Raw genomic sequence first — 72,089 nt, 5'->3', positions numbered from 1 at the left:
GTGTGTATGTCTGTGTATGTGTGTATGTGTTTGTCTGTGTGTATGTGTGTGTATGTATGTCTGTGTGTATGTATATGTGTATGTCTGTGTGTGAGTATGTGTGTGTGTCTGTGTGTGTGTGTAGGTGGAGCCTGGCCCTGGAGGAGATGCGGACATGAGGAGAAGACTGTGATGAGGAGAGAAGGCCATGATGCCCGGGGTGATGGGAGAAGGCCATGAGAGGTAATGGGAGAAGGCCATGAGGGGTGATGGAAAGAAGGCATTGATGGGATCATGGGAGTGATGGGGAGAAGGCAATGATGGGAGTGATGGAGAGAAGGGAGTGATGGGGAGAAGGCAATGATGGGAGTGATGGGGTGATGGAGCAGGCATTGATGGGGAGAAGGCAATGATGGGAGTGATGGGGTGATGGAGCAGGCAATGATGGGGGTGATGGAGCAGGCAATGATGGAAGTGATGGGGAGAAGGCAATGATAGGAGTGATGGAGTGATGGAGCAAGCAATGATGGGAGTAGGCAATGATGGGAGTGATGGGGAGAAGGCAGTGATGGGGCGATGGAAAAGGCAATGATGGGAGTGATGGGGAAAAGGCAATGATGGGGGTGATGGAGAGAAGGCATTGATGGGGTGATGGAGAGGGCAATGATGTGGTGGTGGGGGAAAAAGAAATGATGATGGAGTGGTGGGGGAGAATGCACTGGTGGTGGTGGAAAGGGCAATAATGGGGGTGGTGGAGGAGGAGGAAATGATGGAGGTGGTTGAATGGCCAATGATGGGAGTGGTGGGGGAGAAAGCAAAGATAGTGGTGGGGAGAAGAAAATGATGGAGGTGGTGAAGAGGGCAATGATGGGGTGGGGGAGAGGACAATGATGGGATGCGAGGGGTGGAGGACAATGAGGGTTGTGGGGGATTGGGATGTTAAGAAGGGGGACTTATAATAGCCTTAGGAACAGGGGGAGGTGGAAGAAGACGTTATCGCTTATTATGTCTAACACAGTCCTTTAGTATATAGTGTACTCACTATGTCTAGCACAGTCCCTTAGTATATACTGGACTCACTAATTCTGTATAACACCACCCTTAATTACATAGTTTCCTCTTTTATTATGTATAACACGTCCCTTATTACGTGCCATCCCCTCTAGTTATATATGGTGCCGTCCCTTATTATATAGCTTCCTTTGCTGTTATGCATAGTGCTGTCTCTTACATAGTGTATTCTTGCTAATTTTGTTATTTACAGTGCCCTCTTTTATTACATAGTCCCCTCTCTTGTTAGATATAAAATGACTGCTGATGGAGCAGCCGGTGACCAAACTACCAGTCCATCAGCTCCTCCATTAGAAAGGAAGCTTTTCCATGCTCCATCAGCCATCATTGCATTATACAGCTAACAAGACAGGACGGTATGTAATAAAAAACAGGGCTCTATATAATTCAATATGTAAGGGACGGTACTGTACATAAGAGAGGGCACTGTGTAAGGGACAACAATATACATAATAAAGGAGACTATGTAATATATATACATGTTGTGTGTGTGGCTATAGAATATCACACCAACCGATTTACGGTCTGTGAAAAAATGAACGCTCAGTAACTCACCAGGAGTGCTTTGAAAAAAGCAGTTTGAACAGCAGTGTGCACACAGCAATGGAGCTAGCAGGTAGCCTTGCAATGCAGCCTAATCACCACCAGCGCTGCTGCACAAAAGCAAAAATTCTCCCCTTTCACTGCACACTAACTGTAAAGTGAAAAGTGCTATCAGCAGAAGCAGTTTTTTTTTCTTCTTCCCTGACTAACGCTCTCCCTATTCAGAATCAGCAGCAGCACCTCTCCCTATGCTAAGATCGGCAGAAGTAAGATGGCGGTCGGCGGTCACAGTCTTTTATACCCACTGTGACACCACACAAACCAAGCCAATCACTTCAATGCCCTTTTCTAAGAGGGTGGTGGCCGCTGCCTATGTCATCGCGTTGCCCACAGTGTGCGTCCTCCATCATTGGCTGAAAAAAAGGCGCTGGAAGCATCATTTGAAACGCAACTTTGGTGCTCGGGTCGCCGACTTCATGGCCGACCTCTTGCTATGGTCGGGTTCCATTTCACGAAGCCCGACTTTGTCGAAAGTCGGCGTTTTTTTAAATAGACCTACCCGTTTCGCTCAACTCTACTTAACACTAGTGATGAGTGAGTGAATGTTTATGTCGATTTAAAAAAATGAAAAAGTTAAGGGAGGAAAAAACTAAAGTGCATAAGCAGAAAATCACCCATGCAGAGAGTGGTTAAACCACATCCATAGGCCATGTACATTTGCCATGCACAACAGTGTTTGTTGGTAAAATTAAGCCACAATTCTGGCGCATGTATCTAAATAAATACAGTATAACCCTATTCTAACCTGTATGGCTGCCTAATTCTAATTCTTTTTGGGCTGTTAATCACTGGATTGACTCTCTTGACCTTAAATTATGTTACAAACTAGAGAAAATCTAGATGTAATTTGGCCTGGAAGTGCATCGAACACAGGCTGATGCGTGGCTAGAGCTTTGATCTGCTACATTTACTTCATACTGTACCGAGCATTTGCTAGATTGACATCTCATTGTTGCCAATATGTCTTTTATGTTTCCCTATGATATATTACCCACAGTACTTCCTTTTCTTTGCACACAGCATTGGTATACTGCATATGTTTTGGACTACTCATGAACGCCGTATGCACAAGATTTTGCATGCAATACAAGTGATGCAGCAGCCACAATAAAATATCAATCTTGCATTTAGGCTGGGAAGAATAAGCAGCCTGCCCAGCTAATTTACATATAGTTTTAGACTGCGGTCAGACTACCTTATATTCTCATATGCAAGCAGGGCCGTATTTAGAGTTTGTGCTGCCCTAGGCACTTTTCGTGCTGCCCCCCCCCCCCCCCTATTGGTGAGTATGACTAATGCAGACACTGGTGGCAGTGACTTAGGCTACTTTCACATCAGCGATTTTTGCTATTCGCAGCAGATCCAGCAGTTTTTCCGCATCTGTCACGTAACAGATCACTTATGGCAACGCTGCATTCAGCCTCATTCATTCCCTATGGGACTTGCGGACATGTGCGGCACTTGCAGTTTTGCTGCGATCCCGCAAATGGGGTACTTGCAGCAACAACAAAAAAAAACACTGCTAGCTGCGTTTTATTTGTCTCACTGCAAGTGCAAAACCGCAAGTGCTGCACATGTTCGCAAGTCCCATAGGGAATAGAGTCCGAATCTATGTGTATGCCCATGTAGCTCATTCAAAGACAATTCCAGCAATATTTTTACATGTTCAGTCCAGTCATCTGAAATCGGTTTGCATACATATTCAAATGAGGGAGTAGATCTGTTGCTCCAGCTCTATACCCGCTCAGTGCCACCTTTTCCTGATCGACTTACAGCTCTTATTTCCAGAAGGAAACACAGCATAGAGGCTGTCAGTGAAGGAGGTGGCACTCTGTGGGAAATAGAGCTGGAGTGACAGATAAGATCCACCATAGTCGTTAGGCATTATTTATATATCAATTGAAATGCTGATTTCTGAATATGGGAGAAAGGGACTGACCATATAAAGGTATTTATGGAGTTTGTCTTGGAAAGAGCTACATGCACATATAAAAAGTTGGAAGGGGTGAAATGAAGCTAATATACAATGCTGCCAGCAAAAATATTCTTGCATATCTATTATGGCAGCATGATAGCTCAGTGGTTAGCACTGTAAGTGGTAGCTCAGTGGTTAGCACTGTATATGGTGGCTTAGTGTTTAGCACTGTATATAGTGGCTCAGTAGTCAACGCAACAGCTTTGTAGCACTGGGGTCTGGGGGTTCAAATCCCAATAAGGATGACATCTGAAAAGAGTTTATATGTTCTCAACGTGTTTGTGTGGGTTTCATACCACACTCAAAAGACCTACTAATAGGATGTTTAGATTGTGAGCCCCAATGGGGACAGTGTTGATGATGTATGAAAGTGCTGCGGGGTTGGCTGGGGTCACATTGCGTTTAGGCAATCCGTTAGATGGACTGCGTTACACCACGGTATAACACGGTGTAACGGAGCCCGCTAACGCTGCCATTAACCCCCATTATGTGGTGCATCGCGACGCATGCCGTAAAACGGCATGCGCTCGCAATGTCCCATCATTCTGTGACGGAGCCTCGGACGCGGGCTACAGCATCTGAGGCTCCGTCACCGCTAGCGCAGATGAATCACCGAAGACCCAGCGTGGTGCTGCACTTGGAGCTACCTAGTCACCCAAGGTATCTAGTTCCAATGTTGCAAGGTCAGCCTGCAGTGTTGTTACCTTCCCCACCTGTTCTGCTGGCTATTGAATCATGGTGTGCTGATGTCACTGAAGAAAAGGAAGCAGTGGTGCCCTCTCCACACACCTCCTGTGACCAGTTCCCAGAAGTATCCCTGTCGCTTGAAAATTTTTCTCTAGGCCATGGGGAGAAGATGGATCCTGTGAGGTTGCCTTCAGATTCCATGTGGCAGGTGGATGAAGAAGTTGGAGCAGAAGCTCTTGTATCTTTGCTTTTTACCAACACAGAGGAACAGGTCCAGTTTTCTCCTGATAACGGGCGAAGGATGGATCCAGTGTGGGTATGGTCTATGACGTTGGTCCGCACGGAGCTCCGAGTTTCTGCGCTTGATCTCTGGTGAGCTGGCTATTTCTTTCTATTTCTATTTATCCAGTGTGGGTACCCTCAACTTCTAGTTGGCCGGCTAGTGAAGATACAAAGGAGGAAGTCCAATTTACTTGGCATAATGAGCTGAAGTTGGACTCAGTGAAGGTGTCTTCAGTTCCCAGGGGGCCGGCTGATGTAGAGGTCGAAACAGAAGTTTCCAAATCCCTGCTTTCTGCTAACCAGGAGGAGGAGGTCCTGGTCCTCGTATCTTCAGTGTTGGGAGCTGACCTTGCTGGGCACAAAGAGACTTGGCAACCTGAAATCCCTGATGTCACACCTGCATCATCCTACCCGAGGAGTGTTGTGATGGCTCTGACTGTGTGTGCCCCTATTCTTCTTCTACAAGTTATTCTGGCAGGCTTGAAGAAGAGGGGCCGTAAAGGGGGGTACTGTAACAACCCTACTGGTATCACTGCATGGCCTCCCATCTCCCGCACACCAACTTACTCACTGCTCAAGGTCATGCGGTGATTTCTGTCTACTGCCAGCTCCATGCGCGATGCCTCTTGTCTCCTGCTTTCTCTCTGCATGTTATCTGGCTGTGTGTATAGGGGGGCGGCACCTGAACTCTCTGCTTCTTATGAAGTCAGGGTGCACCTGGCTAATGTGTCCTTGACCAATTACCTAGAGCCCTCTACTATTTAACCCTGCCCATCCACTGGAACATTGCCTGTGCAATATCTCAACTCAGCTCCTTGCTGCTGAGTAAGCCAGGCCCTGTCCTATGTCTCACCTTCTCTGAGAGGCTTTACTCCTAACTTTGTCTAGCACACTCTGTCTGCCCGCCAGGAGGCGAATATCTTGGTCTCCGTCTTGTCCTAGCTTTGTCTCTGTACTTTGCCTAGTACTTCTCTGCTCGCCTGCCAGGAGGCAGAATATCCTGGTTCCTGTATGCTTCAGTCCCTGTACATTGTCTCGCATTGTTTCCCTGTCTGTACTCTGTCCTACCTCTGTCTGTCAGTCTCCTTGGCTTCTTTCCCTGCTGTGTCTTTTCTTGTGTCCTCCCTGTCCGTGCTCTGCACTCCTGCAGCTCTGCCTTCTCTGCACTCCTGCGGCTCCGCCTACTCCGCACTCCTGCAGTTCCGCCTTCTCTGCACTCCTGCGGCTTCACCTTCTCCGCACTCCTGCAGCTCCGCACTTCTGCAGCTCCGCCTTCTCTGCACTCCTGTGGCTCCACCTTCTCCACACTCCTGGGGATCCGCCTTCTCTGCACTCCTGCGGCTCAGTTCCTAACCTGTTCCAACATACTACACTCCTTCCTGCCTACACCGGTGTTATGAATGGGTCACCGAGGAGGAGATCGCAATTGTCTATGCCACCAGGACATCAGAGAGGTTGGTCGCTCAGCGGATTGCAGACCCCTGATCTTAACAACACAACTAACAGTAGCCATGGAGCGTTCCTACGTTGCCCTAGACGCTTCGTCACAGTCGGAGGACTAAGCCAAAAGACAGAAAGGTGAAATCTAAACTGCCCTGGAGCAGATTCCCAAAGGAATAGACAGCCCACAAACATATATTGTCAGTGAGACAAGATGAAGCACAAACACAGACAGAAAATAGACTGAGCAAATGATGGGGCCCACACTGACTAGATAGGACAGGACAGGACAGAAAAGGCACTGATGCAATCACGCAAAAACCCTAACAATTCCAACACGACTGATGTACAAAAATACTGAGGTTTGCACAAACCTCGCCCCCACTATATCAGCCCTCAGGTGTGAACTGGCGGCTAGCAACAGGCTAATACAGCAGGGGACTGAGCAAACAAACACAAGATACAAAAATCCAGGGCAGAAGCCAGCAGCACCAGGGGAGCAAGCTGACCCCTGACAGCAAGGCAAAATCAGATGAAAAGGATTTAGCAAATTACACTTAGCTGAAAAATGCAGGATCAGGCAGGAGACAGAAATCCTCAATAAGCAAAGAAAGGAGTATCACCAGCAGCCACTGAGAGAAGTCTGCTAGCTTATGTAGTCCCAGTCACTACCCCCACTCCTCCAATTATCTTCTGCAGCTGTTGGGTTAACATCATGTTGACCAGCTCCACTTCCAACAGTATCCACCAGAGGGAGCCTTGCCTCAAAAGTCGGTACCCATACCTGCTGTGTGAACAGGCACCTACCTGTTCCTTCTCATACCACACCAGCCTGTCCTGTGTCTCAAGCTGTGCCCGCCTGTCCTGTGTCTCCAAGCCGTGCCCACCTGTCCTGTGTCTCAAGCCGTGCCCACCTGTCCTGTGTCTCCAAGCCGTGCCCGCCTGCCCTGTGTCTCTAAGCCGTGCCCACTTGCCCTGTGTCTCCAAGCCGTGCCTGCTTGCCCTGTGTCTCAGCCTGCCTACCACTCACAGCTGACCAGATGTCCTGTCCCCGAGTGGGATCAGTAGTCACAACCAGACACCACCCTGGAGTGGCATCTGGCAGCTGCCTGCCACACAACCTGACCTCACCATTGGAGGCTCCAGAGAAGACCAAGGCAGCTGTCTTAGTCATGCCCATTCCAGGGTAGTCTGGTCTGTGGCACAGTGGGGCCACAACCCCTCGGCTCGTGCCAATCAGCCAAGGTGCGAGTGTGACAGTAATATTTATAATAAAAAGGTACATAGAGAGTTAAATAAAGAAACACACATAAAATCTGCGTTAGGCCGGGATCAAAATTGCGACAAACTTGCACAAGTCTCGCACCTCAATACTCGGGACCAGAGCGATCAGCTACAGTATGTAGAAATTCATGCAGTTGCACACTCCGTTCCCCCCTTGTATGGACCGACCCAGACCAAAAAAAAACACATTGCTCAGGTGCCGCGCCTCCAAGAGTCCCGCCCTAGGCACATGCCCGTGAGTGCCTAATGGGAAATACGGCCCTGCATGCAAGAGAAACAGACCACTAATGCTAATGACACTCGGCTCAAACTATCATGAGAGAATCGCAGCACAGGGGTGGAGGAGAGAGAGAACTTAATTTCTCCATCTACTTCCTTGTCTCTGTCCTCGTAGCTTGGACTACACTTGTATGATATCCGAGTGCAGTCTGATGTTTTACACGCGCACATAGACTTGTATGGGTGCACATGGTCACATTGGATGCACTCGCAACATGCTGCATTTTTTTCTCATGCTGAATCGGCATGAGATAAAAGGCTAGTTGGGCTTTGCTCCATGATATAACTTTGGGCAGAGTGCTATCCGATGAAACATCAGTTATCACTCAACCATATTGCACATTCGTGTGAGAGAGCCCTCAAAGTGACTTTTCTCTGCAATGTAACATTGCTTTGGAGAAAGAAAGGTAAGCTGAAACTTATCTGTTAATGCAATGTATCTACTCTTCATAAATCTTGAGACAAGTTCCCTTTGCACTAAAAAAGAGTATTGAGCGATAAACTCCACTATCTTCCTAACGCTATAAGAACTTCGAAGCAGCTGTTTCGGTTTGCCTCTCCAGAGCTGTATTTCTAATCACTGGAATGCGTTATGAATTTTTTAGCATATTTTGATATATTTTTTTAATTAAGCATACAATTTTTACGTTCCTAATTTTACATCTTTTGTATCAATTCTACAAGTACAGAACTTTTAGACTATAGATAAAAAAAATAAAATTACATTACACATTTGTAATGTATAGAAACTGTTATTATACGTTTGCCACAGAGTAAGTAAGACAAAAATCTGCATGATTGATCATTTCAATAATGTTTGAAAAATGTAAGACTTGTAAAGGATGTAGAATACATTCAAAAGCAATTGACTTTAATTGTATCATTGGGACTACTTTGTTGAGCTTGCAGCTGTTTTCTAGCATGAAAAAAGGCAAAGTCCGTGATACACCCTTCAATAATTGCTGAAATTGTAAAATCATTCCATGACTAATCTTCAACTGCTGAATAATTTTATGCTGCTTAAAGCTATGATTTGTATTATTCAACAACCAAGAGACTTTTTATTGCAATGCCTCACTAGGTTTAATTGTTTTCGAAAAAGATATTGAGTGCAAAGAAATTCTGAAACCATAGCATTTTAAGTGATTGGAAGCACAGTAAAACTAATAACAAGCTATAATACATGTCTAGTTCTATATCCTATCCATTGTATCCTATCTACGCTATGCTAAAGCCTTCAGAAAGGAGAAGAAATTCAAGCATTGATGCTTTAAAGGAGCAATGATGCGCTTTCTCTGTATTGTTAACTGACTGTATTTCTGTTTTGTATAACCTTTTGTTTAATCATCCAGGAATATGACTTGCGATCCTATAATAAACAGCTATAAAAACTGATAAAGCCACTAAATTGTTAGGTTAATGGATGGTAATACACAAAGTTTTTGATCATTCCACCACGATACAGCACATAACAGAGCTATCCTGTCACAGTAGCCATACTTTTAAAGTTTAATGCACCCATAATATGGCATTCGATGGAGACAGAATTATGTCCTTTTGGATTAATTTTGTATCACTGATGCTTCTATTTACTTTACTTTTATCCAGACCAAAGGATTGATTCATTTTCTGGCATAAAACTGTTTGAAATCTAAAAAATGTGCTATGAATCTGCAACATTTTTACAACTTTTGTCATTTTTACACCAGTTTCAACAGCTTTGCCAACTTTTTGAAAAATAGTCAGAGCTTAGCTGTGAGTGGGCATGTCCTGGTGTGACCGACAGAGTCAAATTCATAATTATTATTGTCATTATTTATACTTATTTAAAATTATGACAAAAATAACTCCTGACAGGCGTACATTTCTTGCCATGGTACACTGCAGCTGACAAATGCACCAAATTCACTACTCTTAATGAATTTGGTGCATCTCAATCCAGCACCCTGTTTTTATCAGGACTGTTGTATAAAATATCAGTTTTGAAATCCACCATCTATCCGCTATTGGTATAGCCAAGACAAATTGAGCATGAAACCAGAAATAACAATGATAAAATCACATTTTATTAATTCACAAATGTAAAACTCACATGACAAGTATAGAGTAAAAAAAAGATGCAAGAAAAAGAAAAAGAACGAGGGACGTAAGGCTCACCCTTATTAATAAAAGAATTGCTGCATGGCAAAGGACTGAATGACCACCAAATATGATTATTTAACAAGGTTTACATGATCGGCTACAAAACTAGCAAAACTAGTTGCTAATGAAATCCTAAAGCCCAACAACCAACATGTCCTCAATACTTTGTTGTTACAACAATAGCCCAAAAGGTGTAGGAATAAGGCTACTTTCACACATCAGTTTTTTGCCGTCAGGCAGGATCCGGCTATTTTTAGAAAAAACGGATCCGGCATAAATTTTGGAGAACTGTAGAAACGGATCTGTTTTTTTGCTGGATCCGTTTAGCAGGTTATATCAGTTCCTGGGGGCTGGCCAATTGGATCTGAGCATGCGCAGACTTAAAAAAAAACGGATCCGGTGGCTGGATCCGTCTTTTTCTGGATCCGGCGCATTCCGGCGCCCATAGACTTTCATTGTAGCAAAAAGCTGGAAGCGCCGAATCCGGCGCTTCCGGCTTTTTCGCCGGAGACAAAAAACGTTACAGTAGCCGTTTTTTCCAGACGCCGGAATGAGACAAGTTGCCGGATCAGGGAAAAAATGGATGAAACGCAATGCCATCCGGCACGATCCAGCGCTAATGCAAGTCAATGGGGAAAAACTGGATCCGGCATTGCATTTTGCCGGATCCGGTTTTACAAAAAAGAGCCGGATCGCGCCTGAAGGCAAAAAACTGATGTGTGAAAGAGGCCTAAGGCATTAGTCTCATATAGCTCTATTTAACTGCAACATCCATCACCTGACATATCAATGTATATACCACAGTGAACCTCACACATGAGGTAATAAGTCAGAGCAACAAATATCATCACAGATATGTTGCACCAAGTAAGCATAAATGCATGGAACAAACAATTGAAAATACATTCATAATGGCAGCCCAGGAGGCCTTTACCTGGATCCTAGCAGTGTACTAGATGTATTGAATGGGAGTCCCGTCCCTCTGCCCCGATGCGCACGTTTCGCCCTTGTTCTTCAGGGGTGTGTCTGGGCAGAGGGTGTGCGTGATTTAAATATGAGCACCAGCCAATAGATGCGATCTCCTGGTTATTATGTGATTAGTCAGCCCCAGATGGCAGAGCGGCGCATGCATCGGCGGAGCATCACTCAGAGTAAAGCAGACATTCATGCACGGTCACGGTGGAACTCCCACAATCCCCCACGTTTATTAACGTGATGAGAGTGTGGAGCCAGCGACTAGTATGTCGTGAGAGCGCACAAGTCCGCGCATGCACACTAGATCAAAAGGGGTTGATAGTAGTAAACGTGGAGAAAAAACCCCAGGGGATGGTTTAGTATAAAAACACTACATGTGATGGAAGAAATAGATCATAACCATGAAAATACTAAGGAATTCAATGTATAATATTTTTTGAATGGCATAAAGGCTGTCTGTGCAAAATTGTAATAAATAAATATGTGGATTATAGTGACCTATATAAAGTGACAAGTGCAAAGAGTAATTAAACATATAGATCAGGGGTCCCCAACCTGTAGCTTGGGAGCCACATGTGGCTCGTGGTCCCAGGAATTGTGGCTCACGACTGTCTGCCAGCTTGGTGCGTTAGCTCCAGGTCAAGCAAACAGGTATGAAGATCACATCTCAAAATGGTGAATTGTGTGAGTAGCCCTGCAGAGAAGAGGAGTTCTGGATGCACATATACTGGTCTTAGGGGTTTAGAGATGTTTTAGGTATGGTACACTGGAGCATGGTACTACCTGTTAGAGGAGGTGCTCAAAGCTGGATGTGACAGTGTGTTGGGAGTCCTTGATGGGAGAATACTGAATGGGGGTACTGTGGGAACCCTTGGTTCTCAGTGTACTGCTTTGGAGTGATTATTGAGGAAAAGCTTTCGTTATCATTATACCTGTAATGGGGGCTCTGGTTGACACTATTTTGAATGGGGAGGGAGCCAGATGTGGCTCGCGACCCTCTCTCTAAGCTGAATGTGGCTCTCAAGGTCAGAAAGGTTGGGGACCACTGATATAGATTGTATATTGAATCTACACTATTATTAAAGTGACTAGGTGCAACAGTAAATTGACAGTAATATAAATATCATGCTTGATGTATTGAATCTACACTGCTAATGAGAACATATAGCATGTTAAAGTGACAAAAGTGCAACATGAAACTATCATATACTAAGCATCAAAACCCAACCCACCCCCAGATATCAATCATACTCCCCACTATTTATGAACACAGGAAAAATACAATAATGGATATACAAATTCTGTACACTAGGAAAGTCTCTATACAACCCATATCAACTTTTAGAATTTTACCATTGTTATTCTTGAATTTTTGGAACACTTCCTTTATATAGAGTTGATAGAAGACAGAACCAAGTCTTCTCCCTTTGTAAATCACCATAATCTTCATAATATGTCATCCTGGACATGGCTCACATCAAATATAGAAAAGAAGGAAACAAAAGGTAAGTAATGACACAAAACAGCTTAAAAACTTTAAAAAAAATTGTATCACCCTATGCCTGAAAAAGTCAAGAGATAAATTTAAAATTAATATTAATGAAATGTTAAAATCGTGAAATACAAAAATACAAGAGATGCCACTATAAAAATACTCCAAACCCAGAGTTTTCATTAAGGCCCTGTGGACTTAATGTGCCCAGCCTATAAATCCACCTGCATTCCAACTTTGCCAACTCCTTTCCCAAATCCCCCCCCGAAACGCAAAGAGATGATATCAATACCTTTAATTTTTAATAGATGTGCCTTACAATAATGATACCTCTTAAAGTGCCTCTTGAGCGTTTTAAGAATAGTATCATCTGTGACCAACTTAGCCTTCTCTATATCAAGACAATGTTCTCGTGTGCAAATTTTTAATTCACGAGTTGTAAGTCCAACATATCCTTTTTTGCAAGGACAGGAGGCATGATAAATTACTCCCTTGGAGGAGCATGTTATGTGTCTACGAATTTCAAAAATTTTTGAACCATCATGATTTTTTAATGTACTGCCTCTCACCAAATTAGCACAAGCCTTGCAATGACCACAAGGGAAAAAATCAAGATTTTCACAGATTTTGGAATTGTGTCTTTTATTAGACTCATTGTGACTGTGTACTAGACGGTCACGTAAATTTTGTGAACGTCTAGCCACCACTGAAGGGTATGGGTCAAGGATCTTACTCAAAGTTGGATCTGTAAGTGAAACCTTCCAATGTTTCTTCAGAACATCCTTAAATTCATCCCATTGATAATGAAAAGTAGTTATAAACCTCCCCTTGTTGTCACTAGGGTGACCCTTTTGTGATTTGCATAACAAAACATCCCTTGGTGTTTTCTTTGCTCTATTATAACCTTTGCAAATGATTTTGTGGCTGTAGCCATGTTCTTCAAAACACTGGGGTATTTCTTTTGATTGTGATTCAAATTGATGGTTATCTGAGCAAATGCGCTTAATTCGCAAAAATTGCCCAACTGGAATGCCTTGAATCAAAGTTTTCGGATGAAACGATCTGGCGTGGAGCAAAGAGTTAAAAGCAGTTTCTTTATTAAAAATAGTTGTGGACAAAGATCCCTCCACAGCATCCAATTGGGAGACTTTTTGGATATTAGCTTTGAATGCATGATCTCCAGAAGGTTTCAACTATAAAAATGATCTTCTATATTTCTATTAGATCGTTTTGATATACCTCATTAATATGCTGTAAGGCCGGTTTCACATTAGCGCTTTTTAAGCGCACGCACGGCCGGGGGTAGCTCCGCCCCCGAGCCGGCTCTCTGCCCGGCGTGCCCTCCCCTTGCTTATAGCGCCGCCTCCTAGCGGACAGCGGCGCCTGCGATCGGCGCACCCTATCTTTAGCATAGGGTGCGCAGATCGTGCGCAGGCCGTGCGCTAGTTGCGCTTTGACCTGCGCTGCGCACTTCTGACGGTGCGCCGTGCGCGCCAAAATCCGAAAAGTTCAATTTTGGCGCGCACGGCGCACCGTCAAAAGTGCGCAGCGCAGGTCAAAGCGCAACTAGCGCACGGCCTGCGCACGATCTGCGCACCCTATGCTAAAGATAGGGTGCGCCGATCGCAGGCGCCGCTGTCCGCTAGGAGGCGGCGCTATAAGCAAGGGGCGGGCACGCCGGGCAGAGAGCCGGCTCGGGGGCGGAGCTACCCCCGGCCGTGTGTGCGCTTAAAAAGCGCTAATGTGAAACCGGCCTTAATATCCCATTTTTATGCATATGATAAATGTTTTTTTGTAACATTGCTATTTAATGTAAAAATATTGTTTTTTTTTATCATTAACATGTGGTTTTGATTTTTGATTTTTGTTTGAATATAAGCTCAGCTATGCCAATTTACAAGGACAGATTTTCAACTAATCTTATTTATATGGGATATCTGAGCACAAAATACGCATGTGTCAAATATGCATATATACATTAATTGATATGTTTTCATAGTATTGCATTTTTATGTATATAAAGGACCAATTTAACTTGGGGTTAATTGGGGAGGTGGTCCTTTCTAATTAATCACATGTGTTGTTGCAATAGATAAAAGGAATTGTTCATTCTATGTCTGTATGCCTTTGAGGAAGGACTGTTTTTATTGGGTCCGAAACGCGTCAGGCCTATGGGGTGGTCCCCATGATGTTGTTTTTTTTATCATTGAAGATGTCTAAATAAAGATATTAATTCTTTTTAAGAAAAAAGGATTCCTGTCCCGGAAGTCTTCCATTTCTACTTGTTCACATGTGGTAGTCAGCCACTGATCTCCAGGCACGGACGGTCTCAAGTATATTCTGGTGAGCAAAGTTTTCCCTTTCCTTTTCCCTTTCCTTGCCATACTGAAATTGGCAGTATCCTCCAGCAAGGAGCACAGCCTAGGAGCTTTTTATGGAGGTTACCTGTTGCCAAACATCAAGCAGTGCATTACATCTGGAATACAGTTGCTCTCTCTCAAGAGCATTCTGTAAAGTTTACTCACAGATGTTGGAAAATATCATAACTTGGATCAGGGCAGCCACCAGGAATTTCGGGGCCCCATACTGGCAAAACTTTCAGGCCTCCTAGAGACTCCACCTATATTCACCCCAGGTCTGCCTCCACCCCCCGAACATTACACAGTCCCAATATCAACTCTTGCAAAAACTCCACTCCACTCCATACATTAACAGTTCCCGTCGAACACCAGATCACATACATAGCCATCAGCTTTTTTTTTGGCCAAAAGATTTTTTAAACCACCACCACAACACTTTGGACTGAGCCCTACTCTACTCCAACCTATTAAAAATTTGTTAAAATATCCTCTACTCTTTTTAGGTATATATTTTTATTTATTTTTCTTTAAGGGAATGTGTCACATACATTATTTAAAATGAACAATAATGCAATATACAAGGGACAAATACTGTCACACCGTGGCCTGACCACATGTTACTATCACACAGGGAGTGACCATGACCAAACCATATATTACCATCACATAGTGACCAAATAATGTCACATACAAGGGACAAATATTGTCACATCATGACTAGACCACATATCACCACCTCATAGTAAATGAATAATACTACAAACAAAGGACAAATACCGCAATACCATGCCCAGACACATATCACCACCACATAGTAAATGTATAATACCACACAGAAAGGACAAAAACCACCACACCATGACCAGACCATATATTACCAGCACATAATGACATAATAATTAGTGATGGGCGTTGTTCGGGTTGAGCAAATTGGAATACTTGGGTACTCGGACAGAACAACAAGCCCAATATAAGTCTATGTGAGACCCGAGCATTTTTACCGCGATCCCCTGGGGGTCCTTTTAAGGTCTAAAAACATCTGGAAATGATGGAAACACTGCTCAAATGACATGGGGACATCATGGGGATCGCCCCTGGAAGCATTCCTGACTCCTAGTTCACAGCTTTGAACAATTTTTTCAGAGTTTCATGCCATTTTTACCGGTGCACCAAAAAAACATACCAAAACGAAACAAAAAGGGATTTTGTTGGGAAATATGTTAAGGAGCATCCTTTCCAGGTTAATGACTTGTATATAAGGCAAAATAATTAACCCCAGACCAAAATGTTCCTCCCCCACTTGGGCTATGTTCAGACACAGCGTTTTTGAAGCGTTTTTCAACTTTAACATTGCTTTCAGCCAAAACAAATGCATTTATTTGGAAATGTCATTGTAACATTTACCAACCCTAGCTGGCCATGTGGTGTGTGACACATAAGCAGACACAGCTTGTTTCATTTATGAAGTAGGGACTCAAAGTCATAGAGCCTATTTTTACAGGAGCATCAGGCAGCATTGATCTGCTTAAAGAGTCATTATTAAACAGTGGGTCTCCTAAACTGTTATAGCCTATGCAGTGAGCAGCTGGGCTGTCAAGAATTACGATGCACCCCAATACCCCTTTCATAAGATGTCAAGGAGGGCTTCCCTAAAAAATGTTGCTTTGAATGCAAGACCTGCCCTGCTACCAAGTCATATACACCCCAATATGCCTTTGAACCCACATACTGGATGAGGCCAGGAAAATTCACTTCACATTATTCATTTTGTACTCCCATTCTGTTTTCTTATGCATTTACTGCAAGGCCTGCCCTCCTACAAAGTCATACGCACCCCAATAACCCAAATCCCCCCTTGGAAGAAACATTTTGGAGGGCCTCTTAACAAAAAATGTCCCATTAAAAAGGAGCGGGTCTCCTAGACTTGTAATGCCCATACACTAAGTGTGTTGGCTGACAATCATGTTACCCTGTGGGGTACACCTCAATCTTTTCCATAACAAGTATTTTACACCCAGCCCAGGAAAACCACCCACCCTTGTTCATGTGACGACTTCTGCAGTGAACCCTCTGGGCCATGATACCAACCAATTCCAGGCGAGCTGACCTAGTGAGGACCACCCCCTATACAGGGAGCGTCAGGGGCAGGCCCAGGGGAATAAAATACCATGACTGCTGGAACCAGGTGGCCGGCTTGAAGGAGGCACGAGAGACGGTGTTTAGCAGGGTGAAGATGGGGGCATGCAGGGTACAGAAATATGTAAAGCGTGTACTCGGGGCACGCTGGGTACAGAAGTGCGTAGAGCGTGTACATGGGGGCTTGCAGGGTAAAGGATGGTGCAGGACACGTACTGGGAAGCACGCCTGGGTACAGGATGGTGCAGGATGTGTACTGGGAAGCACGCCTGGGTACAAGACAGAGCAGAGCACGTGTTGGGAAGCACGTCTGGGTACAAGCCAGAGCAGAGCATGTGCTGGGAAGCACATCTGGGTACAAGACAGAGCAGAGTGCATGCTGGGAAGCACGCCTGAGTACAAGACAGAGCAGTGCATGTGCTGGGAAGCACACCAGAGTACAAGGTAGTGGACCTGAGTACAGAGAGCCACCATGCAGGCACCAAGAAGGCCTAGCAAAAGCGATAATCAGGCGCCACCTACAGGATGATTATACACGAAGACGTGTGATTTTGGTCAGTAAGAAAGTGATGTCAGGTACAGATAGGTAGATGTGCGTGTTTCATCGGCGTAGTGATGAGATTGAGAACCGTGCCATTACATCAGCTGTCCCAGGCTGAAGTTGTAGATGGAGAAGAGTAGGGGTCCTAGAACTGAGCCTTGGGGAACACCAAAAGACAGGTGTTGAGGTGAGGAGGTGGTGTGGGAGAGGGAGACAATGAATGTCCACCTAACAGTCTTGTTGGTTTTTAAAGACTCTGCCGATATCCCCAAAAAGTTCATTTGCACCACCCGCCATGCCCTCATCAGCAGGGGTAGCAAAACGACAAGCCTTACCACCACCAACATGATGAGGCACATGGCAGCAAAGCAACCAACATTGTTGGTTGAACACCAGGCTCCATGAACAGTGTCTGCACGTGATACCACTGTTTCTTCCGCTGTTGTGCGTGAAAGCCAATCCCCTGTCCATGGTGCATGCAAACATGCCTCCTGCCCTGCATCTGTAGTTTCACACAAACTCAACTAGCACCATTAACAAGCACGTCCACGTCTTTGCCCCAACACAGCGTTCAGTTGTCCATACCCCAGTCCTTGGAACGCAAGCGGAAATATGCAGCCAACGCCACAGTACTAAATTCACACATTTCTCATCTGCTTGCGCTTGAACTGATGCATTTTAAGCTCCTGGAAGATGGAAGCTTTTCGCAACCTGATGGCGGTGACCGTAACTAGGTACTCGGTCCACACCCGCAACTCTTTCTCCCGGTCTGCCATCACGACATTATGCAAGCAAGCACGTGTCTCGCAACCCGAGCCCTTAACAATGCTGTTACAGGGAAAGTGCACCTAACCACGGACATGTGGGCAGGGATGGTACATCTCACTGACGGCACAGTGGGTTAGCGTAGAAGAAGTCATGACCCAGTCGGACATTGGGAGACCATGTCACAGATGTATGGAAGAGACAGGTTGTGCAGGGCTTTGTATGTCATAGTTAGGTTTTTGAACTGTAGCCTATGGGCAATAGGAAGGCATTGAAGGGCCTGGCAGAGGAGAGAGGCTGGGAATAACAGAGGGACAGTTGGATTACTCTGGCAGCAGAGTTTAGGATAGATTTGAGTGTTGCAAGAGTGCTAGAGGGGAGGCCAGAGAGTAGAAAGTTGCAATAGTCTATGCAGGAGATCATGAGGGCGTGCACAAACATTTTTGAACTGGCCAAAAAAGGAAATTTAGGCCTAAAATAACTCAATTTTTGGCACATGGATGTATGGGGCGTGTCAGAGATAGACCCCACTCTAAAATGTGGCCTGTTTTTAAAATAATGCAATATAGTGCTGTATATAACTTGAGTACCAGACATGAAATCACTGGCGTACCGGCCTAAAATCCGCACATTTTTATCACACAGATGTATGAGGCGTGTCACAGATATACCACACTGTTAAATATATTTCTTTGTTTTTTGGTGGATGCAAAAGACTGCTGGATATAATGAGAGTGACAGACCGGCAAAAAAAAGGAAATTTAGGCCTTAGATGCCTCAATTTTTGGCACACGGATGTATGACGCGTGTCCGAGAGAGACCCCACACTAAACTGTGGCCTGTTTTTTAAAAGAATGCAACATAGTGCTGTATATAAGTAGTTTCTCCCAGGTAAAATAAAGAAAAGCGTCGTAAACTGGCACAACTTTGAGCACATAAAGATATGAGCCACCACGAGATACCACTACTACAAATGTGTGCCTTGTTTTATTTTATTTTTGGCCTAACTAGTGCTGTATAGAAGTACAGTTTCACCCAGGAAAAATAAAGAAAAGGGCCGTAAACTGGCCAAACTTTGAGCAAACACAGATATGAGCTGCCACTGAGATACCACTACAATAAATGTGTGGCCTTTTTTTTTTTGCTAAATACTGCCATATTTAACCAAAAGTGACAGCCAGCCCCAAAAAATAAAACAGCCATAAACTGGCCAAACTTTGAGCACACACAGATTTGAACTGTCACTGAGATACCGAACCAAAAAGTGTGTGGTCCGTATTTCAATTACTCCTGGGGCTAGCTATATACGGCTAATATATCCCACAGGTAATAGCAGCAGCACCAGAACACAGGAAGGGAATGGACCCTCCTGATGTATACAGTGCTCTATATACACAAATACAGTGCCTGCAGGCCTTGCACTGATGTGTATACAGCGACGTACACTCCCCTGCCTGCCTAACACTCAAACCTATATACTTCAAAATTAGTCTGAAGGACTGTTGGTTTAGCTGGATGTGAGTATTTAGGATGGTAGACCCCACACTGAAGAAATGCCCAATTCTGACCCTATCTGTCAGGAACACCGCACTGCACTTGCTCACTGAGCCAGTGCGCGTGTCCTGAGTAAAGCGAACTGTGCTCAAAGATACCTGTGGAGCGGGCAGCAGCCGAATAGGTGCGTACTTCAGAACAGCAGGACCTGAAGCACGTGACTGCTGGGGGCATGGCCTAAACTCCAGAGAGCTAGGAGCTGCAAGAGAACTAGCAGGGTAACTGCGAGACAAAGTTACCAAGGGGCATAGACAGGGAGGATAGTCAGGACGTAGCCAATGAGTCATACACAGAGATAGCTGCAAGGTACAAGAGGGGCGAACAGAGAGTAGTCAGGTCACAGACAATGAGTCATACACAGGGAGGGTAGCGAAGTACAGAATCAACAGGCAAACTCACAACAGGGAACAGAACCGGGTCAGAACCATATAAACAAGCTATAGCAACGAACAGGCACAGGCACACAGAAGTCACAACATTCGACAAAAGGCAAAAGTATATCTGAAAGGGATTGGAGTTTCCCAGTGGTTTAAGAAGCTCTCCCAGAACCAGAGAGAAGCCACAATCATTAACCCCAGGTGTGCAGGTCAAAACCTGCACTGAGCTCCAGACATTAACCCCTGACGTGCAGCTCAAAAACCTGCACTGAGATCATGACACTATCAAGTCAGCCGCTCTCCCTACACTCAGAGCTGAATGCGCCGAGAATGGCAGCGTCGGTCTCTTATACCCCTGATGATGCTGTACGGCCAGCCAATCACTGCACAACCACAACAAAGATGGCTGTGGCATTTCATGGCCTAGCAGACAATCCCTGCACCATGCTTGGGTCTCTAAAGTCGACCAAAAATGCTGGGTGGAGACCCGAGTTCCCACCGAGTAATCCCGGAAATACTCGATTCTTGCCGAGTACACCGAGCACAGTGATACTCGGGCGAGTACCGAGTAGTGACGAGCACTTTCGCTCTTCACTAATAATAATAACACATATAGGGAACAAATACTGCTGGGCCACATACTACTACCACATAGTGACCGAATAATATCACATACAAGGGACAAATGCTGTCACACCATGACCAGACCACATGTTACCACCACATAGTGACTGAAAACTACAATACAGATCATTAATAAAAAAACACAATACTAATAATAAAAGATGTGCCATTATTCACAGGAGCTCTGTTCATAGTGTCAATGTACAGGTAATAAAGGGATCACTGGTGACATTACACACAGGAGCTCTGTATATAGTCATAGAATCATAGAATCATAGAATCGTAGAGTTGGAAGGGACCTCCTGGGCCATCTGGTCCAACCCCCTGCTCAAAGCAGGATTCGCTAAATCATCCCAGTCAGATGTCTGTCCAGCCTCTGTTTGAAGACTTCCATTGAAGGAGAACTCACCACTTCTCGTGGCAGCCTGTTCCACTCATTGATCACTCTAACTGTCAAAAAGTTTTTTCTAATATCTAATCTGTGTCTCCTCCCATTCAGTTTCATCCCATTGCTTCTAGTCTTTCCTTGTGCAAATGAGAATAAAGTTGATCCTTCTACAATGTGACAGCCCTTTAGATATTTGTAGACAGCTATTAAGTCTCCTCTCAGTCTTCTCTTTTGCAAACTAAACATTCCCAAATCCTGCAACCTTTCCTCATAAGACAGGGTTTGCAGACCGGTCGCCATTCTGGTCGCTCTTTTCTGAACTTGCTCCAGTTTGTTGATGTCTTTTTTAAAATGTGGTGCCCAAAACTGGACACAATATTCCAGATGAGGTCTGACCAAAGAGGAGTAGAGGGAAATAATGACTTCACGTGATCTAGACTGTATGCTTCTGTTAATACATCCTAGAATTGCATTTGCCTTTTTTGCTGCTGCATCACACTGTTGACTCATATTCAGTCTGTGATCTATTAGTATACCCAAGTCTTTTTCACATGTGCTGTCACTTAGCCCTATTCCTCCCATTCTATATATGCTTTTTCCATTTTTATTGCCCAGATGTAGTACTTTGCATTTCACCCTGTTAAAAACCATTCAGTTAGTTGCTGCCCACTTCTCCAGTTTATTTAAATCTTTTTGAATCCTCTCTCTCTCTTCTCTAGTATTAGCTATCCCTCCTAGCTTTGTGTCATCAGCAAATTTAATCAGTTTACCCTCAATTCCTTCATCTAAATCGTTGATAAAGATGTTGAACAATACAGGGCCCAGGACAGAGTCCTGTGGTACCCCACTTGAGACATTCTTCCAACTGGATGTGCAGCCATTTACGACCACTCTTTGGGTCCGATCACTAAGCCAGTTATGAATCCACCTAACAGTTGCCTTGTCCATTCCATACTTAATCATTTTTTCAATAAGGATTGTATGAGAGACTTTGTCAAATGCTTTGCTGAAGTCAAGATATACTATATCTACAGCATTTCCTTGATCCACCCAATCAGTGATACCGTCATAGAAGGAAATTAAGTTAGTCTGACATGACTTATTAGTTACAAACCCATGCTGACTCTGTTTAATCACTTCATTCTAATCCAGGTATTGACATACATGTTGTTTAATAATTTGTTCAAAGATCTTTCCTGGTATAGAAGTCAGACTCACTGGCCTATAGTTACCTGGGTCCACCTTCTTCCCCTTTTTGAAGATAGGAACAACATTTGCTCTTCTCCAGTCTTCTGGCACTTCTCCTGTTCTCCAAGAATTTTCAAAGATTATAGAGAGGGGTTCAAAAATTTCTTCTGCTATCTCCTTCAGTACTCTGGGGTGTAATTCATCTGGACCTGGAGACTTGAATTCATTTAGGTTAGCTAAGTGTTTCCTCACTATCTTTCTGTTTATAGATATCCTGGATTCTTCTATTCCCTTAATAGGACAGTGAATAACAGTTGATGTTACATTTCCTTTCTGAGAGAAAACAGATGCAAAATAGGAATTTAAAAGTTCAGCCTTCTCAACATCCTGTCTTACCATTTCATCATTTTCATCCTGTAAAAATCCTATAGCATCTTTGACTTTTCTTTTACTTTTGACATATCCCCAAAATCCTTTATTATTGCTTTTGACATCTCTTGCAAGCCTCAATTCATTTTCAGCTTTAGATAATCTGATTTGTGCCCTGCAGGTTCTGCAGACAGCATTATATTCTTCTTTAGATATGCCTCCCTCTTTCCATTTTATAAACATTTTTTTCTTCCTTTTTAGCATGTGCTTAAGTTCTGTGTTCATCCATCCTGGTTTCCTTAACTGCTTCCTATTCTTCCCTCTTTTTGGAATTGTTAACAACTGTGCTTTGAGAATTTCATTTTTCAAGATTTCCCATCCTTCCTGGACATTTTTGTCTTTAAGGATATCCAGCCATTGGATCCCTCCAATTCTCTTTCTGAATCCCTTAAAATCTGCCTTTCTGAAATCTAACCTTGACGTCTGAGTCTTCACAGGTCTTCCGCCTCTAGTTATCCAAAATTCTAAAATAGCATGGTCGCTACCTCCTAGGGTCCCAGCCACTTTTACCTCCTCAACCATTTCCTCCCTGTTTATAAGGATTAGATCCAAGGTAGCAGTTCCCCTTGTTTTCTCCCTTACCTTTTGGAAGATAAAGTTGTCAGCAAGAGAGGATAAGAATTTCCTTGACCTGTTAGTTTTGCCTGAGAGAGATTCCCAACAAATGTCTGGATAGTTGAAATCTCCCATGACAACTATGTCATATTTTTTGGAGAACTTGGCCATTTGATGCATAAAGAGTTCATCCATAGCTTCAGCTTGCACAGGCGGCCTGTAGTAAATGCCTACAATGGTGTCCTTTCCATTGTTCTGTCCTTGTATTCTTACCCAAACAGTTTCCACAGAACTCCCAGTCTCTGAAGCTTCAATCTCTGTGCAGATATACGCGTTTCTAACATACAATGCGACACCCCCTCCTCGTTTATCAAGTCTGTTTCTTGCAAATAAGTTGTATCCTTCTAGTCTTGTATTCCAATCATGTGTATTGTCCCACCAAGTTTCAGTGATTCCAATGACATCATATTTCTTTTCCTGTGTTAGTAGTTCCAATTCTCCTTGTTTGTTGCCCATGCTTTGTGCATTAGTATAGAAACATTTTAGTTTGTGATTGGTTTCTCTTTCTCCAATATTTTTATTAATTAGATTCTTTCGTCTTTGTTCTTCCTTTCCACTTCTAATAGCAGAGTTCTCAATAGCATTTGTCAGGTGTATGGCTTTTTCTGGTCTTTTGCTTCCCTTCCCATGTTGTTCTAGTTTAAAGCTCTCCTTACAAGTGTAGCAAGGCGACTTCCAAATACATGCTTACCAGTCTTTGTAAGGTGCACCCCATCTCTAGCAAGTAGTCCATCATATAAGTAGTTCACTCCGTGATCCAGAAATCCAAATCGTTGCTGACGGCACCATCGACGTAGTGTCAGTGTACAGGTAATACAGTGATTACCGGTGACATTTCACACAGGAGCTCTGTTTATGTTGTATAGTGTACAGGTAATAATTACAGTGATCACAGGTGACATTATACACAGGAGCTCTGTATATAGTATGCAGTATATAGTGTCAGTGTACAGGAAACACACTGACTGACTGGTGATATCTCTACTAGAGATGAGTGAACCTTTCAAGGTTCGCTTCAGTTCGGATTTGCAGAACGGACCTCCGTTCGCCGAACATACCTGAACCCCATTAAATTCACTGGGAGACAAAAGCAAACGCATAGACAACACCATAAGGTGACAAAAAGCTTCACAAACAGATAAAAATGGGGGCAGGCACCAGGAAAAGTTGCATCAATTGACCCACAGTAGAAATTTGCAAATGACACAGCAGCAGTCAGCCATGGGCCATGCATGAGGTATTTTGGTCTGGCCCAGCATTTACAGCTTGGAATTGAAGTTCTATTGAGGACCTGGTGGTTAAGTGAGCGATGTAATCCTTCTTAGCTGGGAGACCTTACACCTCATGCAACACTTCCAATGTTTTTATTATTATTATTCCAGCCACACTCAGATGGCACAAATATCAGATTATAGACTACTATTGATAGAAAAATGCAAGAATAGTAACACAGGTAGCTGACTAATCAATTGACTCACAGCAGAACACTGTTATAATTGCAAACAAGTAGTAAGCCAAGTGCCATGCATGAGGTATCAGGCCCTGACCCAGCATTTACAGCTTGGAATTGAAATTTTAATGAGGACTTGGTGGTTAAGGGAGCGGAGTCTCCACATTTCAAATAATAATTGTCACACACCACTAAAGTGGCATCAATTTCCACAGAGTAAAAATACTATAATAGGCTTCTGACACACCTTCCACCACAGGCAACCCACCTGATGGAGACCCAACTTGGAGTCTCCACATTTCAAAAAATAATTGTCACACATCACTAAAGTGGCATCTATTTCCACAGAGTATAAATATTATAACAGGCCTCTGACACAACTTCCACTACAGGCAACCCATCAGATGGGATGCAAATTGGAGTCTTCACATTTCGAAGAGAGATACCACAAGACACCACAAAGATGGCACAGACTGCAATAACGTGAAATCAATACATGACACTAAAAACAACACCTTCATCTAGTCTGCCCAATCAGCTACTGGGGTGCAAAAGTCATCGGAGATCCATGACTTGTTCATTTTAATGTAAGTTACGTGGCCTACACTTTGAGGGGACAGTTGGATGCGTTTATCAATCAGGACACCACAAGCAGCGCTGAAGACATGTTCTGAGAGAACACTGGCTGATGGGCATGACAAAATCTCCAATGCATGATAGGCAAGCTCAGGCCACTCTTCCATTTTTGAAGTCCAAAATGTAAAAGGGTCCAAACCCCCCCGCAAACCCCCCCCCCCCAGTGACAGACTTGTATTCTGTTCTGATGGTGCATGGGCTGGTCTAAAAAATGTGTTAGACAACTCACAGAATTTGCTTCTGCCACTTACACTTCTGCTGCTGCAGCTAATATTTTAGCGATGACACCTTGACATTCCCGGGGTTGGATGTCTACAACTGAGATGCACACTGTGTGCCTCATTGTTGTTTTGGAGAAAAACCACCCTTAAGATTGTCTACAAGCATATTTCGATACTCCAGCATGCAAGCATCACTTTCCACTGGGAAAAAGCATCTTGCTAAATTTACTCTTGTACCGTGGATCTAACAGAGTGGCAACCCAATAATCAGCACCTTTTCTAACCCTAAGACACTCAAGGTTGCTTCCTCTGTCCCCTCCCGCAAACTACGGAAAATAGACAGTGCTTCATTATCCTCTTCATCTACTGACTGTTGCGTATTCATCACCTTGTTCTCCTCAATTTGTTCCTCGGCTCCTGCATCTTCACTAACAGTTTGTCTAGTTCCATAAGCCCCCTTGATCGCTGTAAGTCATCCTCCCATGGCACCCTTCTGTGGGACAAAAGTCCAGAAATTTGAGATATTGATATCCCTTCTGCATCCTTCTCTGCTTTCAACTCTTTCTCTGGGACCATCACCTCTTCACACAAGCTATTCAAAGTGTGCTCAATCATGTAGATGAAAGGAATAGTGATTCTGATGGCATCTTCAGCACTCACCATCTTAGTAGCCATTTGAAAACTGTGCAGAAGAGGGCAGAGGTCCTTCACCTGTGCCCACTTCACAAGTGTGATTTGCACCATGTCCGGACTGCGTTGGACCAGGCAATGCAAAAGGACATACTGCACTAGGGATCATCGCTGCTGCCACATGTGCAGAGTGGAATTCCACCGTGTCGTGACATTGCTAATCAAACAGATAAGACAAATTACCTCTGTAGCGATGCAAGTCGATGACCTGCTGGATGAGATCGTTGGAATTGAGCACACACAGCAACCGTGCTAGCTCACCGTAGGATTCTATACTTGTTTAGGGTTAAAATGTAACTTTTAATTCACATCAATAAAATATCAAAAACCTTCATAATGTGAAGCAAACACCATCACCAGGAAACTACCCCTGTACAGTGCTGAACGACCCTACCTACCAGCGGAGGTTAGCACCCTATATACCCACGCAATGGAGCTCCCGCTCATCGACGGCTCACCTTAATGAACCTGTTAGGTTCTAGTTGGGGCAGGAAAGCAGAAAGACTCATAGGTATAGACTAGAGGGATGTGAAAATGATGTAATGATATGTAAAGATTGATTAATACAATCTTAATAGTCTAGATAGGTGGGATGTCTACTAACACACGAGTCATAGCGTATAACATAAAAAGGGAACAACATGTGTAGAAGTTACAAATCTGTCCCTATGTTATGGTTGCCTACCCAGCAGCAGGGGTTGGCACTAGGGATGAGCGAGTAATGAAATACTCGGACTCGCTGTACTCGTTACGAGTAGCTCCTAATACTCGGGTATTCGTAACGAGTAGTAAGTCCAATGAAAGTCTATGGGAAATGCGAGTAATGGGCAGAGAATGTGTGTGGGTGGAGAATATGTGTGGGCAGAGACTATGTGTGTGCGGAGAATGTGCGTGGAGAATGTGCGCGGGGGGCTGTGGGGCTGTGTGTGTGTGCGGAGCCTGTGCTGGGCCTGTGCCAGCCTCTGCCAGGGCTGTGCCGGACTCTGCTGATGCTGTGCGGGGCCTGTGCCGGGCTGTGAGGGGCCTATGCCGGCCTCTGTCGGGGCTGAGCAGGGTCTGTGCCGGACCCTGCCGATGCTGTGTGGGGCCTGTGGCGGGCCGTGCGGGGCCTGTTCCGGCTGTGCAGGCTGTGTCGGCATCGTCCGATGGGACTACTTGTCCCATCCGGCTATGCCCACTACAGTGACAGCATTAGCGGATGATGGGAAAGTAGTATTCCCATCATCCGGCTAATGTAGTGAATGTAAAAAAAAACACATACAGAACATACAACATATAGCATACAGTACATATACATAACATACAACACATAACATAGAGTACATACTCACCGCACACACCTAATTCCCCAAAGCCTTCATCTCATGCAAATAATATTAAAATAATAAACCAACCTATTGTTACGGGCTTGCGGAACGCACCAAATAATAAAGATGAAACAAGATGCGTTCGCAGCCCGGGGTTCACCGTGCAGAGATGGCAAACTGCTGCTCGGTAATGACGGAGAACTAAGTGAACACCGGCGCGATATCCGCTGACCCTGTGTGCACAGGAGCGAACTCTGTTACCTCACAGAGCCGCTGAAATTAATGCCCGAGCCTGTTAATATTCACAGGGCTCGGCTGGTTGAGCACTAGCTAACAGTCACAGAACTCTGCCCCAGAGACTCAGGGCTAGAGTCCCTCTAGACCACTAGCGCTCAGCGCCGCAGCTGTGGTGCCAGCAAGAGAACAGATAAATATTAATTGCACCAAGTGCGCACTGCACGGCTCCGGCGGATACCACTAACCACCCAGAGCAGGAAGGAAAGCGCTTAAACAGCGCACGGCGCCGTTGTAAGAAACGCTGCTGCTCGTGCGGTGCAGAGGTGCCTTGTGCTGGATGGCACTATATGGCGCTAACGCTCATGTGGAGAGCGGGATGCTCTGTGGCACATAGACTATGCCACTACTGGCGCAGACTCTGACTCTGTAACCCCTATACCATACACAACCAAAGGGAGGGGATCATAATGAGTCATTTACCAGTCTCATGCATCCATCTTCACACACACAACTACCCATAAGAGTCTAAACTAGAGCATGGCCGAGCGGCAATGTGACTCTTTTATAACGGCGTCCTTCCGGGACCTTCCCTGTGAACCAATCAGAGCAGGCATGGGACCGGCGCATGTGACTTCCGACCTCCAATGAGAGGTTATCCCACGGACATGCTCAGTAGGGAAATACAGGACTTGGTCCCTGGAGCGTCTGCTTGCTGCTGACTCAAGCATGGTGTTACAGCTGAGGCTGAAGGAGCAACCAGACGCCTAGCATTAGCCTGGGCAAGATGCTGGGACCAATGTCTCTGCTGAGCAGGAATCTCTGTGGCTGCAAAAAAATGGGAGACCACAGAGGACATGGCTTGAGATTCCCCCCTGTTCAGTGGGGGAAACTCGACACCTATACTCACCTTTCTGCCGTAATCCATTAATAACAAGGATCCCATGGAGTGCTAATGCAGCCATGCTACAGTGACGGACATAGCCCTCCATGCTATATCACTCCATTGGGAGGACACAGGAGTTCACCTGTGACTTATGGCAGCACTACATCATGGGAATTTTCTCATGCAGCAGTGCTGCGGTAAAGTGAACTCCAATGATACACTGTGGGAGGGTTATCTCTGGTCAGTGTGTCATTGGAGGCCCTGTAGGGGAGATCGTCATGGGACACTCATTCTTAAAGAGGGACTGCGTTGGAAAGGTAAGTATAGGTTGGTTTGCTTTTTATTATTTTTTGCAGGTGATCAATGGCTTTGCTAGGATCTGTGCATACAATAAAAATTATGAAAAACCGTGTCGTGTTTCATTTAATTAAAATTCTTGTTTCTGGCTGTGTCTTTTTTTTAACCCTTTCCTACTATAGGATTAATAATGAATAGGCATCTTATTGACACCTCTCCATTATTAACCGGGCTTAATGTCACTTTCCAATAGCAAGGTGACATTAACCCCTTATTACCCCATATGCCACCGCTACACGGCAGTGGGAAGAGAGGAGCTAAGTGCCAGAATTGGTGCATCTTAGAGATGCGCCATTTCTGGGGCGGCTGCGGGTTGGTATTTGTAGCTGGGGGGGCCAATATCCAGGGGGGCTATGAATATTATCCAGCAGCTGTCTGCGTAGCTTTTCTGGCTATAAAATATAGGGGGACCCCATGTCATTTTTTGGGGGGGCCCCCTATTTTAATAGCCAGTAAAGGCTATACAGACAGCTGTGGGCTGATATTCATAGCCTGAAAAGGGGCCATGGGTATTACCCCCTTCCCAGGCTACAAATATTGGCTCCCAGCCATCGGCTTTCCCCCCCGCGCCATTGTTTTTTAAATATATGGCTATATAATTCCCACGACGATCTCCCCTATAGAGCAGTCACATCAGCAGATATGACCGCTCTACAGGGCCTCCAATGACACACTGATCGGGGATAACCATCCCGCAGTGTATCATTTCGAGTTTACTTTATGGCAGCACTGCTGCGTGAGAAAATTCCAATAATTTTAATATTATTTGCAGGAGATGAAGGCTTCGGGGAATTAGGTGTGTGCGGTGGGTATGTACTCTATGTTATGTGTTGTATGTTATGTGTAGGGACTATATGTTATATGTTGTATGGTCTGTATGTCTTTTTTTTTTTCATTCACCTCATTAGCCGGATGATGGGAATACTACTTTTCCATCATTTACTAATGCTGTCACTGTAGCAGGCATAGCCGGATGGGACAAGTAGTCCAATCAGACGATGCCGACACAGCCCACACAGCTCACACAGCCAGCACAGCGTTAATTATCCAGTGCCTAAGTTTTCATGCAAAGTGGCACAGAGCTAGTACAATAATGCATGCAGCATGCACCTTAGTACAAAGAAGTTCTATGTTCTGCACATGAAAGTATGGAGTTCAATAGAGATATGGGAGTGGTTCACACTTTTGTTTATTTGTCACAGATTTTGATGCGGAAAGCTCTGCAACTGTTCCATTTATATGAAACCGTCCCATTCAGATTAATAAGTAATATTTTTAGTAGCAGAAATTTCTGCATCAAAATCTGTAGTATAAGAAGTCTCCTTTACATCTCAATACAAACATGGCAGACGTAAAGAGATATAAAAGATATTGTACTTCAGTAAAAACAGTATTATAGCTGTGTACAAAAAAACAGTAAAATGGTCATGTTCAAGAGGCCTAACCTGTCCTAGATTTAAAGGGGTATCTTAGTCATAGTTAGGCTGGTTTCACATTAGCATTGAAACAACGCGGCGCACTGCGTCGGTAAGCCCCGCCCCGATCCGGCTCCCTGCCCGCCCCATCCGGGATCACCGCCTACTTTCGCATTTGCACGCATGCGATCGGCGCACCCTATCGGCGCACCCAACATGCTGCATTTCAGAGCGCACGGCGCACCGTCAAAAGAGTGCAGCACGCTACTTTCACACTGGCAGCGCATGATCTGCGCACCATATGCTAAAGATAGGGTGCGCCGATCGCATGCGTGCAAATGCGAAAGTAGGTGGTGATCCCGGATGGGGCGGGCAGGGAGCTGGATCGGGGCGGGGCTTACCGACGCAGTGCGCAGCGTTGTTTCAACGCTAATGTGAAACCAGCCTTATTTATGCACATCCCTACTCTAAGGTCACAGAAAGTTGCAATACAAAAGGAGAGCAGCTGGCCAAGTGTTTGATTATGCCTATGAGAATAACATTCATACTGTACACTATAATTGAAAGATACAGTGTTTCTGCCATGGACAGCCTCTTACTTCAAAGGCAAAGCAGAATCTCCCAATGATAAATGCCTATGTATTGGAATATCCCCTACAATTTGTAAGGCATTATGAGATAAACTGTGGATATTATCGCATTCTCACCAGATCTCTGGCTGTGACATTGTGTATTAGTTTTACTTTGCCTTGAATTTTTTTAGAAAACCTTAACAAAAAATTATACAGAAAGAGAAGTAAATTTGCATTTTTACCAATAAATACATTGGTTTCTATAACAACATCTTGTTTCTTGACCTTTTCTATTTACTGTCAATTAGTATTTTAACTTCTCCAAATATCCAGCAGCCGCTGTTTTCAGCAGTACGTTTTTTACTTTGCTTTTCAATAATAATGAAATCTGGAAATGTATGAATGGTCTACAAAAGTTATATTTGGAAAGTTTTATTTCTTTAGAATTCTAATGGTAATGTAGTGTATTTGTAATGGAAAAGAATTTTGTAAAATATTCTAACCTTCTCATCCTACAATATATGTTGTATTTGAGCCAGTGTACTTAATATCCAGTGTTTTAAAGATGAGTGGATCAATCTGAGGAGGATCAAATTCAAGTTGAGTTCAATTAAAACAGCAGCTCCTCGGGAATTTGAGCAATCTGCAATTCAATTCATAAGGATGGGCAAAAAACAAATGTCCAGTACTATTTGACACATGTTGCACACTCAGTGAGTGGCCTAATGATATCAGGCGCGGCTATTAAGGCTTCCCCACCATGCCCTATAGAAGTCAGTTTATATGGTACAGTCCAGCCAATCGGGGGGGCTATAACAGTCAGAATAAAACATAGGGGTTGGCCAAGGAATGCCATCTTTTGCCCGAACTGTGCAGGGATAGAAACTCAGAGCACACTGAACAGGTATAGAAAAAGGCCTAATGTGATTGAGGTGTACTTCTTCAGTGTTCATGTACCACTAGTGTTGAGCATTCCGATACCGCAAGTATCGGAATTCCGATACCGACTTCCGATATTTTTTCAATATCGGAAGTCGGCATCGGAATCGGAAGTTGAAAGTTGATTGACAGCCGAAATGACGTCATCATGATGCGCGGTGTGTGCGCATCATGATGCGCCGTCATTTCGGGCCTTCCGGGGGTCTCTGCCGGCATGCTGGGGGGCTGTGCCGGCCTGCCGGGGGGCTGTGTGGACTGCCCGGGGTCTGTACCGGCCTGCCGGGGGGCTGTGCCGGCCTGCTGGTGGTCTGTGCACCCTGTGGGGGTCTGTACCGGCCTGCCGGGGGGCTGTGCCGGCCTGCCGGGGGGCTGTGCTGATGTCCGGGGGTCTGTGCAAGCATCGTCCGATGGGACTACAAGTCCCATCTGGCGATGCCTGCTACCATGACAGTGATTGACACATTAGCCAATGATGGGACAGTAGTGTTAAATGTTAAAAAAAATATATATATATATATACTACATACATACTACATACATACTACATGCATGCTACATACATACTACATGCTACATACATACTACATATATACTACATGCTACATACATACCACATACATACTACATACATACTACATACATACTACATGCATGCTACATACATACTACATGCTACATACATAACACATATATGCTACATGCATGCTACATACATACTACATGCTACATACATACCACATATATACTACATACATACTACATGCATGCTACATGCTACATACATACCACATACATACTACATACATACTACATACATACTACATGCATGCTACATACATACTACATGCTACATACATAACACATATATACTACATGCATGCTACATACATACTACATGCTACATACATACCACATATATACTACATACATACTACATGCATGCTACATACATACCACATACATACTACATACATACTACATGCATGCTACATACATGCTACATACATACTACATGCATGCTACATACATAACACATATATACTACATGCATGCTACATACATACTACATGCTACATACATACCACATACATACTACATACATACTACATGCATGCTACATACATACTACATGCTACATACATACTACATGCTACATACATATTACATATATACTACATGCATGCTACATACATACTGCATGCTACATACATACTACATATATACTACATACATACTACATGCATGCTACATACATACTACATGCTACATACATACTACATATATACTACATGCATGCTACATACATACTGCATGCTACATACATACTACATACATACTACATACATACTACATGCATGCTACATACATACTACATACATACTACATGCTACATACATACCACATATATACTACATACATACTACATGCATGCTACATACATACTACATGCTACATACATACCACATATATACTACATACATACTACATGCATGCTACATACAATACATACATAGACATACAGTACATATAACATAGAGTAACATACTTACCAATACTTGTCACATTGTTCCCCGAAGCCATTGTCTTTTACGGAATAAATATTAACATAACAAACCACAAAAATACTCACCCATGATCCGAAGCAGTCCACGAGTGTGTCCCACGACGATCTTGGGTAGAGAACTGCAGCATCAGCTGATGCTGCCGTTCTCTACGGGCTGCAGGAATCCAATGATGGAAGGTAGGTATCCTTCCGCACTGTATTCCTCAGCCACTTAAAAAAAAAAGTCCCTAGTCTCACTTTATGCCATTGCTGTGTGGGAATTTCCCACGCAGCAATGGCATAAAGTGAGACTAGGGACTTTTTTTTTTTTAAGTGGCGGAGGAATACAGTGCGGAAGGATACCTACCTTCCGTCATTGGATTCCTGCAGCCCGTAGAGAACGGCAGCATCAGCTGATGCTGCAGTTCTCTACCCAAGATCGTCGTGGGACACACTCGTGGACTGCTTCGGATCATGGGTGAGTATTTTTGTGGTTTGTTATGTTAATATTTATTCCGTAAAAGACAATGGCTTCGGGGAACAATGTGACAAGTATTGGTAAGTATGTTACTCTATGTTATATGGACTGTATGTCTATGTATGTATTGTATGAATGTATTGTATGTAGCTTGCATGTAGTATGTATGTAGTATGTATGTAGTATGTATGTAGCATGTAGTATGTATGTAGCATGCATGTAGTATGTATGTAGCATGCATGTAGTATGTATGTAGCATGCATGTAGTATGTATGTAGTATATATGTAGCATGTAGTATATATGTAGCATGTAGTATGTATGTAGTATGTATGTAGCATGTAGTATGTATGTAGCATGCATGTAGTATATATGTAGTATGTATGTAGCATGTAGTATGTATGTAGCATGTAGTATGTATGTAGCATGCATGTAGTATGTATGTAGCATGCATGTAGTATGTATGTAGCATGCATGTAGTATGTAGCATGCATGTAGTATGTATGTAGCATGCATGTAGTATGTAGCATGTATGTAGTATGTATGTAGCATGCATGTAGTATATATGTAGTATGTATGTAGCATGTAGTATGTATGTAGCATGCATGTAGTATATATGTAGTATGTATGTAGCATGTAGTATGTATGTAGCATGCATGTAGTATGTATGTAGCATGCATGTAGTATGTATGTAGCATGCATGTAGTATGTATGTAGCATGCATGTAGTATGTATGTAGCATGTATGTAGTATGTATGTAGCATGCATGTAGTATATATGTAGTATGTATGTAGCATGCATGTAGTATGTATGTAGCATGCATGTAGTATGTATGTAGCATGCATGTAGTATGTATGTAGCATGCATGTAGTATGTATGTAGCATGCATGTAGTATGTATGTAGCATGCATGTAGTATGTATGTAGCATGCATGTAGTATGTATGTAGCATGCATGTAGTATGTATGTAGCATGCATGTAGTATGTATGTAGCATGCATGTATGTAGTATGTATGTTACATGTAGTATATATGTAGTATGCATGTTGCATGCATGTAGTATGTAGCATGTATGTAGTATGCATGTAGTATATATGTAGTATGTATGTTACATGTAGTATATATGTAGTATGCATGTTGCATGCATGTAGTATATATGTTGTATGTATGTTGCATGCATGTAGTATATATGTAGTATGTATGGTGCATGTAGTATATATGTAGTATGAATGTAGCATGTATGTAGTATGAATGTAGCATGTATGTAGTATGCATGTTGCATGTAGTATATATGTAGTATGTATGTTACATGTAGTATGCATGTTGTATGTATGTAGCATGTAATTTTATTTTTTTTTTTTTTTTTTTTTTACATTCAACACATTAGCCGGATGATGGGACTACTACTGTCCCATCATTGGCTAATGTGTCAATCACTGTCATGGTAGCAGGCATCGCCCGATGGGACTTGTAGTCCCATCGGACGATGCCTGCACAGCCCCCCGGAGCCTGCACAGCCCCCCGGCAGGCCGGCACAGCCCCCCGGCAGGCCGGCACAGCCCCCCGGAGCCTGCACAGCCCCCCGGCAGGCCGGCACAGTCCCCCGGAGCCTGCACAGCCCCCCGGCAGGCCGGCACAGCCCACCGGAGCCTGCACAGACCACCGGCAGGCCGGCACAGCCCCCCGGCAGGCCGGCACAGACCACCGGAGCCTGCACAGACCCCCGAAAGGCCCGTACAGACCCCAGAGAGGCTGTACAAGGCAAAAACAGGGTTTTTCTTATTCCGATACCGGAAGTCCCATAGACTTGAATGGGACTTCCGGTATCGGAATCGGCGATACCGATACTTTTTTTTAAGATCGGCCGATCCCTTCCGATCCGATACTTTGAAGTATCGGACGGTATCGCTCAACTCTATGTACCACATTAAAAATGGGAGTGATAGTCTCAATGTTTAAACAGAAATCCAAGATTCAAGTGAAATTGTATAGCTTCTCAACATCACCACTCAGTGTGTGACTGTGAAATAATAGATCTGAGATATACTGTAGCAGTAGCACCTTAGTAGCTGGTGTTTTTTAACACAGTGCCAGCAAGAGTGGTATTAAATCACTAATTGCCGATTTTGCAACTATATCTGAATTTTGAATTCAATGCTTGTTTCTGCTTGAAAATATAGGTGTGATCCATGTGCTTTGAGACAAGTTATTTTTTATATACTCTCATATTTGTATGCCTTCAAGAAACAGCTCTCAAAATAGGGTTAATTTTTTAAAAGGCTTGGTGGCAACAAACCATAACTTGTTTATATTCTAAACAGTACAACAGTTTTGTCTCGAAAAATGGGATAATTTTTGGACAGCTTGATAAAAATCTTTTGTAATTGCCTAATCATTTTGTGAACCCCAAAAATGGCTAATTGTTTTACGTCTAGTTGAAGGCCATTACTTCTTCACAATCAAAGCAGTACACCTGTTTTGTCTCCCTATTTAAAGAGATAATTTTTCATCAGCTTATGTAAAAGCTATCGCGTCTTCATTTAGAATAGTGCAAAGCTCTTCTTATCCCCAAATAAGGACAATTGTTGAACCCAGCCATGTGTAAATGCCAAGACTTCTTTCGTTTATCATGGCTATCTATAAAAAATGGCAATGCACACATTTGCTTCCCTAAAAGGGGTACATTTTAGATTGTTTATACAGTTTAGATATCCTAAAAGTGTGTTACTGCAGTGTGCTGTTAAATGTGCTGTTGGTTTCTTGTAGGTACCATCCCTTCTCCCCTAGCCAGTTAGATTTAAGTCACTTGGACATTAGAAAGGCTGTGTTTGTATTACAGAGATCAAAATCTATTCAATTGACTCCAAGAGTAACTCACAGTGTTCTACAAAGATTTTCCATGCAGCTATAGGCTTTTGAATTATGAAATTAATGCAAATTTATTCAGCACAAATTTAATTTTTTGAGGAAAATTTGGCAAAGGCTGCAAATTCAGATTTCAAATAATTTGCTTAGCAATATAAATAAGTATAACAGTGGTAGCTAGGGCTCAGGTTCTGCATTCACATCATCAACAGTAGATGTCAGCAGCAACAAACACGGCGTGTCATTTCACTCACCCGCGCTGCAGTCAGTTCCTCTCTTCCTTATGCTCTGCATGCTCCCAGCAGCACTTTCAGCTGGGCTTCCAGCCATGTCCTTAGGGCATGCGCGCATGCGCGCCCGCCCTCTTAAAGTTCCAGTGCATGCACTTGCTATTTCCTCCCAGCAAATGATTGAGAGGCATTATGCATATATTGCTTCCTCTCCATTGGGGAGGTGCCTGAGCAACCTTCCTCTTTTGCAGTCTAAGTTGTGTAAGGTTGCATATGAGTCCCTGCTGCACTATGGTGAAAATCCTGCCTGCTGTACTCTGGTGCAAATCCTGACTGCTGCACTCAGGTGCAAATCCTGTCTGCTGCACTCTGGTGCAAATCCTGCCTTCTGCCCGCTGATACAAACACTGGCTGTTGCACTCTGATACAAACACTGCCTGCTGCACGGTGAAACAAACTCTGTCTGCTGCACTCTGATGCAAACTCTGTCTGGTGCATTCTAAGGCCTGTTTCACACTTCCGTTTTTGTGTCCGCCAAACGGATCCGTTTCCGTTTTTTTGACGGAAACTGATGCAAACGGATCCGTTTTTAAAAAAACGGATCCGTTTTTTTGACGGATCCGCGGTAACCACTAATGGAAGTCTATGGGACAAAAAAAACGGATCCTGCAAAAAAATGGCGGATCCGTTTTTTTACGGAAACCAACGGATTTTGACGGATTTGAAAAAACGGAAGTGTGAAACAGGCCTAATACAAACTCTACCAGTTGCTCCTTCCAGTCTGTCTTCTGGGTCCAGCTGTTGCATGTCCATTGGTCTGTCCTGGAGTGGCCCCTGGCGTTCATCGGGAGCCAAGTCTAACCTCACCATCAGAGGCTCTAGTGAACAGTCAGGTGTTCGCTTAGCCACGCCCCTCCAGGCTCTCCACAGTCCGTGGCACAGTGGTTCCACAAACCACGCCAGTGACAGTTACTTTTTTCTCTTGCACCAGTTTGGTGTGTGCGTTTTGTGAACTAAGTGCTTATCAGTGACCTTCATCACTAATCAGTTTCTGTGCTCAATTTTGTTGCAGATTTTTTTTGTGAAAATAAGTAGATTAGCTCCTAGGGATAGATATATTGACAGCAGAATCTAGTAAAATATAGTGTAGTCATTAGCTTGAACTACAGTATTTTTTTACTAATTATATAATTCCAATTAGTGTGAACAAGTTGCAGATGCTCTGTCATTGTTTTACTGATATCTGCATTGCACATTACAGTTACTATAGTTTCAGAAATTCAGTGAATACTACTGCAGTATTTATTATTCTACAATAAAAAATTGATTAATTACCAGGTAACATTGATTACAAAACACAATGCACTAACTAGTGCAAAAAGACCCAAGGCCTGAAAGAGACACCAACTCCTTATTAATAGTAGAAAGAGGAGAACAAAGGAGTATAGTGGTGTAAAAATATTATATTTATTGGAATAACATCACATAAAATATTGTACACACAAATAGACTCTTATTGTATAAAAGATGCACAAAGGTGGAATTGAGGAAGAAAGATACCCGTGTGATTTGCCGGCTGTGTCAGTATTATAAAGGCAGATTTCAAAAACTGACCGTCACATTCAAACATAAGCATAGTGTGAAAAGGTGCTTAACCTAGAGTCACCAACTCATATACATTCAAACAAAAAAGGAAGCACACTGTAGCGCCATAAAATGCAAACATGAAAAATGAAAAATGATTTGCATTACTGCATTGGAAGTATGAAAAATTGAGAAAGTTTAGCACATAAAATGGCCAATTTTATGTGTACATGGAAGCCACGATAAGGCATTTCTCATTTTCCAGGACCCTATCTAATGCCAATCCTCACTTAGACAGAGGTCTTCATCTGAATGGGGACCTATGCAAATCCTCTGTTTAGGCTGAAGTCTATATCTCTCTGGAGGGGTGGTGGCCCTGCTTTAATTAAAAATGCCTGCGGCTAACAGGTGGAGTTCTCAGTCAGAAGGTTAATGAATACAGATTTCAAAAACTGACCGTCACATCCACGCATAAGCATAGTGTAAACAGGTGCTTAACCTAGAGTCACCAACTCATATACATTCAAACAAAAAAGGAAGCACACTATAGCGCCATAACATTTTATGTGCTAAACTTTCTCAATTTTTCATACTTCTAGTGCAGTAATGCAATTCATTTTTCATATTTCATGTCTGCATGTTATGGCGCTACAGTGTGCTTCCTTTTTTGTTTGAATGTATATGAGTTGGTGACTCTAGGTTAAGCACCTGTTCACACTATGCTTATGCTTGGATGTGACGGTCAGTTTTTTTAAATCTGTATTTATTAACCTTCTGACTGAGCACTCCACCTGTTAGCCGCAGGCGTCTTTAATTAAAGCAGGGCCACTACCCCTCCACAGAGATATAGACTTCAGTCTAAACAGAGGATTTGCATAGGTCCCCATTCAGATGAAGACTTCAGTCTAAGGGTGGATTGGCATTAGATAGGGTCCTGGAAAATGAGAAATGCCTTACCATGGCTTCCAGGTACACATAAAATTGGCCATTTTATGCACTAAACTTTCTCAATTTTTCATACTTCCAATGCAGTACTGCAATTCATTTTTTATATTTCATGTTTGCATGCTATGGCGCTACAGTGTGCTTCCTTTTTTGTTTGAAAGTAATATAAAAGCAGACAGCTGCTCCACATGTTACCAACGTATAATGTATAAATGAAACTATCATATGACAAAAATATAGTATAATCCGGGGAGCAGTGCTTACCTATATATGCAGCGGGTAAAATATCTGGTGAGGATCCAAAAAACCCCCGATGCGCGTTTAGCTTATTTGTGGGTTAACTTTGTCAAGGGGAGGTAATGTGCAGGAAGTCATAAGGACCTAAAAGTATCATTGGAGGTCGTCACGTGATCCAGTCACATGATGTGTATCGACCAATGAATCGGCTCGTATGGCGCATGCCTGTGATGGCCGCCAGGTCCTGAGTCAGAAATCGGCGTCAAACCCCACCAAACTTGTGTGGGGGCAGAACCAAGTTCACTGAGCCCTGACCATGTGTAGGAGGTATTGTAAGACGCCGCACTGACTCAGGAACGAGGCGGATATACACACCCCATGCTCACCACCGGGGTGATAGATGACAAGTATCACAGATGATATAGTGTATTGAAGACATACCAATGAAACAAAACCACAGTAAATCCAATTGCCCTGATCCAAATTATGCCACAATACTAATATATAGTTACATATGAGTAAATATAAATATAAATAATACATATCTGATAAACAGAGGATCACATATTTATGATGACATAATCACATCACGGATTAAGGTAAACATCCCAATACAATGAATTAATTAGTTAAAATTCCAGATGACGTTGGCCAAAGATGTAATTGTAGGGACTATGGTGTTGAGAAGGTCAATGCTGACTTGAGGATGAAGAATAAAACTAGAAAAATAACAAACATATAAACAGCATTAAAATACATTAAACAATATATAGGATCCAAAAAACCTGTCTTCAATGAAGGGACAGGATGGATGGATGGGTTGAATCAAGCCCAAGGGAACATTAGATATGTTTCCCAAGAGAAAGTACCTTAGAGAAACGAGGAGAAACTAAGAGATTCATTTAGGCCTCTAGGGGACATGGTATTAAGGCGCTAAATCCAACTGGCCTTATGTTGTGCCAGGATTTTTTTGTAATTTCCACCTCTCACACCTGGGTGGATACTTTCCATCCTCCTGACCCGAAGAGACCCTGCATCACAATCATGAAATTGTTTAAAGTGATGGTGAATCGTCTTCAGGTCAGAGGGATCAGACATAGTCATTGCGCGAATATCCCTCACGTGCTCCCACAGATGGACATGGAAGTTCTCTAGAAGTCAATCCAATATATATCACAGAGCATCCATATGTGGCATAATATATAGCATTTGTAGTGCCACATGTGATATGCTGTCTAATATGATACTGTTTGAGCCCATCAGAGGATTCAAAAGATGAGCTCCGTATGCTATTTGCGCTTGACAGGTAATGGCCACATTGGAAGCACCCAAGTAAAGGACCCCTAGTTCTAAAAGGATTTGTAATGGGAGGAATGTAGTTACTCTTGACCAATAGGTTGGCCAGGTTTGGGGATCTTCTAGCTGTCATGGATGACAAAAATCGCCAAGTACAGGTTGCAGGGAGGGCTCAGTCATCAGAATAGACCAATGTTTCTTTAAAATTTCTCTCACATTAGTCCATTCATGGCTGTAAGTTGTAATAAACCTAACCTTACCACCCACCACTTGACTTTTACTGCTGTTATTGGCAGAATACAGAAGGCCATTATGAGGTGTCCTTCTGCCCCTGTCATAGCCACGTCTGATGCTCCTGCGGCTGTAGACGCGTGTTTAAAATCGCATCTTAAGATCAGCCGACTGAGAAAAGAATTTTTCTTCAGTGGAACAGATCTGTCTCGTCCTTAGGAACTGTTCAATCGAGACAGCCCTAATGGTAGCTGGATTGTGGGCAGAATCGGCAAGAAGCAAAGTGTTGACTGATATTGACATTCTAAAGACATCCGTCTGAATCCGCCAATCATCATCAATCTGCAACGTGATGTCCAGGAAGTCAATTATATGTGAGTAGTATTGATATGTCAACCTGATGTCATTTGGATTGCTGTTACGCCAACCCATAAAAATCTGAAGCTGCTGTGCTGTCCCACCCCACATGAAGAAAATATTGTCTATATATCTGAACCTGCACAGCACATGGTCGGCGCCTATACCCCTCCGTCCCCAAGTATTAATCTCTCCCAGGCACCCAGGAAGAGATTAGCAAATGAAGGCGCACAGGCAGCACCTATGGCCTTGCCGTGTTTCTGAAGATAGAAAGTGTCCTTAAAGACAAAAAAATTATGGGTAAGGACAAAACACAGCAGCGCAAGAATCAGTTCACATAAAGGGCTGCCCAAGTTGGAAATCCCCAAGAAGAGACGGACAGCATCTAGACCATGGCTATGTTCCATACAAGTGTATAATGTCTGAGCATCAGCAGTAACCAGAAGGACATCACGGTCCACAGAGACGCCATCAACACAAGAGAGAACGTCCGTCGTGTCACGGACATATGATGGTAAGGTTTCAACTATGGGTTTCAGATAATAAGCAATAAACCTACATATATGATCACATAAACCATCAATGCCTGACATGATCGGATGTCCCGGGGGGTTGATGGCATCCTTGTGGACCTTTGGTAGGAAATAAAAGGTAGGAATTTTAGGGGACCTCACTGTCAATCCTTCCAACACCCTCTTATTGATTGTACCCTCCTCAACAGCCCTGATCAGGATCTGCTGTAACTGAGACGAAAAGGAGGCCACATCTCTCAATTGTCAAAAGGCCTCTTTTTCATATTTAACACATGGTCAGATCACAATGTTCCCTCCTTTGTCCGCTGGTTTAATTACGATATTTTTAATAGATTGTAGTTCTTTAATAGCCTGCCTTTCTTTGTATGTAAGATTATCAAATTTGCGTCTTGAGGCATGTTGTTTCAGATCCTCAGACACCAATTTTGTAAAGATATCTATCGCAGGACACAGGGACAAAGGGGGAACTTCGTTGATCTGGGCATGATGGCAGGTGGAAACCTACCTTGAGAGGCTGTGGATTGTTCTTAACGCCTCCCTTTCTGTCTCAGTTAAGGGTTCTTCCGAATTGTGATTTTTATGATGCAGTTTTGTTAAAATAAGTTTCCGAGAGAATAAGTTCATACATTATAATTAGTATAGTATAGTTTCAGAAATGCAGTAATTTTTATACTACAGTAATTTATCTTTAGCAAGTTAGTTGCAGGTGCTCATTAATTGTTTTTACTGATGCTCTTTTAATAAATTTATTTTCTAACATTTTAATATTCTAATTTTTAATTTTTATATTCGGTTCTTTTCTTCTCTTTTTCTATTCTCTTTTTCTATTATTTATTCTTTTTATCTCCTTTTCCTTTTCTCTTCAAATCAAATAAAGTTCATTGTACTCCAATAAAGTTTACACCAAACACATCTGAATAAAATTTTGTTACACAACACACATGAAAACACTACAAACTTAGACACAGATACACTGCCCCCATGAAATAAATAAAATGTCCCATTCTTCCCAAAGAGCATGTTCAGCCGAGGAGGCATACTCTTTCCTTTCCCCCAACACTGACAGTGAAGGAGAGGGTGCCACATTTCACTATTTTTCCTCTTCCACACCTCCTTTAGTGATAACGAAGCCCTATTCAGATGTACCAGGAATGCAAGCCAGCACCACCAGTTAGTGAACACCTGTGGATCTCTCCTCCTGAGGATTATGAGCCACAGATTCCTGAATTTTTGGTCACTGATCCCTTCAGCAACAAATTTGCAGTGGTGTACATTCCCCAAAGGGATATCTGCATAGTCCTAATACACTTCAAGTGGAGGTTTAAATTCTGGCAAAGCTGCCTAGTAAGAGGGCCAGGTAAAGAATAAAAATATACAAGCTATCCGAGTACCTTAGGGTACACATACAGGTTTATGGTTCATGAATGGAAGGACACCCGGATTAAACCTCTTGAATGCCCCATGTCCTGAGAGTGAGTGGGATAATTGTGTGGGATTTGATGCACCCACTGCTGAATCTGGGATATCACCTCTATGTAGATAACTTCTACACCAGCATCCCACTCTCCTAATTCCACTCTGTCAGAGCTACCACAGCATGCGGCACTGTGTGCAGCAACCAGAAAGGCTTCCATAGGTCATTAATTGGGTGGAGAGGAAAGCACAGTGTGGCCACAATCTACTGGTGGTCAATTATAAGAGCAAGAGGGATGTCCTTTTTTACCACAATATATGGTGATGAAAGCACCCTCATCACTGTACAAGGTACATCTACACAGCTCCCCAAGCCAGAACAATAAGAACATGGAAGGAGTTAACATCTCTCATCAAGTCCTCCAGTCCTGCAGTGCTATGTGGAAAACAAACGTGTGGCACAAAAAGGTGGCCGTGCACATCATACAGATGGCAATGTATAATGCTAACGTGCTATCATGATGTGCAGGCCAGCCCGACACATTTTTTCAGTTTCAGGAGGTAGTGATCAAGGACCTAATGTTTGGAAGACAGGAAAGAGAGAGCCCCAGTACCTCCAAAATGGAAGGTGTCCACATTGTAGCAGGGCGGCAACATTTCCCAGGTGAGGTTCCTCAAACTGCAAAGAGATGATAGTCTCAACAAAAAATGCCAAGTGTATTACAAAAGAGGAATAAGAAAGGATGCCATTTGGCTAATTTGACACCTGCCTCTAAAAACCTGTCTTGTGTAAAAAAGAAAGTTTCAATTAGTGATGGATGAATTTCTGGATGTTTGGGTCCAGCGAGTTCAGTCGAAAATTTTAAAAAAGTTTGGTTCATGTACCAGAACAGTACCCACACCCGAATCTAAACCCGGGCCCCATTCTGCTGAATTGGGGGGTCCTGTCATCTGTTGTTCGCCACACTATCATCTGCATGACAGCGCGGCAAACACTGCCTCTGATCGGCGGTAAGATTATTACCAGTGGTTAGAGAGCTGTGGTTCCCATGCTGTCAGATGACAGCGTGAGCCAGCAACTGTGACCGGTAGTAAAAAGTTTGGCAGCTGACAGCTGAGGGTTCCTGATGGGCTGATGAATACTCCCATAAGTGACACTTCCTCTCGATGTTATTAGTGACAGGAGGCGTAAGCTGATGTGACTGGAGACAACCTTTTAACTTGGCTACAGCTTTTTGTGCTCTGACTGGTGGTAATAATCCTAATCAGAGTCACCGGTGCTTCTTGTGCTGTCATGCAGATGACAGCATGGCAAACACCCAAAGTTCAGGGTGCCGAACTTGAGCAGTAACACAAACATCCTGGGGAATATGTTTGGAGTCTGTGCCCAAATAGTAGGTCTTTGGTACAAACCCCAAGTGATGAACAAACCCCAACTTTACTGTTGGGGTTCGTTCATCACCGATTTCAAAGTATCCCATGGATTGCTAACTTTATTTGTGATTTAATCTAATTTATTGCACAACTTGATGTCTTATACACAACTCACAAATGCCAACCTCATGTACTCTACACAACTTACATATGCTAACCTAATGTACTCTACACAACTTACATATACCAACCTGATGTACTCTACAAAACTCACATATGCCAACAAGATGTGCTATACACAAATTACATATGCCAACCTGATATACTCTCCACAACTGACATATGCCACAATATTATAAAATTCACAGACCAGGGAAACACCAGATCAATTTCAACATGACATTGCTTGTAGTGGGTTTCCACTGTTTTGGCACCTCAAGGACTCTGGAAACGCTACATGGCACCTGCAAACAATTCCATCAAAATCTGTACTCCAAAATGTCACTCCTTCCTTTTGGAGCTTGACAGTGTGCCTAAATGGTAGTTTTCCACCACATACAGTTGTGCTCAAAAGTTTACATACCCTGTCAGAATTTGGGGGTGGGTGAAGCCATTTATTGTCAAACTACTGCATTTTCTCTTTCTAAATCATAAACATCCAAATGACCCTGATCAAAAGTTCACATACCCCATTTATTAATACCGTGTATTGCCCCCTCTAACATCAATGGCAGCTTGAAGTCTTTTGTGGTAGTTGTGGATGAGGTTCTTTATTTTCTCAGATGGTAAAGCTGCCCACTAATCTTGGCAAAAAGCCTCCAGTTCCTGTAAATTCCTTGTCTGTCTAGCATGAACTGTGTGCTTGAGCTCTCCCCAGAGTGGCTCAATGATATTGAGGTCAGGAGACTGAGATGGCCACTCCTGAACTTTCACTTTGTTCTGCTGTAGCTAATGACAGGTCGACATGGTCTTGTGCTTTGGATCATTGTCATGTTGGAACCTTCAAGTACGTTACATGCACAGCTTCCAGGCTGATAATTGCAAATTTGCCTTCAACTTTGACCAAGTTTCCTGTGCCTTAATAGCTCACATATCCCGAAAACATCAGCGATCTACCTGCGTGGTTTACAATAAGAATGGTGTTCCTTTCATCATATGCCTTGCTGACCTCTCTCCAAATCTAACGTTTATGGTTGTGGCCAAAAGTTCAATTTTGTTCTCATCGCTACAAATTTCCTTGTTTCAGAAGTTTTGAGGCTTGTCTCTGTGCTGTTTTGCGTATTGTAGGCAAGATACTTTGTGGCATCTGTGCAGTAATGGCTTTCTTCTGGCGACTCGACCATGCAGCCCATTTTTCTTCAAGTGCCTCGTTTGTGTGCATCTTGAAACAGCCACACCGCTTGCTTTCAGAGAGTCCAGTTTTTAGCTGATGTTATTTGTGGATTTTTCTTTGCATCACAAACAATTTTCCTGGCAGTTGTGGACAAAATTTTTGCTGGTCTACCTGACTGTGAATTTGTTTTTATAAAGCCCCTGATTTTCCATTTATTTATCACAGTTTGAACGCTGCTGACTGGCATTATCAATTCTTTGGATATATTTTTGTATCACTTTCCTGTTTTATACAGTTCAACTACATTTTCTGGTAGATCCATTGAAAATTCTTCTGCTTTCCCTATGACTCACAATCCAGAAACATCAGTGGCTGGATGAAAGATGCAAGAGTCTTTCTAGATCTCAGAAACTCACTCAGCTTTTATGCACACACTGATTACAGGCAAACAGGTCACAGGTGAAGATGTTACCTTTAGTAGCTATGCAAACCCATTTGGGTCAACTTCTGTGCATGTTATCAGGCCAAAATCACCAGGGTATTATGAACTTTTGATCAGGGTCATTTAGATGTCTTGGGTTGTCATTATGATTTAAAAAGAGAAAATACTGTACAGGGTGGGCCATTTATATGGATACACCTAAATAAAATGGGAATGGTTGGTGATATCAACTTCCTGTTTGTGGCACGTTAGTATACGGGAGGCGGAAAACGTTTCAAGATGGGTGGTGACCATGGCGGCTATTTTGAAGTCGGCCATTTTTGTTCCAACTTTATTTTTTTCAATGAGACTCTTCTCATTGAAAAAAATAAAGTTGGAACAAAAATGGCCGACTTCAAAATAGCCGCCATGGTCACCACCCATCTTGAAACGTTCATGTGATACATGAAACTTAGTGAGAATTTCACAAGAAAAACAATGGTGTGCTTGGTTTCAACATAACTTTATTTTTTCCTGAGTTATTTACAAGTTTCTCTTTGTTTACAGCCATTGACATGTCACAGAGGTTAACAAGTGAGGAGCAGATAGAAGTTGTGTTGATGTCTGGTGAATGCAGTACCTGGGTCATTGCAGCAGATTTCAATGCAAGACACCCTACACAAGAAAACTGACACAATCCCATTTTATTTAGGTGTATCCATATAAATGGCCCACCCAAAAAAATTTGTCTCATCACTAAACATAATGTTCTGTGTAAACTGAGGGTCCTGTTCCAATTTTTGTTTTGCCCATTCTGCAAATTTAGCGTGCCGATCTGGGTCACCAACCATTCCAATTTTATTTAGGTGTATCCATGTAAATGGCTCACCCTGTAGTTTGACAATAAATGGATTCACCCAACCACTAACAATGAGTGGAGAAAAAGTTTTGGTGTTATCATTCATATTCTTTGAAAAAAGGTCAAGAAAGCAAAAATTCTGCCGGGGTATGTAAACTTTTTAGCACAACTGTATGAGTTATCGCATTCTCAAGAGAGATTTCAGAACAAATTTTGTGGTCCATTTTCTCCTATTACCCTTGTAAAAATAATAAATTTGGGAATGAAGACAATATTTTTTGTGCAAAAAAATTAGAGTTTTATTTTCATGGCTCAACGTTATAAAATTCTGGGAAGCATCTGGTAATTCAAGGTGCTCACCACACCTCTAGATAAATAGATACATTTCTGATGGGTGTAGTTTTCAAAATGGGATCACCTGTGGGGAATTTTCACTGTTGAGTCACATCAGGGGCTCTGCAAACACAACATGGCGTCAGCTATCGATTTCAGTCAATTTTGCATTTCAAAAGTCAAATGGTGCTCCTTCTGTTCTGAGCCCTACTGTGAGTCCAAACAGTAGTTTTCCACCGCATATGGGATATAGATGTACTCATTAAAAATTGAACATTTTGGGATCCTTTTTCTCCTGTTACCCTTGTGAAAATAAAAACATTTGGGGCTAAAGCAACATTTTTATGGGGAAAAATGTGATTTACTTATTTTCACAGCTCAACATTATAAAATTGTGTGAACCACCTGGAGGTTCACCACATGTGCTCACCACACAACTAAACTAATTCCTGTTCAGGATATGGCAAGATCTAAGGAGGAGAAGTAAATTGCAAATCGCCAGGCCCAGGAGGCTGGCGACAAATGAGATAGGGGGTTGGAAAGATAGAGGTGGGACACCTGATGTAGGCATGCAAAGGCCCCACTGTAACTGCTCCTTACACTCCTCCAATGCCATAGCATACCACACCCCCTGCCATAATTCCCTTATGGACTAATTAAATTGCAGATTTTAGATAAAAGTTGTGGAACATCCCTGAGAATTGTGGTTTGAATAGTTTATTCCTTTTTTTGATGTCTAAAGATGTTTGTTTTTGTTCTAGAGTTTTTTAAGAAGAGAAATATTCCTATGAGCATACTATTATGTATGCGCTGGCTGAGATATATGATGAACTAGGTTTGGTCTTGGTGATGCATAAATGTGCATTTTTCATTTGAGGGTTTGTAATAGACCTTGATGTTTTATAAGGCAAAAGACCACAACAGATGTAAGATGATTCTGCATGTGGGAGCCATGTGAGAGAAACATACAAGGAAAAGAGGGAGTGAAATTGCAGACATTGAACTAGTGTTAGACGACTGTGATATACTGGGGGTTGACTAAAGAAATAGATGACTTATTTGTGCGATATGTTTTTGTCACTGTATGCTCTTTGTGTATTTGTCATGGATATCCTTTGTTAAAATTGGCTCACAGCCAAAGAAAAAATCCACGTGGCATTTTTATTTTTTATTTGGTATTTTTATTTTTATGAGCTCATTCTTTCAATTTTGTTTGTACTGTGTTTAGCATTCTTGATTTTATAAGGAACTATTTTTTTTCTCTTTTCAGTCCACTAAATGTTGGATTGGGGTGGGGTATGTAATTAACCTTTGTGTGTTTGCAGGAGTGAAAGAAAGAAGAAACTCTTGGCCATTTAATTAACATGTGTGCACAGTAAATAGTTTGTTTTGGCAGTACTGAATATTTTCTACCTAAATTTAGATGATGTTTCATTTGACTTTTATTTTTTTGAGTTTTTCACATTTTTATTTTTTGGGAGCTCCCGTTCATATTGGGTTTTGAAGAACATATGAGTTAAATAAATGATTTCAGTGAATGTTTCTTTGTTAATGTCGGTCTTTTGCTCTTGATATACTGTAGCTTTGTTCACCTACACCTGAGTACAGTATGAGCCTGCAATACAAATGTGTGGTTACGCAGTGTGTTTTTTGTTTATACGTAAATGAGAATCTCTCCTGCTTACTGAATGAATGCATTAGGTGAAGTCAGTGTGTGTAGATGTAATGTGTATATTATTATGTAAAAATAATAATTTGCTAGAACTGGGTTAACAGCATATTGGTTTGGTTTCTGTTTTCCTTAAAAAATATAGAAACATGTAATTATACTGATTTTGATTTAGTAATAACATTATTTTGTGATCTCAATTAACATGATTGTACTGGTAATTATGATAATCATTATTATGCAAATGTGATTGACATGAATTTGATGTGTTTGATATTCTGGAGTTATGAGTTATTTCAGTATATATATAAGTCCATACATGCTGTATATAATCTAGAATAGAAATATTTATTTGCTACAGTAGAAAAATTCAGAGGTCGTTCTGGGCACAGTTAATTTGGACAAACAAACCTACAGTAATTTTTTTTTATTCATTTGATCAAGGGGTGGAAAAACAAGCCACCAGGACTGAGTTATCTTGGACACGTTAATCTATCTTGGACTGTTGCTTTGGACTGAGTTAGCTCTGCCAAGACTTTGGAACTTTTTCAAGTATGATTTTGAATTTCACTTTCCCACAGTGCAGGCTGTGTCTTGTGCATAGACTGATGATGTCCAATTGAGCGCTGAGACTGAGCCCAGATGCTGCTGAACCGTCACCAGGGTGAATCCTCATAACTATCAGCTGATGACAAGTGAGGGGAGAACTATCCCTAGAAGCTTTTGCCTGAAACCAAATGGTGTATAAAGTGAGGCCCTGAATAGCTGCAGCAATAGAAGATGAAGAGACTCTTATGCTCAGTCATGGACACCTGCACTCCCCTCACCCATTGCTTTGGAGAAACGAGGGGTTAATGTTATGAAGGGCAGGGACAGGTTACTCTTTAGAGCAGGGTTCCCCAACTCCAGTCCTCAAGGCCCACCAACAGATCATGTTTTCAGGATTTCCTTTGTATTGCTCAAGTGATAATTGCTTCACCTGTGCAATACAAAGGAAATCCTGAAAACATGATCTGTTGGTGGGCCTTGAGGACTGGAGTTGGGGAACCCTGCTTTAGAGTGTGTTCTTTTGCTAACCAGGGAAAGTAGTGAAGTCACCCCGTGGCCAGGTGATAAGGGCATAATACTCTCCATGCTTCCCTGCAACAGAGACCCATTTAGATTTGTCGTCTAAGAAGATCTGAAGAAAGAGGATTTCTACAAAGACATTTGATATTTCATTACCTGTTGGTCCAGTGTTTGTTTGTTTTTTTTTCTCTTTTAAGCCCAGGATGTTGTTTTTTACCAAAGTGGTTTTCTATTGGTAGCAAATAAATAAATGTATATATGAACAATGCAATAAATGATAAATGGTATAGTTTAGTGGCAGGTTAATTAATTGAAGTGATTGAAAACCAGGGGTGGAATGTATAGTACGAGTTATTTTTAATGGTTTCAACCTACAATTATTTATTTTACTAATTATTGATATGGTTTAATATATATAAGATACACTGCTCAAAAAAATAAAGGGAACACTCAAATAACAGATCCTAAATCTGAATGAATGAAACATTCTCATTGAATACTTTGTTCTGTACAAAGTTGAATGTGCTGACAACAAAATCACACAAAAATCATCAATGTAAATCAAATTTATTAACCAATGGAGGCCTGGATTTGGAGTCCCACACAAAATTAAAGTGGAATCTAATGTTCTTAAAACAAGTCAAAATGATGCTCAGTATGGTGTGTGGCCTCCATGTGCCCCTCAGTATTGTGTCTGGCCTCCACGTGCCTGTATAACCTACCTACAATGCCTGGGCAAGCTCCTGATGAGGCGGCGGATGGTCTCCTGAGGGATCTCCTCCCAGACCTGAACTAAAGCATCCGCCAACTCCTGGACAGTCTGTGGTGCAACGTGACATTGGTGGATGGAGCGAGACATGATGTCCCAGATGTGCTCAATCGGATTCAGGTCAGGGGAACAGTTGGGCCAGTCCATAGCTTCAATGCCTTCATCTTGCAGGAAGTGCTGACACACTCCAGCTACATGAGGTCTGGCATTGTCCTGCATTAGGAGGGACTCAGAGCCAACTGCACCAGCATATGGTCTCACAAGGGGTCTGAGAATCTCATCTTGTTACCTAATTGCAGTCAGGCTACCTCTGGCAAGCACATGGAGGGCTATGTCGCTCACCAAAGAAATGCCACCGCACACCAGTACTGACCCACTGCCAAACGCGTCTTGATGAAGGATGTTGCAGGCAGCAGATCGCTATCTACAGTCTCTGTCACGTCTGTCACATGTGATCAGTGTGAACCTGCTTTCATCTGTGAAGAGAACAGGGAGCCAGTGGCGAATTTGCCAATCCTAGAGTTCTGTGGCAAATGTCAAGCGTCCTGCATGGTGTTGGGCTGTGAGCACAACCCCCATCTGTGGACGTCAGGCACTCAGACCATCCTCATGGAGTCGGTTTCTAACCATTTGTGCAGACACATGCACATTTGTGGTCTGCAAGAGGTCATTTTGCAGGGCTCTGGCAGTGCTCCTCCTGTTCCTCCTTGCACAAAGGCTGAGGTAGAGGTCCTGCTGATGAGTTGTTGCCCTCTTAGGGGCCACCTCCACATCTCCTGGTGTACTGGCCTGTCTCCTGGTAGTGCCTCCAACCTCTGAACACTATGCTGACAGACACAGAAAACCTTCTTGCCACAGCTCGCATTGATGTGCCATCCTGGATGAGCTGCACTATCTAAGCCACTTGTGTGGGTTGTACAGTAGAGTCCATCTCATGGTACCACAAGTGTGGAAGGATAACCAACATTCAAAAGTGACCAAAACATCAGCCAGAAAGCATTGGTACTGAGATGTGGTCTGTGGTCCCCACCTGCAGAACCACTCCTTTATTGAGTGTGTCTTGATAATTGCCAATAATTTCCATTTGTTGTCTATTCCATTTGCACAACAGTATGTGAAATTGATTGTCAATCAGTGTTGTTTCCTTAGTGGACAGTTTGATTTCACAGAAGTTTGATTTACTTGAAATTATATTCTGTTGTATAAGTGTTCCCTTTATTTTTTGAGCAGTGTATATATTACCGTCTGCTAAACCTTCCTGAAGGTCAGAACACTGAAACTTGTTCAAACAGTTCAAAAAGGGCAAATAACTGTTTTTTATTATCTTAACACTTATCTTCCAAACAAAGGAATGCAAATGACCAGGTCATTTACATTCATCTTCTAACAAAAGGACCTTTGACATCCAAAGATGAGAGTTTTACAGAGCTTTCCCAGGAGATGTTTACCCTAATTGGAGGCAGTTTCAGTGTCCAGTACACATACCTTTTTGACATCAAAGAAGTTTATACACATAAAAGAGCACACAGATATACAGGGAGCGGGGACACACACAGGGAGCAGAGGGGAGATGTGACAGACAGAGATGATACTGAGGAATTCAAGTCCCCAGGTCCAGATGAATTACACCCCAGAGTACTGAAGGAGATAGCAGAAGAAATTTTTGAACCCCTCTCCATAATCTTTGAAAATTCTTGAAGAAAAGGAGAAGTCCCAGAAGACTGGAGAAGAGCAAATGTTGTTCCTTTCTTCAAAAAGAGAAAGAAGGTGGACCCAGGCAACTATAGGCCGGTGAGTCTGACTTCTATACCATGAAAGATATTTGAACAAATTATTAAATAACATGTATGTCAGTACCTGGATAAGAATGAAGTGATTAAACAGAGTCAGCATGGGTTTGTAACTAATAAGTCATGTCAGACTAACTTAATTTTCTTCTATGATGGAATCACTGATTGGGTGGATCAGGGAAATGCTGTAGATATAGCATATCGACTTCAGCAAAGCATTTGACAAAGTATCTCACACAATCCTTATTGAAAAAATGACTAGGTATGGAATGGACAAGGCAACTGTTAGGTGGATTCATAACTGACTTAGTGGTCAGACCCAAAGAGTGGTCGTAAATGGCTGCACATCCGGTTGGAAGAATGTCTCAAGTGGTTTACCACAGGGCTCTGCTCTGGGCCCTGTATTGTTCAACATCTTTATCAATGATTTAGATGAAAGAATTAAGGGTAAACCGATTAAATTTGCTGATGACACAAAGCTAGGAGGGATAGCTAATACTAGAGAAGAGAGAGAGAGGATTCAAAAAGATATAAATAAACTGGAGCAGTGGGCAGCAACTAACAGAATGGTTTTTAACAGGGAAAAATGCAAAGTACTACATCTGGGCAATAAAAATGAAAAAAGCATATACAGAATGGGAAGAATAGGGCTAAGCAACAGCACATGTGAAAAAGACTTGGGTATATTAATAGATCACAGACTGAATATGAGTCAAGAGTGTGATGCAGCAGCAAAAAAAGGCAAATGCAATTCTATGATGTATTAACAGAAGCATACAGTCAAGATCACGTGAAGTCATTATTGCCCTCTACTCCTCTTTGGTCAGACCTCATCTGGAATACTGTGTCCAGTTTTGGGCGCCATATTTTAAAAAAGAAATCAACAAACTGGAGCAAGTTCAGAAAAGAGCGACCAGAATGGTGACCGGTCTGCAAACCCTGTATTATGAGGAAAGGTTGCATGATTTGGGAATGTTTAGCTTGCAAAAGAGAAGACTGAGAGGAGACTTAATAGCTGTCTACAAATATCTCCAGGGCTGTCACATTGTAGAAGGATCATCTTTATTCTCATTTGCACAAGGAAAGACTAGAAGCAATGGGATGAAACTGATACGATTGTTTAGCCTCGTTCAAATAGAGGGGAAATCTGTGACCCAGTATATGAACGTTCATATACTGGGTCACAGATTTCCCCTCTATTTGAATGAGGCTAAACAATCGTATCCACAATTATCCAACATCAGTGGGGTCTCCATGCATCTCCTCCAGAATTTGTAACACCTTGGTAAAGGTGTTCCTCTCATGCGGGGCCGAAACATTACGGAACATCTAGCTTACCCATCCAGGGCCATCACAGCAATCTATGCTTGCATAGAGTGGGCCATACAGTCATATGTTAAAGTTTGGGCACCCCTATTAATGTTAACCTTTTTTCTTTGTAACAATTTTGGTTTTTGCAACAGCTATTTCAGTTTCATATATCTAATAACTGATGGACTCAGTTATATTTCTGGATTCAAATGAGGTTTATTGTACTAACAGAAAATGTGCAATCTGCATTTTAACAACATTTGACCAGTGCAAAAGTATGGGCACCTCAACATAAAAGTGACATTAATATTTCGTAGATCCTCCTTTTGCAAAAATAACAGCCTCTAATTGCTTCCAGTAGCTATTAATGAGTTCCTGGATCCTGGATGAAGGTATTTGTGACCATTCCTGCTTACAAAACAATTCCAGTTCAGTTAAGTTTGATGGTCGCCGAGCATGGACAGCCCGCTTCAAATCATCCCACAGATGTTCAATGATATTCAGGTCTGGGGACTGGGATGGCCATTCCAGAACATTGTAATTGTTCCTCTGCATGAATGCCTGAGTAGATTTGGAGCGGTGTTTTGGATCATTGTCTTGCTGAAATATCCATCCCCTGCGTAACTTCAACTTCGTCACTGATTCTTGCACATTATTGTCAAGAATCTGCTGATACTGAGTTCAATCCATGCGACCCTCAACTTTAACAAGATTCCCGGTGCCGGCATTGGCCACACAGCCCCAAAGCATGATGGAGCCTCCACCAAATTTTACTGTGGGTAGCAAGTGTTTTTCTTGGAATGCTGTGTTTTTTAGCCTCCATGCATAAGGCCTTTTTGTATGATCAAACAACTCAATCTGTGTTTCATCAGTCCACAGGACCTTCTTCCAAAATGTAACTGGCTTGTCCAAATGTGCTTTTGCATACCTCAGGCGACTCTGTTTGTGGCGTGCTTGCAGAAACGGCTTCTTTCGCATCACTCTCCCATACAGCTTCTCCTTGTGCGAAGTGCGCTGTATTGTTGACCGATGAACAGTGACACCATCTGCAGCAAGATGATGCTGCAGGTCTTTGGAGGTGGTCTGTGGATTGTGCTTGACTGTTCTCACCATTCTTCTTCTCTGCCTTTCTGATATTTTTCTTGGCCTGCCACTTCTGGGCTTAGCAAGAACTGTACCTGTGTTCTTCCATTTCCTTACTATGTTCCTCACAGTGGAAACTGACAGGTTAAATCTCTGAGGCAACTTTTTCTATCCTTCCCCTGAAAAGCTATGTTGAATAATCTTTGTTTTCAGATCATTTGAGAGTTGTTTTGAGGAGCCCATGATGCCACTCTTCATAGGAGAATCAAATAGGAGAACTACTTGCAAGTGGCCACCTTAAATACCTTTTCTCATGATTTGATACACCTGGCTATGAAGTTCAAAGCTCAATGAGGTTACAAAACCAATTTAGTGCTTCAGGAAGTCAGTAAAAAGTAATTAGGAGTGTTCAAATCAAGAAAATGATAATGGTGCCCATACTTTTGCAGCGGTCAAATTTTGTTTAAATGCAGATTGCACATTTTCTGTTAGTACAATAAACCTCACTTGAATCCAGAAATATAACTGAGTCCATCAGTTATTAGATATATGAAACTGAAATAGCTGTTGCAAAAACCAAAATTGTTACAAAGAAAAAAGGTTAACATTAATAGGGGTGCCCAAACTTTAACATATGACTGTATGGTGCATCCTCAGCATACCATTAACCCGCTCAGTCCAGACTCACAGCAGTGAATTGTTCCCCGTATACTTTGGGAGATTGCTGAGCATGGCCTCCAGCGGCAATCTGGCCTTTGGCGCACCCATGACCACTTGGTCTACTGTCTTTGCGCCTGTAGACAGCACCCTGCCGACTACACCAAATGTAAGTAGGTTGCGGGATACAGTGAGGCAAGTGAGGCAAAGCAAGGATTAACAATTTAATTAACACAATAAAGAAACTCCTTGCAGGGAGATAAACAGTTAAATGATAAAGAGGGATTGAAATATAACAGCAGTCCAATTATCAAACTTATCGTGTCCTTATGTTCCTTAACCGCAGAAGATCCCTTGGGGGTTGTAGAGCCGGCAACGGCTGGGGTAGGGTCCACAAATGGGGTTCCATAGACAACGGTCCATCTTCTGGCTGCAAGGGGCAGTCTCCGGTTTTACCCATTGAGCCCCTAGTCCATGAGCCTGTGCAACCAAATTAACAAGAGCTGCGGCAATCCCAGGGTTAAACGTGGGCGGATATGAACTGTCCGGTAGAAAGGACCGTTGATTACTGTCCTGTAACCGGCCCTCAATTCTCTGCACGTGCGCAGTATTGACTGTCACTGGGCGCGCAGCACTCTCTATTCACTCTATCCCACGAGCGGTACCGGGAGGTTCAACTGCTCACCATGCTGCACTCTCCCTGATGGCGGGAAACTCTGCCTCCCTTCACACGCTTTCTGCTTAACTACCAGTCCATCCGGGCCTGCTCCTTCCGGGTCATGGGACCTGTCCGGTCCCCTATTGTTTCCCCCGGGCAACAGGGGACGCAGCTTCAGCAGTTCCGGACCTAGCACAATACAGGTACCGGCTGTCCGGTCTTCCTCCTTACACATGTACTACACATGATCAGCAAATTTCCTAGCTCTGGTTACCGGGATGTCGTTATGACAACATCTGGTCACCATGGCAACTATAGGGAACGGTCTCCGCTCCATAGGCAGAGGGGCTGTCACCCCTCTACCGGCTCCCAGAACGCTGAGATCTCGTTTGATCGCAGCATTTCAGGGGCTATAGTGCCAGGAGCTGTGCAAGATTACTCCTGGCACTTAGGAGTGTCAGCTGTCAGAATCAGCTGACACCCCATGGCAATCGCACCGTGTGTGCAGGCAATCGCGCAAACGTAATAATCTGTCCCTGGTCAGATAGACCCAGGTCACATGGACGGATTATTATGTCTGTTGTCAGAAAGGGGATAAGGGTGTTTTCACACCTGAAAGGCGAAGATGTCTGCATATCGCCAGCACTAATCTGTTTGCCTTCACACCATCCTATTTTCTCTGTAGGAACTTTGTTGGAATAAAGAAGAATCTGTTTGAAGAGCTGGATTTCCTCTCTTAGTACTTTAATATAATCCCAGAATAGCATCTCTAAATGTTGTCAAATGTGTTTTAGCTCCAGAATTCTCTTTTGCTACCAATGACAAAGGTATTGTGCTTTTGGTTCTCCTCACATGTCTTTTTATAGTTTCCATTTGTTTGTTCAGCTCAGAACAGATACCTGGAATTAGGATCCATTTGTCCTGTTTTAAATGGAAGAGGAGACTCATTAATTTTTGTGAAAGGTTTTGCATGCAATACTTCTTATTTTGTTCTAAAAATTAACACTAAACTGTTACCAGATGAACCCCACATAAATCAATGTGGCCTCCTACGTTTCAAACAGCAGTGCAAAGGATAATCCCCTTTATCTGTTCTATATATTCTAAACGGAACAGACATCAGAATGGATAAATGGACAGATGATAGGAAGCTTAGCTGTTATAGATAATGTGCCATCAGAGATGGTCAACATGGAGCAGACATTACACAATCAGAAGAGTATGCAAAAAAAAACAAAATGCACAAATAATATCCTCTATTTTACAAATCCAGCCAGCAGCACTGTCAGTGAGACTGCAGTACAATTCAACTCAAATTCTTTTTCTCGCTATCTACCTAATTTATTTCACTCTTGGTGAGACATTACACCTCATCCCCACTAGACTTGGAGGTGCCCGAGGCACCTGTTCCTGCGTCTGACCTATAGGTACATCTCTATCTGATATGAATAAATCATAGCATAAAATTCTGTGATAAAGATTAAGTTTCATGCATTTGCTCAGTCACAGGGGAACTTTCTCGATGATTTAATCCGAGAGATAGTTGTAAGATTTGATATCTACTTGTGTTTTCCAGGGTTAATGTTTTCTGAAATGTGTTGCCTGGCAACTACATATAAGCTAGAGAAAGAAAATGGTTCCATATGGACAGCTCCAAACATTGTCCAGCATTTCAGAGTCATCGGTGAATGCGCAATGTATCAGGAATTTCATGTTACTGATATTAAAAGGTGAAAAGCAGAGATGTCTGGAGAACTGATGCAAAAATCTTTACCCACTTAAATATTTTACTCTCTTTGGTTAAAATTTGAGTGTTCTTGCAGAAAAGGCTTGTGGACATTAGAGATACGTAAACCTTTCAAGGTCCGGTTCTGTGAAAGGCCCAATATTCACCGAACATGTTCGTCTTACAGTTCCTTTGAACACATCCGAATCCCATTGAATTCAATATGAGGTAAAACCCAACGCATAGACACCTTCAGGGAGGTCCAAAAAGCTGCCGTAACAGCTCAAATTAGGAGCAAACACACGGAAAAGTTGCAGCAATTGACCAAGAGCACAAATAGTATAATTGTGCAGCATGGATGGATGGGACAGGGCCTAGGACGGACAGGAATTGTACCAGCATTTCTAGCTTAAACATTGATCTGTAACATGTGGATGAGTAACAGGTGTTGGAAGTCTATAACTGTTATGCACACTGTGTGCATCACTGCTGTCTTGGGGAAATCCACTCTTAAGATTGTCTACAAGTATGTTTCGATACACCAGCATTCGCGCGTCCCTTTCCAGGGGGCAACATTTACTCTTGTTCTGGGGAAACCAGTAGTCACACAGTAGTGTTGAGCAATACCTTCCGATATTGTGAAATATCGGATCAGATTGGATCGGACCGATACCCAAAAAGTATCGGATATCGCCGATTCAGATACAGGAAACCAATGCAAGTCGATGGGACAGAAATATCGGAATTAAAATAAACCCTTTTTTTCCTTGTGGGTTAGCTCTACATGAAGAAAAACAACTAAGAATAATGTAGAATGTATTGGGGGAGGTGGAGGAGACATTAAAGGCATAGAGGTTTAGCCCAATCAAATGTAATAGCAGGAATTATTTTCTTTTTAAGACGTTCGGAGTTACAAAGATATTGACTATGTTAACCTTTGTTATATTTTGTCAGATATGTATGTTTCAGTACTTCCATGCTCTTCACCTTCTTTTTTACTTCTCCCACACTTTCTCCTTCATGATCCTCAGCAGCAGCATCTTTTTCATCAACTTCTTCTTCACCTTATTCATCTTATTCTTCTTCACCTTCTTCCTATTATTCTTTTTTTTTACATTCTTCATATTCTTCTTATTCAACTATTATTCTTCTTCATATTCTACTTCTTCATCTTCTTCCTATTCTTCTTCTTCTTCTTCATCATATTCTTATTTGTGACAGGCATTCCTGTAGTTGTTATCTATAAAAGTTTGAAGATTACACCTTACGTTCTGCCTGTCACTAAAGATTTACAACAGGATTTGTCCGCGTTCAGTTTGGCCTGCAGCAGCAGGCATTTTCCAGGGGCACCACGAGGAGGAACGGACTCACCCCCATACACTGCTTAGTCTTCTTTTGCTTATAATTTAGATAATATATTTTGCTCTGATTTTTAGTATTATGCTTAATGTTCTTCTGCTTTTTGTTCTTCTCCTTTTTGTTCTTCTGCTTCTTGGTCTTCTGTCTCTTGTTGTGCTGTATCTTGGTGGTTGTCTTCATGTTCTTTGTCCTCTTGGTCATCTTCTTCAGGGTCATCTTTTTGGTCTTCTTTGGGGTGGTCTTCAGGGTCGTCATCAGGGAGATCCAGAGTGATTACCAAAAACCATTTCAAAAAGTTTGAACTTGGAAATGTAGCAGAAGGTACTAGAAGGCTGAGGAACTGCCGAGAACCAGCTGATGGTACTGGAACCCGGATGGGTAGCAGAAGGAACAAGAGCCAATGGAACAACCGAGGACCAGCTGATGGTACTGGAACCCGGTTACTAAGCAGGATGTACCTGTGCTAGAAAGCACTACCAAGGACCAGCAGACGTTGCTGGAACTCGGATACCGAGATGGAGGCACCTTAGCCAAAGGCACTGCCAAGAACCAGCTGACGGTGCTGGAACCCGGAGGGGCAGCAGAAAGAACAAGAGCCAATGGAACTACCGAGGACCAGCTGACGGTGCTGAAACCCGGAGGGGCAGCAGAAGGAACAAGAGCCAATGGCACTACCGAGGACCAGCTGACGGTACTGGAACCCGGTTACTAAGCAGGAGGTACCTGTGCTAGAAAGCACTATCAAGGACCAGCAGACATTGCTGGAACTTGGACACCGAGAGGGAGGCACATAAGCCAAAGGCACTGCCGAGAACCAGCTGACGGTGCTGGAACCCGGAGGGGCAGCAGAAGGAACAAGAGCCAATGGAACTACCGAGGACCAGCTGATGGTGCTGGAACTCGGAGGGGCAGCAGAAGGAACAAGAGCCAATGGCACTACCGAGGACCAGCTAACGGTACTGGAACCCAGTGACTAAGCAGAAGGTACCTGTGCTAGAAAGCACTACCAAGGACCAGCAGACGTTGCAGGAACTCGGATACCGAGAAGGAGGCACCTAAGCAAAAGGCACTGCAGAGAACCAGCTGATGGTGCTGGAACCCGGAGGGGCAGCAGAAGGAACAAGAGCCAATGGCACTACCGAGGACCAGCTGAATATACTGAAACCCGGTTACTAAGCAGGAGGTACCTGTTCTAGAAAGCACTACCAAGGACCAGCAGACGTTGCTGGAACTCGGATACCGAGAAGGAGGCACCTAAGCCAAAGGCACTGCCGAGAAACAGCTGATGGTGCCTGAACCCGGATGGGTAGCAGAAGGTACCCATGAAAAACAAAGTTGCAAGGCCGCGAGCCGGCTGCAGTTACCGAAACCCACAGTCCTACAGTGGGTGCTTGTCCTATTGGTACTACAGAACCAGCCTTTATTGCCAGAAACCGCAGCCCACATAGGAAGCACCTAAACTGCAGGCACCATAGAGTCGGCTAACCCTACCGCAACACGACAGGACAACGTATTGGTGACAAAGTGACGTTGACACTTCGCGGAAACAGCTGGCGTGCTGGAACCAGGCTGGGCAGGAGGGAGTACCCGTGCCAAAGACACAGCCGAGAACCAGCTGACGGTGCTGGAACCCGGATGGGTAGCAGAAGCTACAAGAGCCAATGGCACTACCGAGGACCAGCTGACGGTACTGGAACCCGGTGACTAAGCAGGAGGTACCTGTGCTAGAAAGCACTACCAAGGACCAGCAGACGTTGCTGGAACTCGGATACCGAGAAGGAGGCATCTAAGCAAAAGGCACTGCGGAGAACCAGCTGACGGTACTGGAACCCGGATGGGTAGCAGAAGGTACCCATGAAAAACAACGTTGCACGGCCACAGAAACCGAAACCCACAGTCCAACAGGAGGTGCTTGTCCTATTGGCACTATGGAACCAGCCTTTATTGCCATATCCCGCAGCCTACATAGGAAGCACCTAAACTGCTGGCACCATAGAGTCGGCTAACCCGACCGCAACACGACAGGACAACGTATTGGTGACAAAGTGACGTTGACACTACCCGGAAACAGCTGGCGTGCTGGAACCAGGCTGGGCAGGAGGGAGTACCCGTGCCAAAGACACAGCCGGGAACCAGCAGGCGGTGCTGGAACCCAGGGTAAATACTACAAACAGAGTGGAGACAGAGGTCTAATTGGAGCAAGTTTAAAATCTGTAGTTGTGTGAGTGTGGACAGAGCAGGAGAAAATGCCGGACACACAGCTGGGGATCAGCTGACATTACTGAACCCCAATAACACTGGAGCATATGTTGACTGTGCAGACGGCACTTCTGAGCATCAACTGGCGGTATTGGAGCCCAGGGTTAATACTACAAACATAGTGGAGCCAGAGGCCTAATTGGATCTTGATTAATATCTATTGAAGACTACTACTGATTTTAAACTTGCTCCAATTATGCCTCTGGCTCCACTCTGCTTCTAGTATTTACCCTGGGTTCCAACACCGCCAGTTGCTGCTCAGAAGTGCCGTCTGCACAGTCAACACTTGCTCCTGTGTTATTGGGGTTCAGTTACGACAGCTGCTCCCCTGCTGTGTGTCCGGCAATTTCTCCTGCTCTGTCCACATTCCCACTAGTAGTGGGAATGTGGACAGAGCAGGAGAAATTGCCGGACACACAGCAGGGGAGCAGCTGACGTTACTGATCGCCACTAACACAGGAGCTATTGTTTTTCTCTGTGCAGACGGCACTTCTGAGCAACAACTGGTGGTGTTGGAGCCCAGGGTCAATCATGGAGTTGACTGAGGCCTAATTGCAGCAAGTTTAATATCTGATGTTGGGATGAATGTGGAGGGAGCAGGAGATATTGCCGGACATACAGCAGGGGAGCAGCTGGCGATACTGAACCCCACTAACACAGGACCTAGTGTTTTTCTCTGTGCAGACGGCACTTCTGAGCAACAACTGGCGTTGTTGGAGCCCAGGGTCAATCATGGAGTAGGCTGAGGCCTAATTGGAGCAAGTTTAATATCTGATGTTGGGTGAATGTGGAGGGAGCAGGAGACATTGCCGGACACACAGCAGGGGAGCAGCTGGCGTTACTGAACCCCACTAACACAGGAGCTAGTGTTTTTCTCTGTGCAGACGGCACTTCTGAGCAGCAATTGGCGGTGTTGGAGCCCAGGGTCAATGATGGAGTAGGCTGAGACCTAATTGGAGCAAGTTTAATATCTGATGTTGGGTGAGTGTGGACGGAGCGAGCAGGAGACATTGTCGAGCACACAGCAGGGGATCAGCTGACGTTACTGAACCCCAATAACACACGAGCAAGTGTTGACTGTGCTTCTGAGCAGCAACTGGCGGTGTTGGAGCCCAGGGATTACAGTTCAGGTGGTAGAAACATGAACACAACAGGCGACCTGGATACTGTTGCCAACCAATTATTTAATCTGGAAGAGGACTGGCAAATTCCAGCGAGATCCAGGCCTTGTTCATTTTCAGAAAAGTAAGCCGGTCAACGTTATAGGAGGATAGTCGCATGCGACGGGCTGTTAGTACTCCTCCTGCAGCACTAAAGACGCGTTCCGATAATACACTCGCAGCAGGGCAAGCCAGCACCTCCAATGCATACAGGCTAAGCTCTGGCCATGTATCCAGCTTAGAGACCCAAAACTTAAAGGGGGAAGAGCGGTCTCAGAGTACACTGAGAGGGCAAGACTTGTAGTATGTCACCATTTGACGGAAACATTGCCTCCTGCTTACTGGAGCCGTCTGTGATGGTGTAGACATTTGTGGCGGGCACACAAAACTTTGCCACATTTGGGCCATACTGATCTTGCCTTGTGCTGAGGCGATGCCTCTGCTCCCTCTTTTTGCAGAGCTTCCTCCACTGCCTCGATGCACAGAGCTGCTTTGTAAAGCACTAGCAGCACTGCTCTCAGGTGGAATGGAGAACATAATGGAATGCACCAGTGTGTCTTGGTACTCCCGCATTTTACGCTCCCGGTTCAACAGTGTTATGAGGCTTTGTAAGTTGTCCCGGTAGCGAGGATCTAGGAGGGTGTACACCCAATAATCAGCCGTGTTGAGAATATGAGCGATGCGGCGGTCGTTTCTCGGGCACTGCAGCATGATATCAACCATGTGCTGCAGACTCCCAACTGGCCAAGAAACGCTGTCCCCTGCTTGAGGCATCATCTTTGCCTGCTCTGCATCACCCCACCCTCGATCTACATGCTGACTACTAGAGCATTGCGTACCTCCCTCCTCTGGAGATATGTCTTCCTCCTCCATTGACTCCTCATTCTCCTCACAAAGTGTCCCCTGCCTAGGCCTTTGTGAGGAACCACGTTGCGCAGACTGTCCAGAAGCAGATGGCATTTATGACTCCTCATCCTACACCTCTTCCAAAACCTCCTCCCTTAGTGCTTGCAGTGTTTATTGAAGCAGGCAGATAAGGGGGACAGTCATGCTGACTAGTGCATCATCTGCACTCGCCATCCGCATGGAATCATCGAAGGCACGCAAAACGTGGCAGATGTACTTCATAGAGGCCCACTCAGTGGTGGTGATGTGTGAACGGCACGCAGTGCGACTTGTTTGCGCCTGATGCAGCTGGTACTCCAATACTGCTGCCTGCTGTTCACACAACCGCTCCAACATATGTAACATTGAATTCCACCTGGTGGGTTGGTCACATATGATGCGATGTTCCGGAAGGCGGACTCGGCACTGCAGAGCTGCAATGCGCGATCTTGCCATGCTGGAACGCCACAAGTGAGCGCACTCTATGCGGACCTTGTGCAGCAGTGCATCACGATCCGGATAGTCCCTCAAAAAACTCTGCATGACCAAGTTGAGCACATGTGCCAGACATGGGATGTGAGTGAGGTTGCCTAGGCCCAGAGCTGCCACCAGATTTCAGCCATTGTCACACACTACCAAGCCTGGCTGGAGATTCGCTGGCACAAACCACACGTCGCTCTCCTGCTTGATGGCATTCCAGAGCTCCTGCGCTGTGTGGCTTCGATTCCCCAAAGAAATTAATTTCAGTATGGCCTGTTGACGTTTGGCCATGGCTGTGCTCATATCGGTCGTAACAGGTAAGTGTTCACAGGTCCATGTGGAGGTAGACCGTGACAGCTCCTGCAGCGCTGATTCTGAGGAACATGAGTATGAGGAGGAGTCAATGTGTACAGACTGGATTCCTGCAATCCTTGGAGTTGGCAGAACACGTACAGCGCCACTCGCAAGATCTGTACCCGGCTCCACAACATTGACCCAATGGACAGTGAGGGAAAGGTATCATCCCTGTCCATGGTTACTGGTCCACGCATCGGTGGTCAGGTGGACCTTGCTACTGACAGCGTTTAGTAGCGCATGTTTAATTTTTCCCTCCACATGCTTTTGCTGGGCAGGGACGGCTTGCCTGCTGAAATAAAAGTGGCTGGGCACATTGTATTGTGGGACTGCCAATGCCATGAAGTTACGGAAGGTGTCAGTCTCCACCAGCCTGAATGAGAGCATTTCAAGGGCCAGTACTTTTGCAATGCCAGCATTCAGAGCCTGTGCTCGGGGATGGTTTGCCGAGTATGGCCACCTTTTCTCCAATGCCTGTGCTACCCATGGCTGTAGAGTGGCCTGGGAGTGTGAGGATGACAGGTAACGTGGTGCTGTGGGTGTAATTACACTGGGTCTCTGTACAACAGTGCCAGAGGTTCTTCCATGGCGATCCTGTGAGGAAGCCGAACCAGCTGTGTGTGAGCTGGAGGAAGAGGCTACAACACGAGCTGACGAGGTGGTAGGTGGTGCTGTAGGTTGGCCTACGTCTTCAGTGTGTCTTTGTAACTCCACCACGTGCTTGGTCTGCACATGTTTGCACATATTTGTGGTATTGAGGTTGCTGACACTTTTCCCTCTTTTGACTTTCTGATTACACAGCTTGCATTTGACAAAGCAAATGTCATCTGCAACTGTGTCAAAGAAGGACCACGCACTGCAAGTTCTGGGAGCACCCGTTTTGGGTTTTGGAAGAGGAATGCTTCTAATGGGTGCCGAAGTGGAGGCTACAGGCAACCAAGTCTGCCCCCTCCCTCTCCCTCCTGTCTTGGCCGTTCAGGGAATCTCTTCCTCAGAGCTGCTCCCACCACCTTCCTGTTCCTCACGCCATGATGGGTCAAGGACCTCATCATCTACACTACCCACTTCAAACACCTGCTTCTCCTGGGTAGTCTCGCCAGCACAGTACGCACCAGAAAGTGGCACCTGAGTCTCATCATCAGATGCGTACTGAGGTGTGCTGACCATAAGCACTGTCCCACCCGCCTCTTCAGATTCAGAGAGACAAAGCTGTTGCACATCACTGCATACTCCCTCTTCTTCACATTCTAGAATGCTGCTTGGCTGGCCCCCTCTTTCCAAGCCAAGAGATTCAGAGAACAGAAGTAGAGAATTTTGATGGCTCCTGCCCAGGGCTCTCTGACTGCCTGGGCAATTTGGCAGGTGGTGAAGAGACAGATGGTTGCTCTTCAGTGCTCTGGACCTGAGAGGATGTGGAAGTAATTGAAGTCGATGCGTTAGCTGCAATCCATTCGACAATGGCTTCAATTTGTTCCTCCCGCAGCAGTGGGGTACGGCGAGCTCCTACAAAGCTGCGCATAAACCACTGTTCCCTGTTAAAACTGGGGGATGCTGAGTCACTCGTGCCCACAGCAGGCACAGAATCCCCACGTCCTCTCCCTGCTGAAACTCCACGCCCACGACCACGTGCCTTACTCCCTGCCTTCTTCATCTTGGTTGGCTGATAAAGATAGCAGAAAAGTACTAACGGCTTAGTGTGCTTGTTCCTGAACAGCTGCTAACAGGTATAAGAAACACTAATTTTATAAAGTGTGTGGACTACATTTTAATATGAGCTAATGTGGCCTACACAACTGTAAAGTGGAGTGTTTGGTGAACTTTATGTACGTGGTTTTTTTCAAAAAAACAAAAAGTATGTGACCAAAGATGTTAAAGCGATAGTATCACAAACTTTTTGGAGCTATTACAATGCAGGAAGGTAACCTACAATGCAATAGATGAGGCTCCAAAAAATAGGCTAATACTAATCTGGCTGGGGCTGCAGGGCACAAGCCAGCAAAAAGGCTCCTCTATCTACTCCTATATAGTGTTTGCATCCAATCTAGCTGGATACGGATGTAAGCACACTAATAGGAGAAATTCAGGAAAAATAAGCAGCTCTACAGCAAAAAAGGACAATGTATGAGGCAGTGACGCACGCTGAGCGGACTACAACCAGAGGTGGCTGCAGAACACACTACAGCGTGAGCTGCACTCACACACAGAGACCTCACAGACAGCCGTGAACAGTGCAGAGAACTGTGCACTAGCACTGAAAGGCTGCAGAAAGGCTCCGCTATCTACTCCTATATAGTGTTTGCAACCAATGTAGATGGATACGGATGGATGCACACTAATAAGAGAAATCAGTAAATATGAGCAGCAATAAAAAAAAAAAATATGTATGAGGCAGTGACGCAAGCTGAGCGGCCTACAACCAGAGGTGGCTGCAGAACACACTACAGCGTGAGCTGCACTCACACACACAGAACTTGCAGACAGCTGTGAACAGCGCTGCAAGGCAAAAGAAAGCTTCACACAGGGGTTGCTAAAGTAGCCTGCGTAAAGCACAATATAGCAAATTGCTGTGTCTAACTGTCCCTCAGAGTCAGAAGAGCAGCGTCCTGTCCCTAACTGAATTCACAGCAGAGTGAACCCAAAATGGCGGCGGCGGCTTTTATAGTGCATCATGACATCATTTCAGCAGCCAATCACAGCCATGCCATTAGTTAACATGCCTACATGCCTAACAGGATGTGCCCACACTTGTTAGGATTCCTCATTGGCTGAATCAAATCAAACTGGCTCATAGCATTATGGGAACTTCCGATTCCGGTATTCGATATGCTAAAAGTATCGGAACTCAGTATCGGAATTCCGATACCGCGAATATCGGCCGATACCCGACATTTGCAGTATCGGAATGCTCAACACTATTAGTCAGCACTATTTCTAATCCTAACAATATGGGCCTCATGTTTTAGTGCAGCATGAAGGTGCTCATGTGTCAGATGCTTCCATAACATCCAAGTCCATGGTGCATTGATGGCGGGGTAATACTCAAGCATGCTTCCTCCATCTCCTCCCGCCATCCATGAACAACAGAGAGGGGATCATTATTCGCTTCATCTCCTGACTGTTGCATGCCTATCACCTCTTCCTCCTTGTCCACCTCCATTTGTTCCTTGGCTCCTGCACTTTCAGTAACAGTTTGTCTGCTATCATGAGCCCATCGATCGCTGTAATCCACCCTCTCATGGCATCTATCTATATGATGACTGTCCGGAACTTAGAGATATTGTTATCCTTTCTGCATCGCCCTCTGATTCCATCTCTTTCTCTGGGACCACCAACTCCTCCTGCAAACTATTCAAAGTGTGCTCCAGCATATACAGTTGGTATGGAAAGTATTCAGACCCCTTTAAATTTTTCACTCTTTGTTTCATTGCATCCATTTGGCAAATTCGAAAAAGTTCATTTTTTTCTCATTAATGTACACCTTACACCCCATCTTGACTGAAAAAAAACAGAAATATAGAAAATTTTGCAAATTTATTAAAAAAGAAAAACTGAAATATCACATGGTCATAAGTATTCAGACTTTTTGGTCAGACACTCATATTTAAGTCACATGCTGTCCATTTCCTTGTGATCCTCCTTGAGATCGCTCTACTCCTTTATTGCAGTCCAGCTGTGCTGTGTTTAATTAAACTGATAGGTGTGAGCCTTTACAAATCAAGTCCCATCTATATAAAGGACCTCACAGATCACAGTGCATGTCAGGCCAAATGAGAATCATGAGGTCAAAGGAACTGGCCAAGGAGCTCAGAGACAGAATTGTAGCAAGGCACACATATGGCCAAGGTTACAAAATAATTTCTGCAGTACTCAATGTTCCTAAGAGCACAGTGGCTGCCATAATCCTTAAATGGAAGAAGTTTGGGACCACCAGAAGTCTTCCTAGACCTGACATCCAGCCAAACTGAGCAATCGTGGGAGAAGAGCCTTGGTGAGAGAGGTAAAGAAGAACCTCAAGATCACTGTGGCTGAGCTCCACAGATGCAGTAGGGAGATGGGAGAAAGTTCCACAAAGTCAACTATAACTTTAGCCCTCCACCAGTCGGGCCTTCACGGCAGAGTGGCCCAACAGAAGACTCTCCTCAGTGCCAGACATATGAAAGGCAGCACAGAGTTTGCTAAAAAACACATGAAGGACTCACAGACTATGAGAAATAAGATTCTGCGGTCTGATGAGATGAAAATAGAACTTTTTGGTGACCACCGAGCTAATTCGCTCAAGGACCTTGAAAGGTCCAATATATCGCGGCGCGAACTTAGGGGACTCGACCCGTAGTTTGATGTTTCGGGTGGAGCGCCACACCATGTCGCCAGGGGAGAAGCTTGGAGCGGGTCGCCAATGCGTGTCAGCGGACGCCCTCATCCTCTCCTTAGAGGCACGGATAGCATCCTGAGTGCGATCCCAGATGTCCCGGGCCTCCACTGCCCAGTCTGCCACACTGGAGTCAGTGGAGGACACTGGCATCGGGACAGGCACGCGTGGATGTTGGCCGTAGTTTAAGAGGAAGGGCGTCTGTCCAGTGGAATCAGCCACCGCATTGTTTAGGGCAAATTCAGCCCAAGGTAGCAAGGATGTCCAGTCATCCTGCTTGGCAGAGACAAAATGCCGTAGATAGGTGACCAAGGTCTGATTGGCTCTCTCGACCAAGCCATTCGTCTCGGGATGGTAGGCGGAGGACAGATTTAGCTCGATGCTGAGTAGGCTGCAGAGCTCCCTCCAAAACCGAGACGCAAACTGGGGACCTCGGTCACTCACGATTTTGTCCGGCATGCCATGGAAATGGAATACGTGCTTAATAAACAAAGTGGCCAGACCTCGAGCGGAAGGCAGGCGCGCGAGTGGCACCAGGTACACCATTTTGGAAAAATGGTCGGTGACCACCCAGATGACCGTACTGCCACCAGACTTGGGCAGGCCAACTATGAAATCCATGCCAACCATCTCCCACGGTCTATCAGCCACTGGCAGGGGATACAACAGCCCCGCCGGCCTCTGTCTAGAGGGTCTGTTTTGAGCACACGAGACGCATGCTTGCACGTATTCCTTGACATCTCAAGCCATATGTGGCCACCAATATGACCTTGCCAGGAGTTCGGTGGTCCGTTTATTGCCAAAATGACCACCCACCCTGGAGGCATGTGCCCAGGCGAGGACCTCCGGCCGTAGCTGAGGAGGCAACAAGGTCTTGCCTGGTGGCACTGACTCGAGAGCGACTGGAGCCACAGTCGTAAAACTCTCTGGTGGGAGAATTAACCGAGGCTCAGCCTCTCCTTCTTCCGCCGAGACCACCGAGCATGAGAGAGCATCCACACGGACGTTCTTCTCTCCAGAAAGGTAGTGCAGGGTGAAGCGGAAGCGGGAAAAGAAGAGCGACCACCTAGCCTGACGGGAGTTCAGGCGCTGGGCAGTCTGTAAATAGACCAGATTTTTATGGTCTGTATATACCTGGAAGGGAAACCGAGCCCCCTCCAAGAGATGTCTCCATTCTGAAAAGGCCAACTTCATGGCTAGCAGCTCCCTGTCACCGATGGAGTAATTCTTCTCTGCCGGTGAGAAGGTCTTTGAGAAGAAGAAGCAGGAACGCTTCCGACCTTGAGCGTCCTTTTGGAAAAGAACTGCTCCTGCACCGACAGAAGAGGCATCTACCTCTAGTATAAATGGCTTGTTCACATCGGGACGATGTAGGATGGGAGCGCCAGCAAAATGAGACTTTATAGCCGAGAAGGTCTTGGAGACCTGTTCAGAGCAAGCGTTGGGGTTAGCTCCTTTTTTGGTGAGAGCAACCAAAGGAGCTACCAGGGTGGAAAAGTGTGGTATAAACTGGCGGTAATAGTTCAGGAACCCCAGAAAGCGCTGCACCGCTTTGAGTGAATGAGGTTCTTGCCAATCCATTACCGCTTGCAGTTTGGCAGGATCCATGGCCAGCCCCTGGGCCGAGATGATATAGCCCAGGAACGGCAAGGACTCCTGCTCAGACTGGCACTTCTCCAGCTTGGCAAAGAGGGAATTCGCCCGCAGACGGTCAAAGACCCTGCAGACGTCCCTCCGGTGGGTAGTCAAATCTGGCGAAAAGATGAGTATATCATCCAGATATACCACCACCGAGGTAGAAAGCATGTCGCGGAAGACGTCGTTGACAAAATCCTGGAAGACAGCTGGCGCATTGCAAAGGCCAAAAGGCATAACCAGATATTCGTAATGGCCATCCCTGGTATTAAAAGCTGTCTTCCATTCGTCTCCTTCGCGAATGCGGATCAGGTTGTATGACCCTTGCAGATCCAACTTAGTAAAGATCCGGATCCCTCGCAACCTGTCAAACAACTCAGAGATCAATGGTAGAGGATATTTGTTTTTAACCGTGATCACATTGAGACCTCTGTAGTCAATGCAGGGGCGTAACTCTCCGCTCTTCTTCTGAACGAAGAAGAACCTTGCACCAGCCGGTGACACCGACTTTCTGATAAAGCCTCTAGCCAGGTTCTCCCAGATGTATTGTGACATAGCTTCTGTGTCAGGGAGAGATAGAGGATACACACAGCCTCTAGGAGGTTCTGTGCCTGGCATGAGGTCTATCGGGCAGTCGTAAGGATGGTGCTGCTCGAGCGTCTCTGCAGATTTTTTGGAGAAGACGTCCGCGTATTGGTGGTAGGGTTTAGGTAGTGCAGAGAGATCCACAGGCACTTCAGTGGAAGCCACCTGAAGACTGCCCCTCAGACATCTCCCCTCGCAGTCCTTGCTCCAGGCCAGTATCTTCCCTGTCGCCCACTCGATATGAGGAGAGTGGAACCGAAGCCAGGGAACCCCGAGCAGCACCTGATCGATGCCGTCTGGCAGGATTAGCAGGGACAGAGTCTCATGATGAGAGGGTGAGATAGTGAGCCC

The sequence above is a fragment of the Dendrobates tinctorius genome, unplaced genomic scaffold (assembly GCF_039654945.1).
Source record: "Dendrobates tinctorius isolate UK_male_01 unplaced genomic scaffold, ASM3965494v1 ptg000003l, whole genome shotgun sequence".
Taxonomy (NCBI): Eukaryota; Metazoa; Chordata; class Amphibia; order Anura; family Dendrobatidae; genus Dendrobates; species Dendrobates tinctorius.
The sequence above is the reverse complement of the archived record's forward strand: the minus strand, read 5'-3'. Positions refer to the sequence as shown.